Raw genomic sequence first — 70,535 nt, forward strand, 5'->3', positions numbered from 1 at the left:
TCTTCAGCAAGAACTTTTAAAGTTAATGGGCATCGTCTTCGGATATTCAATGAAAATCAAGATATGCTGAATAAGATGATGGATGGGATGAACTTGACTTCTCCCTCATACCTTCCACCTTGAGGAGGTAAGTACACTTCATACTTTTTCTTTGCATTTTATACATATTGAATACATTGAGGACAATGCATGGATAAAGTGTGGGGGTGTGGGGAGATTTTCCCCCTTTTCTGTTTTTGTTTTCTATTTGTTTTGTTTTTCCTTTTCTAATTTTGTTTTCTGTTTGTTTTTATTAAAAAAAAAAGTTTCTGTTTCAATAAAACATATTGACATTGGATTTTTGGATTTGATTTACTAATTGGAACCATCATAATTCTAGGAAAATAAAAGTCATGTGCTATGAATGGATTGTTTCTGTGATTTGCTGATTGAGTTGATTTGAGAGTTTCTGGATTAAATCTTTTGTGAAAGAGTTTTTGACCTTGTGAGTTTTGAGCTTTATTGTAAGGATGAACTACCGTGTGTCATTCCTATTTTTCTTGTGTGATTTGCTCGTGTCTTGTTGGTACTCAAATGTTTAGCTTGATTCTGTTGTTTTGCATCTTAGGTGAACATGCATGATTTGATATGATTGAGGCATTTCTTGTTTTTAGCTACTTGGCCAAATAAGCTAACCATGACATTGATCCATTGGTAGCCCCTTGAGCTTAAACCTCTTTTTCTTGTTTTGAGCATATTGTTAAACCTTAAAAAGAAAAAGACCATGTTTGTCCTTAGGGAGAAAGAAGGAGCTAGTGGATTATGTTGAGATTGGTTGAGGAATAAAGTGTGGGGGTGAGTATTTCCCCCACAAAGTTGTAAAAATGGCAAAAAGGAAAATAATTGTTGATGACAGAGTGTTGTAATGAAAAATGATTGCTGTCTGAAAAAGAGCAACAAAGGATAAAAGAAAAAAAAATTTGTTTTTGAAACTATGCTCCATAACTCTTTCTTCCCTACTATTTCAAAAACACACAAATCCTAAAGTTTTTTTCCTACCTTTGCCTTGGCCTCATTATAACCTGTGGAAAGTCCTCATGATTTTTGAATGCATGTTTTCTGAAAGCTGTGAATATTAGAGTCTTGCTAAGCATTGAGAGTGTTTACTTGCATGGGTATTTTGAGTGAAAACACAAGCCAAAACACTTGAGCGAATCTTGGTGAGAAAATATATATTTAACTTGAGTGTTTCTCTTTCATATTTGATTATCTTGTAAACTCAAAAGATTAACTCATGTGTGAAAAACAGAATTTTGTCCATTTATTTGTGCATGACAACATGATTTCTAAAAGATTGATCTGTTTCCATTGGTATTCATTTCTTTAATCCACTGAAAATATGGAATAAAAGACCTCAGAAAAAAGTTTTGAAATTGTTCAATTTTGCCCAGGAGTGCAAAAGGATAAGTGTGGGTGTGTGATGAGTTCAAATTTTTGCCCTCATTTAATATTTAAATTTGGGGATTTAATTGAATTTTCTGTGCTTAAAGATTGATTTAATTAGGATTTGTGATTATTGGATTTATTGAGTAAGTTTGGTAAAAGTGACATAAAAATTGATTTTAGTTGCATAAAATATTATTGGATATTTTAACGTTTGTTAATGCAGCTGGAATTTATTTTTGGTCGATTAATAATGTGATTTTGAAATATTCAAAGTTACAAAATAAGTCCAAAATCAAGAAATTCTGAAAAAGAATAAATCAGGAGCTAAATGCACCCCCAGTTTTTATTTGCACACTCCTTGCTCAAGTGGACCACAAAAACCTGTTCTGCACCCCTAGTTTTCACTAAGTTGCACCCCTCCTACCACTTAAACTCCACTAAACCAGATCATGCCATGTGGCAATCCCCACCTCTTAAAATTAGCCAACCAGAACAAGCCACGTGTCATAATCCTACCCTCACCAAATTAACCAATCAGATTCTGCCACGTCATCATCTTCATCTCCCAAAACAGAAACCCTAATTTTCCCCAAACCCTAGCCGCCACCATCAACCTCCACGGCAGCCACCGCCGTTTCCGGCCACCACGATTCTGCAGCGACACGCCACCACCATCGCCATCTCCACCGCGCCTACACCTGCATCTCTGCGAGCACACAGCCTTCGCGCCGTCATCTCCGCAGCAGCGCCACCATCATCGCGACGCCACCGCGACTGCAGCAGTGCCGCCACCACGAACCTTGCTCCGCCATCTTCTTCCTCGCGCCACCACGCCGGAAAACGGCAGCAGCCGCCGTCAGCCGCGCAGCCAAGGAAGAGTGTGAGAGAGAAACCCTAGTTCTGGAGAGAGACGCGCCACGTGTCAGTGCTATTGGACAGTCAAACTGGTCAACTGGTCAACTCTGGTCAACTGGTCAAAGTCAGCAGTCAAATTCTGGTCAATTTTGTAAAAATGCTTAAATAAGAGGGGCAGAATTGGAAATTGGACAGAAATTAAGTTGCTAATTAATTAAATAAAAAATAAAAATAAATGATTTTAGCAACTGACAGATAAAGCCCAAAGTCCAGTGGAAGCCTATATAAAGAGACTTAAGGGAGCAGAAACGGGGGAACTGACAATTTACAACTTACAGCTTAGACACTTAGAACTCTCTGGTTTTGGCAAATACCGTCTCCACCACATCTCTCATTCTTTCTTTTATTTTCTTTCTTTCATATCATCATGTATTCCATCAAAGCCATGGAGGGCTAAGCTTTTAAGGGTTGATTCCACTGTAATTTCTTAAATGGATTCTGAGGTTAGATGAATTTATATGTTTTGTTATTTTGATTATTGTTGTGGTTTTTGTTTATCTATGTCCTTTGCTTCTTAATCGAATAGAAAATAATGATTTTAAATCTACATACATGCTAATCATATGAGTTAAAAGGTTTTTAAATTAAATTGAGACTTTACTTTGATTTTGTTTAGAAACTTTCATTTGATTAAATAAGTTTTTGCCAATAATTGAGACTTTAATTTGATTAGAGGTAATTACTTTAACTAAAATTAGTCAAGACTTTACTTTGATTAATTAAGTTTTCTATTTGGTAAAGAAACAAAGGAATAGACATGATTAGGCATAGTAAAATTAATTGAGACTGTACTTTGATTAAATTTACTATGGACAATCTAAACAATTCTCACTTTTAATTGAGACTGTACTTTGATTAAAAGTGAGGATGCCAACAAATGAATTGAGTCTTTACATTGATTTATTTGTAAATCAACAACAATAATTAATTTAACAATAATCTCTAGATAACCAATGAAGAATCTTATTTAGAAAAAGCAGTGGAATTGACCTATTTACTATTACTGTGTTTACAATCTTCCGTGTCATTTTCTTTGCATATCAAAACCCCCCTATTTTTATAGTTGCTAGTTTTAAATTGCATTTTTGAGAATCAGATATTTGAGATCAATTCCGTATTCGTTGTGAGACGACTCAGGGTTATCTTAACCCTAACTATTTTGTTCACTACTAACTGGCAATACTGAAGTTGCTAAAGTAGTGGTAATTTGATCGCCTAACGACAGCGATATCATTGACGTAACAAGGAGCAATGAAGTAACCTTCAAATAAGAGTAAATAAAACGGACCATGCATTTTTGTGTGTAGAAAATGTAGGTTTTTGGAAGGTAATAAATTTGAACTTGATTAGTATTAAAATATAATGGGTAAATTAAGATTGCATTAAATGATATATTAAAATAAAATACATTTTTTTTTGTAAGAATGTGAAGAGTTTTGATATGGATTTATGGTTCTAATTTTATTATACTATACATATATAAAGGTTCAAAGATTTTGGATATGATATTTTATACTTTAGTTTTTTTTATATTATTTGATAATATATGACTTGCAACAAATTGATTAATTTTGGATGGTACCTGCAACAAATTGAGGTTATTAAGTTTATTAAAATTATATATATATATATATATATATATATATATATATATATGTGATCATTTTGATATGCAATAATATTGGATAAACTAAAATATATTGTATTTTGCTAATAGTGCAAGAATTAATTTGAGAAGTCAATATTAACATTATTTTTATATCTCAAACAATGTTTTAAAGGCTCTAGAAGAGTAAAGCTGTCAAAACGGGTCACCCGACCCAACCCGGCTCGGCCCGCGACGGGTTGGCCACTTAGTGGGTCAACCCAACCCGACTCATTTATTAGCGAGCACACAAAATTAGAACCCGACCCGACCCACCACGGGTTGGCGGGTTAAACGGGTTGACTCACTGGCTCACTTAATTTAAAAAAAACACAATTTTTTTTCTTCAATCTCAAAAAAACTTTATTATAATTCGATTAAAATCTAAATAAACTTCAATACAATCCAAATAAAATCCCAAATTATGTTAAACTCCAAATACAAACCAAAATCATAAAAATATAAATTACTGTCTAACATCAAATCATTATTGTCACTTATCAAACTATAGTATTAGAATATTGAATGAATAAATCCACAACATTTTCATCGCTTGAAACATCTTCTTTATCCCCATCTATAATATATATATATATATATATATATATATATATATATATATATATATAATATACATATATAATATATATATATATATATATATATATATTATATACATATATAATATACATATATAATATATATATATATAATATAATATATATATATATATTATATATTATATATATTATATATGTATATTATATATATATATATATATATATATATTAAATATTTAAAATTTATTGGCGGGTTGGTGAGCCAACTCGGCTCATCACGGGTTCAACCCGAATGAGCCCGGGTTCTTAGTGGATTGAGTTCATTTTTAACCCGTATTGAAATTTGTAATTTTTTCAACACAACCCGACCCGAAATCGTGATGAGCCGGGTTGGCTCGCGGGTTATAACCCCTTTTGACCGCTCTACAAAAGAGCCACTACACTCCTAAAAAGAAGTCTAATAGAAACTTATTAAGTTCTAAAGATATTTGTCTAAATAGATATCATATTGAGACAAACAATGAAGGAGATATGAAATATCTTTATATCAATGGACTTGGGTTGAATAAAAAAATTGTGTATTGGAGAAATTATCAATCTTCTCTTATGGCTTGTACTACACATGTTTTAGTACAATTGAAATGCATATCATTGTAAACCAGAAGTTTACGAATCAAAAAGGAATTCCTTATTTGGCAATGATCAATTGGGCCATCCTAGATTTATCATGATGCGAAAAAAATAGTTGAAAACTCTTGTGGACACCCACTTAAGAGTCAAAAATTTCTTCAATCCAATGATTTCTCATGTAATACATGTTTACAAGGAAAGTTGATAATAAGACCATCACCAGAAAACTTTAGAAATGAGTCAATCTCATCTTTTGGAATGAATATAGGGTGATTTGGTGGTCCAATGCACCCATCATGTGGATCATTTAGATATTTTATGGTTTAATTGATGCATCAACTAAATGGTCACATGTTTGTTTATTATCAACTTGCAATCAAGCATTTGCAAAGTATTAGCACAATTAGTTAAGTTAAGAGATCACTTCCCAGATTATCCCTTTTAGAAAATTTGTCTTGATAATGCTGGTGAATTTACCTCTTACGTTTTTCATAAGTATTGTATGTCAATGGAAATTGTTGTTGAACATCCAGTAGAACATATGTTCATGCTCAAAAATGGACTTCTAGAATTATGAATAAAACGTCTAAAGTTGGTTGCAAGACCATTACTTATGAGAGCTATTCTTCCAATGACTACTTGGAGATATGTAATTTTACATGCTATAGGATTGATTCACATCAAGCCAACAAGTTATCATAATTATTCTATTATGCAGTTGGTTTTTGGTCAGTAACCTAATTGTCTCATTTAAGAATTTTTGTATATGATCGAATTTCCCCACCAAAAGGGACTATGATGAGTCTTTAGAGACGATTGAGAATACATGTTGGATATGAGACATATTTACAGTTTGATTTATCAACTGTTATTTTTGATGAATAAGTTTTTTCCAACATTAGGGGGAGAAAGAAAACATTTGGATAAGGATATTGGTTGGAATGAATTATCATTATCTCTCTTGATCCTCATACAAAAGAATGTGAACTCGAAATTCAAATGATAATTCATTCACAAATTAGTCAATCAATTATCAGATGTTTTTAACTGACACAAATAGGGTAATTAAATCACATATACCAACTGCTAAATGCTCCAAATATAATTGATATTTATTCATAACACGATTGAAGCGTGGTAAGCCTATTGGTTCCAAAAATAAAAATCCTCGAATGAAAAAATGAGCTAAAAAGACATGACCTAATCGAGGAAGTGTAAATCACAAAAGATTCATTTGACATAATTAATAATTTGGTTCTAGAAGAACCTTGGTTCCAGAAGAACCACATGTGCATGAAATTGTTGAAAATGATGAGATCTCAATAAATTATGTCATGAATAAGATAATATGGAATCAAAGTCAACGTTGACGATGTTTTAGCATATAATATAACGATGAATGTTATAAGTAACAATGAGGATCAAGATTGTCGACAAATAAATGATTGGCCAAAGGGAAAGATGAAATAGAAGCAAAATTAGATTTGCTTATTAGATAAAAGGTTTTTGGACCTGTAGTCCGCACACCTGAAGGTGTAAAACTCATTGAGTACAAATCGATTTTTACGCAAAACAATACTATAAAGAATGACAATTACATGAAAATCCCTGGAGGATTTATTTTACCCAACAATGCAAATTCTAAAGTGGATTATTCAATAAAATTGAACAAGTCCCTTTTATGGATTAAAGCAATCAAGATGTATAATTTTCCTTGTAAGTACTTGTTAAAAGAAAAGTACTTATCGTTGTATTTATGTAAAAATATCGAAAAATGAATTTGTCATAATTGTTGTTTATGCATATAACATAAACATCGTTGGAACTCCTAATGAGTTCACAAATGCAATTGATTGCTTAAAGAAAGAATTTGAGATAAAAGATTTTGGAAGTACAAAGTTTTGTTTAAGATTACAAATTGAGTATTTAAATACAAGTGTTTTTGTACATCAAGAGGTTTATATAATGAAAGTGCTTAAAAAGTTCTATATGGACAAGTTATACATTTTTACACTTCAATTTTGAGGTTGTTAGATGTTGATAAATGTCCTTTTAGACATAACAATGATGAAGAACTTCTTGGTTAAGAAATACCATATTTTTAATGTTATAAGAGCACTAATGTATTTTGCTTATTATACTCGATTTGATAGAGTATTTGTTATAACAAGTGAAGAAACTGAATTTCATGTGAGAGATTTTATTATTACATTTTTAAATATTTTAATTTACTTTTGACTTTTAAAATTAAGAGATTTTATTTTATCTTATATTATATTATTTTCATTTTTTTTAAATCATTATTTTACTACTATATATATATATATATATATATATATATATATATATATATATATATGTATGTGTATTCTAAGATTATTTGAAACATACAATAATTTGGAAATTCTATTTAGTAACATTTTTTGAATTTTATCAAATTAAATAATGATTTTTTTTTCAAAAAAATATGATTTCTTTTTAATTTAATATTTTTTTCAATTTGATCATTTGTATTTTTTTTATTTTTTAATATTTACAAAAGAAGCTCTTTACTCTCTAGACTTTACAAGAAAAAGCATCCACTAATGTTAGAATGGATGCCCATGAGCAAAGGCGGAACAACGTTAGAACTAAGGGGCCATGGACCCCAATTTTTTTATTTTTTTTTACATTTATATAATTTAATATATGATTTAAAATAAATTTTTTAAAATTTAATATTTTAATAAATATTTACACATTTATATTTATATATTAGAAAAAGTTTTCTTTTTTACATTTATTTTTCAATTTAATCTTTTAAACATTTTTTAAATAAAAATAATTATTTTATTAATATTATTTTTTAAATGGTTATTGTTTTAATTTAATCATTTTTTATTTTTTAAAATTGAATCATTATAAATGAAAATTAATTATACTAAAATTACAAAAATTATTTATATCTAATTTTATAATTATAATAATAATAATAATTGTAATTTTATTATTTTTTATTATCATACAAAAAGTTAATACAATGTTTTGACTAGTTTATATAAAAATTTTAGAATTACTCTTTTGGTTCCTATTTTCGTTCAAAAATATTAAGTTACTCATCTAATTTTTTTTAATCTCAATTTGGTCCGAATTTTAAAAAATTATGTAATTTTGTCCTTTTTCGTTAAAATTATTGAATCAAATCAAGAATTTTTCATCAAAACTGAAATTGTGAATGATTTGCTTTGTGGGTGTAATTGGCATAATCGTAGTATCAATTTTGATGAAAAATTCTTGTTCCGCTTCAAGAAATTTAATGAAAAAGATAAAATTGCATTAATTTTTATAAAATCGAGATCAAATTGAAACTAAAAAACACTAGAGGACTAACATGATATTTTGTGCTTATATAGACCCCCTTGGACTACCACTAAGATCCTAGTCTTTAATTATAATAAAATATATAGGAAAGGAATTGGTCTTATTAAATCATTGCATAATATCCACGATATTGATTATAATTATTAATGAAATATTGTCTGTAATTACTAGAATCATATTTTCTGTCACATAAAGATCAAATATCGTGATCAAATCATAAAATATTATTCATATAATTGATTCTAATTATTACCAGAAATATTTTTGTTCCTGCAGAGAACAAACAAGATAAGTTAGGCATAAGCGTCACCTTACCCATGTAGTCTGCTATCTTCTCAGTTGGCATCTTCCTGGTTGATACATGTCGGCTTGGACCCAGAAGGGGTTACCTGCAAAAGGGACTCCGAAGCTCAAGTAAGTCAAAGAGCTCTCAAAGGGTCAAATCAGTGATTAATGGAGTAATGAATGCGTACCTTTAATTACTGGGGTCCACGTGTATTTATAGAGTATTAATAATGTTTGGTTATGCCATGGGCCAGGCCCTGGCCTGGGCTTTAGTTTGGGCTGTAAGTGGGCCTGGGCCCTAGCCCAGGCCCTTAGGACCTATTGAACACTGGGGGGCTTTAATTTTACTAAGTATATTGGAGTAGTCGGCCTAGGCCGACTACTTTCCTTGGCGGTTTATGTTGGTTATGTGTTGCCTTGTGCAGGTTGTTCCTCTAGACGTTTAGGTTATCGGTTTAGTCTGGTAAGGCTTAGGCCAACTCGGCTTAGGTTGACTACTTGACTGCTTTGGCATATATGTATCATTTTATTCCTTATAGGGTCGAGTTTGGCTAGGTGTGGTACATCAGTCCCCCAGCCTTGGCCGATATGAGTTGTCGGTCAAGGGTGATATGTGTTGGTGTGCTAATGGGATCGGCTGGGTGTGGTACACCAGTCCCCCAGCCTTTAAGTGTGATGAACAGTGTTAAGGCTAAAAGTGATAAAAGGTTGATGGTAGGTGAAGGGGTGTCAGGGGTCAAATCAGGGGGTTTTGGTGTCGTCATTTTTAAGAGTCATGTCTCTTGTAATGATGGTGTCGATTGGTATGAGTTGTTGTTTCAGTGGGAAGGGGTTTTTGCCGTTTGGGATTCTGGCCTATAAATATGGATTTCAAAACAAGCAAGGGTTTACTTGGTTCATTTGTGAGAATTTCGTATTCAGAGATCTTGTGTGCGTTTTCTTGTCCGACTAGTTCCCAATTCCAGCCAACATCTTTCCAGAAACACGAGAAAAGGTATGTCTAGTAGTGATAGCGTGTCGTTGTCTACATCTAGTAGTGAGAGTGTGGAGTCGTGGAGGAGTAGAGGTAGGCAAGTTGATGAAGAGAGTACCAATTCTGGAGGTATGGTAAGTGGGATCCCTATGGAAACGGTGAGGGAGGTCCGAGAAGATCCCCCAAAGGAGTTGGCCGAGAGTAACTAGCCGGCCAAAGGCGGTTATGGGTGAGTGGCTGCCGATGTCCGTAATCAATCATCTTTATTTCGGTGGTCTTGCTTGTTGAACTTTTGGCTGAATTGTACGCCTGTCATCGCAAAGGGTGTAAGCGGGAATATCGTTTCCCTGGAGAGGGTTAGCGCTATTGACCGTGTGTGTCACGGGCAGGAGGGGGCCACGGAGAAGTTCTTCTACATGTACATGTGTCACTTTTCTCAACTACATGTGCGGCTGTCGTTAGATGATTTCACCATGGGTGTGTTTGGCATGGTTTGCACTTTCTGACATAGTCCTGGCAGTCTGCTTCTATAGTCGGCCAGAAGTACCCAGCTCTAAGGACTCTTGTAGCCATGGTATGTGCGTCAGAATGGTAGCCGCAAATGCCTTCGTGTAGCTCTTTAATAATATACTGCGCTTGCTCTGTCGTGACACATTTGAGGAGAGGTTGGTCGTATCCGCGTTTGTAAAGGTCATCACCTATCATGGTATACCTGCGGCCTTAGCCAGCCAAGTTTTTCCGCATCTTGTGGGGGGTTACCGGTTTTTAGGTATTGGATATAGGGGGTGGTCCAGTTATGGCTTTGGGGAGGGGTGGTGCTGTCAGTTAGGGTGTAGGTTAGGTTTTGGCAGGTATTTGTGATGGAGGGTGTAGATAATGTTTGTTGTAGTAGAGATCGGTGGCAGATTTTTAATTTGGTGCTGGCTAATTTGGAGAGGATGTCGGCTCTGATGTTGTCAGTTCTTGGGATATGTTCGATACGGACTCGTTCGAAGGCGGATTGTATGACTGCACGGACTAGGTGGTAATACTGTAGAAGGATGGGGTCTTTAATTTAGAATTCATTGTTTAGGTGCCCTACAATAAGTTTTGAGTCGGTCTTACATGTTAACGTCTTGACACCAACTTTGCGGGCAAGGAAAGGCCAGCGAGGATAACTTCGTATCCAGCCTGGTTGTTTAATGTTTTGAGGGCAAAGTGAAGGGATTTTTTGATGAGGATGTCGTTGGGTCCTTCTAACACGATGCCAGCACCGGCACCTTTTGGATTTGAGGAACCATCTACATGAAGCATCCACTGGTCCTCTGTGGGTGTGTGTTGGAGGTCATTGAGAAAATCTAAGAGACATTGGGCTTTAATGGGACCATGGGGTTTGTAGCGAATATTGAATTCCGACAGCTCGACGGCCCAGGATGCATAGTCGATTTTGATGGTGATGTTGTGGTTTTGGAAGTATGGGCGTAGGCGGCGGGCTTGTGTGGACTAAGGATAGGGCCAACTTCTCCACCATTTGATATTTGGTTTCAGGATCTTGCAGCGTTCTACTAACGAAGTAGACAGGATGCTACGTGCCTTCTATTTCTTGGACGAGCGCGGCGCTGACGGTGTGATCGGTGGTTGTGATGTATACGAGGAGGGGTTGGCGAGTGTCCGGCTTGTGGAGGATAGGTGGTGAGGTTAAGGTTGTTTTCAGTTTTTGGAAGATTTGTTCACAATCGTCAATCCACGTGAACCGGGTGGATTTCTTTAGGAGTTGGACTATGGGTTGGGTTTGTTCGGCCAGTTTGGGTAGGAAGCGGAAAATGGCTGTGAGGCAGCCTATGAGGCGTTGAACCTCTTTGATGGTAGTGGGACTGTGTATCTCGATAATGGCCTTGCATTTTTTGAGATTGGCTTCTATGCCGCGTTGGGTCAACATAAACCCAAGAAATTTACCACGGTCGACGCCGAATACACACTTGTCAGGGTTGAGGCGAAGGTTGTATTGGCGTAGCGCGGAAAAGACTGTCGAGAGGTCCTCGACATGTTGGTGGTGGCTTGGAGACTTGACAACCATGTCGTCAACATATACTTCGACACATTGTCCCATTAGATGACTGAAAACCTTGTCCATTAGTCGTTGGTAGGTTGCTCCAACGTTCTTAAGACCGAAAGGCATAACTCTATAGAAGTAGTTGGCATCGTCCGTGATGAAGGCGGTCTTGTTCATGTCAGATACGGCCATGGGGATTTGGTTGTACCCAGAATATGCATCCAAAAAGCTAAGCACTTTATTCCTCGTCGCGCCGTCAACAAGTCGGTCGATATTGGGTAAGGGGTAGGCATCGGAAGGGCAGGCCTTGTTCAGATCCGTGTGGTCTACACACATCCGCCATTTGCCATTGGCTTTCTTCACCAAGACTACGTTAAAAAGCCAAGTGGTGTACTAAGCTTCTTCTATGAATCCTGCATTCAGTAACTTGTCGGCCTCAACCTTAGCCGCTAGTCGGCGTTCTTCGCCAAGTTTGCGTTTCTTCTTTGTAGATGGATAGTTTGTGGGATGCTATCAGAGGGTCCACCCCAGGTAGGTCAGTGGCTGACCAGGTGAAAAGATCTGTGTTGTTGATGAGGATGGGTGTGATGATGGCACGCTCATCAGAGTTCAAACCCGTGCCTAGGTTGATGGAGTGGTCGTTGGGAAGCTTTAGAGGGGAGGTCTCCTCAACTGGTTTGAGACGAACATCTCAGCCTAATCTGGGGTCTAGATCTTCGCCTAATAGGGCGATGCCGGAGCCAGGAGGTCGCTCAATGTGGTTGGTTTGTTGAATTGGGAGTTATGAGCGTAGGCTGGTCATGTAGCATTCGCGTGCCAGGTGCTGGTCGCAGTGGACGGTGAGGATGTCACCGGAAGGAGAAGGGAACTTCATGGCCAAGTGGGGGGTGGAGACAACAACGCCAAGGGTGTTGAGGAAAAGACGGCCCAGGAGAACATTGTAGGATGTTGGCACGTCGACGATAAGGAAGCGGATTGGAATGGTTTTGGTTTGGGTTCCCTCACGAAACACGGTGTGAAGGTCAATGTAGCTATGGGTGGATACCTGTTTGCCAGAAAAGCCATAGATTGGTTCGTCATAAGGGACCATAGCAGTGTCCGGGAGTTGAAGTTTTTGGTAAGTGGCCCAGTAGAGGATGTCAACAGAGCTGCCCTGGTCGACAAGGACTTTCTTAACGGCGTAGTTTTTGATTTCAAAGGTTGTGAGGGGGTATGTGGGTTGTTGGAAGGTAATGTGGGTTGTAGGGTGGTACATGTGTAGTGTGTAGGGTGGTTGATGAAGGATTGACCCCAACCAAGGATGGAGGCACATGCTTAAGAAGACTAAGCATGTTTAGAAAGGAAGTTCACTAATCCTTCATCCCTTTCATTTGTGTTTGTTATTTTTGATTCCCTAAGTTGACTTAGTTGAATCAACTTTAATTGACTTGTTGACCTTTGACTAGGTTTGACTTGTGGACTATAGTTGACTTGACTTAAGTCAACATGCTAATCTATGTTTATTTGCTTTGTAGGTTAATTAGGAATAAGAAATCAATGCTAGGTGGCGCATGGTGATTGGGGAGCATAAATGATATGGAGGAGAGAGTAAAGCAAAGGCATCAAGCATAAAGAAAAAGGCATAAAGCAAGTGTACCTATGTACCTTTGGTCTCCTTTATTTTTAGCACACTATGGCCACTTTTTGGAGATATATGAGACACATTTTTTGTCTCCTTTTGTGGTAGAACGAAATTAGCCTTGCACACACCATAGTTGGCTCTTTTGTCTCTCATTCTTGTAACCTTATTTGACCTAGTTTCTAGAAGCTAGGGTTAGGTTTTGGTAGAGACATCCTTAGGTATCTTTTATTTGCTTAGAGGCCCCTAAACTCTTCTATATAAGGGGTTCTCCTAGACATGTAAAAGGGTTGAACATTTTGAAGTAAAAACACTCTTATGTCTCAACCATTTGTGAGAGTTTCCTCCCTTGGGAGTGAATACTTTTAAGCCTTATCTTGCATAGCAAGTGGCGGCACACATCCACTCATCTTCAGGGTTGCCATGGCTTCTAGCCTAGCCTTGTAGTGGCGTGCTTCTCACATTTTTACCATTTCTTTCCTTTCCATTTTATGCTTTCTTCTTCCTTTAATTGTTCTTAGTTTTCTATGGTTTATGTGCTTTCCATTTCCTTTTTGTTTTGAATCAATCCATCATCTTCTTCTCTTGAGCTTTGTGAAAGGAACCTTCACATCTAGATAGCTTGTTATCTTAATGTCCAGTGGGGATTTCACTTAGCTTTCTTAATCAACTCACAACATATTCAATAATCTTAAAAAGGAACAAGATAATCCTTCATCAGTGGTGGGTATGTTGTAGGGGATGTGGGTGGTGGGGAGAGTAGCAGCAGGGGTTGGGGCTGTAGTATGCCCTGGTTGAGTGGATGGGAAGTTAGTGGGATGGGTGGAGGGAATGGGTGTTTGTTGGGTGGTGGTGAAGGTGTGAGGGGTGGGGTTGTATTCGCTTTCCTCTTCTATAGGCTGGAAGGCCGGGGACCTTGCAGCCTCAGACGCCTCCTTGGCCTTTCCCTTCAGGGTGGGATCAACTTCGATCTTTCGCCTAAGGTGAGAGTTCTCTTGCCGCAGCGCCTCCATCTCATCAGCGCTACGTTTCTTCAGATCTGCTAGTTCTTGTTGCATCTTCGCTTGGCCGTCCAGGATGGCGGCTAGGTCCGGGGTGATGCCAATAGGTCCTAAGGGACCAGCATCCGCCTGCTTGTTCACTCCAGCTCTACTGCGCGTGGAAACCATCTTCGGAGAAAAATGGGTACTAAAGGTGTTCGTCTCGTGCCCCACGGTGGGCGCCAATTGTTCCTGCAGAGAACAAACAAGATAAGTTAGGCACAAGTGTCACCTTACCCATGTAGTCCGCTATCTCCTCAGTTGGCCTCTTCCCGGTTGATACATGTCGGCTTGGACCCAGAAGGGGTTACCTGCAGAAGGGACTCCGAAGCTCAAGTAAGTCAAAGCTCTCAAAGGGTCAAATAATTGATTAATGGAGTAATGAATGCGTACCTTTAATTATTGGGGTCCACGTGTATTTATAGAGTATTAATCATGTTTGGTTATGCCATGGGCCGGGCCCTGGCTTGGGCTTTAGTTTGGGCTGTAAGTGGCCCAGACCCTTAGGACCTATTGAACACTGGGCTGTAAGAGTATTTTTAATTAAAAAATAAATTTACTTAATTTTTATGTCTTATTATTATATGTAACATTTTTTTAATACATGGTAATATTATTAAAATTACCTTCTGAGTTAAATATTTTGATTTTAGTTCTTTTTATATACCAATTTTTTCAACCCCTATAGTTCTCAATTTGTTGAAGACATAATAACCATATTAAATAACAATAAAGATGAAATGTAAATAAATATTTTTTATAGAGAAAAAAATAGTAAAAGTTATAATCTATTGAGTATCCAATTTAAAATAAAAGATATTTCATATTAAAAAAATTATTGAATTATAAAATTTTGTACTGATTAATTTTTCTCATGGCAAGCGAGTCTTTTTATTAGTGACTTTGTTAGAAAAAAATTTCAAGAAGAGTTATGAGAGAAATTCTCACTTGTAACACTTGTTTGCTTTGACCTAAAACGAAAAGAAATTGAATGGATTTAGATGAATTTATTAACTTTTTTTTTTTGAAAATTTGAAGTATTTAGATGAGTTTAGATTCAAATATTGATAATTCACTCATGTCCATATATTTGTCTCCAATATTATATTTTGGAAGTGGGCAAGAGAAAATCAAGATCACATATGATCGTAGAAATCATCTCAGAATTACAATTGTTATTAAATAATATGAAGGTTAATATGGATATTGGCACATTCTAATCATCTTTGCACTAGGCCTAACCTACTTGGCACAAGCCCATTCAAGTAAAAATTCAAGAATAAAATGAACACTATTGATATAAGCTGAAATGGATTGTAAATTATCAAGTATGATTCAAAATTGCATTATTCAATTTAAAAGAAGGAAATTGTTAGACAACATGTATCATTATCCTAGAAAGAATTATTGAACATAAAAGACAGAAATAACAAACCCGACTATTTTCATTCATTACCCTAATTTACTGTTTAAAGTGATATAAATAAGGATAGGATAACACTACATTTGGGTCCAAAATTATTTATAGTAATTAACGAAACTCTAATAAATATCATAATCTTTCATCCAATGGTCTTTTGTGCCTTGCGTTGATTGCGGTCATATATGTTGAGCCCATAAAGAAGTAATTACTATCAGAAGTAATTACTATCAGGTTTTAACACTAAACAACTATCATGTCATAAACTGAATTTCTTAATTTCTCGCATTTTCTACATTTTTTTTACCAAAATTTAAATTTCATTCTAAATATCAACATTCCAAAATGCAAAATGAAAACTTATGAATTACAAAAAAAAAAAAAACATAGAAAAATACTTGCTGCAAGATATTTCTCCTATTTTGAATTCCATGAGAATTTGACAAGATTTTATTTCATGTCACCTGTCACTAGGGCTGGCCATAATTAATTGAATTGAACTGAACTTTGGATTAACTACAGTAAATTAAACTAAAAGAACTGAACTACACTTAATAAAAACTAAACTAAACTATTTTATAATTCAGTTTAAAAAAACTGAACCCCTAAAAATTAAATTCAGTTAATTGTCTAATAATTGTAACCGTTGTCCACTAATAGAAGCTGCCGAATTCACATTGGTCTACTGTCTTAAGCTATCCACTGCATCGTCGCTGCCCAAACTCACAGAACTGCGCTTTGTTGCATCGATGCCCAAACTCACCGTTTACTGGGTTACAATTGATAAGTTACTCCTATAATCTATTCGCTATCTGGTTTGGTGGTTTATTTTTATATTTGTTTTGAATTAATTGCTTTCTAAAGCATATGCACATTTTAGTGGGGGTACAAAAATATTTTAGTGGACTTTGTCTTCATGAACTCAGTTAACTGCATCAAAATATTATAATTATACAAATATAGCAAAATTTTCAAATTTATAATAATTATCTTAAAAATCAAGTTGAGACCATTAACTTTTTTAGAATATTTTTGAGATTCTCATTCTCAGTTTTCAGATTTTAACATACAAGTGAAAATACATTGAATGCATCAGGAGATTTTGCAAGTTAACTAGTAAAGCATATTTCAAACGTAGTGCAGTTCATACAACTGTTCAATTCATATTATAATGCAGCACAGTTCAATGCAGTGCAGTTCATTTTAGTTTATTAGACAAAAAAACAGTTCAGTTCAGTTTGTCTGAACTATTTTTTAGTTCAGTACAGTTCATGCTAACTATTTTTTTTTAGTTCAGTGCAGCTTTTGGTAGTGCAGTGCAGTTTGGTATATTTGCCCCAGCCCTACCTGTCACAACTTCTTCTGTGTTCTAATATCGATCACAAGATAATCCAATATCTATGTTGAATTAAGAATTTGTTACAAGAATAAAGTATATATGTTGAATTAAGAGTTTGTTACAAAGATTAAAAACATAAACAGACACCAAAGACTCTTTGGTTGATTTAAATTAACCATTTTCTTTTCATGTAAGGATGAGGTTTGTAGAAAAAAAAAAGGATTAAATATGTTTTTGATTCCTTAACTTTCAGTGAAACTTTAAATTAGTCTTTCTTCGAAACTTTGACTCAATTTAGTTCCCATATTTAGAAATGTGTGAATTTAGTCTTTTTAACCAAATTTAATTTTGTTACGTTTATTTGACGTTTCAAATATGATTTAGGATAACATTTGATGTTTACACCGTGTTGACATATTTTCACATCAATGTTAGATGAAAAATGACCAAATCCACATACTTTTAAAAATGTGAGATTAAATTAAACCAAAGTTTCAAAGAGGAATTAAATCTAATTTTCACTAAAAGTTAAAAAATTAAGAGATAAAAACATATTTCACCCTTTCTTAAATTAAATTAGGTCTTCTGGAATACGGTAACAAAAGTGAATACTTAGGGTGCTAGGATATGGTTTGGCGGGTTATAGGGTAGGTCGTAGTTGTTGGAAGGTTACAAAATACCAAATTTCAAACTCGGACAATATCTATTTTAGGATTCTTTAAACGTAGTGAACTATGTAGTATAAATAAATTTTATAAATGTCCTTACACTAATAATGGAATTATATGCTTAAAGAAAACGTAATATCATTACAAATGTTAGAATCTTTCTATATGTAACTCCTTGTGTACATAAAAAACACAAACAGAAAAAATATTTACTCAAGCCTCAATGAAAAACGATCAACCATAGAAAAATTTCAATCCGAAATCTGTTAGAGCGAAAAAAAGTCACATATCCGTAAATTCAGAACAAATAAAATAAAGTGTATATCATGCTATGTTGGCAAGTTAATTAATTCAATGCTAATTGTTGAAATATGTAGTTCTTTAGTTAAATGCAAGCTAATTAATTCAATTAAAAATAATTTAAATATTTCATAAGCATAATAATTCTAAAATTATTACAAATAATAATTCAATTAAAAAATAGTTGGTAACTATGATTTAAACATTATAACAAATTCAATAATTGTCATTATGTAATAATATATAACTATTTCATAAGCATGATAATTAAAAAAAACTATTCATATTTTAGATTATTCTGAATAATTTATTATGTCAAAATTTAAAATAACAACTACTAATTTATTCATGTGAATCAATACTACTTTATAGAAGGAAACAATATTAATACTCCATCACTCAAAGACTTTTTACCTGTGCATATCATGCACGTAAAATTATTTTAAATCCTTTTCATCTAAGTTTGTAAATTATTTTTTAATTAACAAGTCCAACTTTTTATTAGTGGACTTGATAACACAGGTTCAAATATCTAACAATTTTTTTGTCTTGCTTGTATCGATCTACATGTATATGGGTTTTGATCACTTTTTTAGTAGAAATGGTGAAAAAGTGATGCTTGAGAGATATGATTGGAAGTGAAAGTTATCTTAACAAGAAGAATGTTTTCGTTGGGCTTAATTGATAGTCACACTCAGTTGTTTATGAATCACGGCTTTTATCTCTTATTGTTTAGAGGTGTTAATTTGGTAATGACCCATGGACCAGTTCTAATCCACATTTAAATAAGTCTCTTTTTAGGAACTTCCAAATGAGGACTGAAAAAAAATCTCAACCTCCAAAATCCACCATCAAGCGGGTTAGGGCTAGGATTAAGGTGAGTATAATTCCATCGAAATAAACATTCATAAAAATGAGTTGTCTCTAATTGAGGATCTAGATAGGTTGGTCAAGGTCAAAGATTGATATGAGTCGACAACTTTTGTGGACTTTTAGATCTTGTGGACTTTTTCAGTAGGTGTTTTTGTTTTGGGTTGTTTTTTGTTTCAATCCACATAGAACATAATCAAATCCTATATAATAGGCCAAATTGACACCTCTACTCTTATCCTATACTTATCATTATTTTGTCCAATTATATTTTCACTAAGTTTATTGGAGTTGTCGGCCTGGGCTTTAATCTTATCGGGTCTGCTAGAGTAGCCGGCCTGGACCGACTACTTATCTGAGGTTACATGAAGTATAGGTTATTCTTCTAGAGATATAGGTTAAAACCGGTACAAGTTAGGCTGACTCGGCCAAGACTGAATACTTGACTGCCTTGATATATACATTGTTTATTTATTTGGTCAAGTTTGGTTAGATGCGGTACAATATTGATTAAATTTATATTACCTCGTTGTCGACGTCGACTAGTTAATTCATGTAAAAACAATGGATGTGAGACTTTTCACTATTATATAAACTATGATACCATGCAAGATTTCATCTTAAAGAAAATGTGTGTTTGTAAAGATGATCGATAAATATATATATATAATAAGTTATACTCTTAGACTTAATATGATGACATGAGACTTCTTTAACATTTGTCTCTGGCCTTTGTATAACTTTTATAGAAATCTTCTTAATTAACTTTATAAATAACCAAAGTACACACATGAACTTTAACTTTTTCCATATAAACTCCATTCATTTTAACTATTTTATTTTGTTATAAATATTTATATTGAAATTTATTGAATCAATACCAAAATACTTTTTAAATATATATTTATCATGTAAATATTCTTCCATAAATTATTTTTAAAATTGAAATAAAATAATATTAAAATGTTGCATTTTAATTTATCATGAAGTGAAGTAAAAATAGATTACAAACATATTTATAATTTTTTTCAAAAACTTATACTAACACAGACATCTTCTTAATAACAAAAAAATATTGTTTATAAAAAATTTGAAAACACTTTCTATGTAAATTTTTTTAGAATTTTAAAATTTTCTCATCGTAAATTATTACCAAGGTTATTTATAATTATTATTAAATTTTTATAATTAGTTCTGTTATTGAAATAAAATAAGATTAAAGTCTTATACCGTAGTTTATGGTGGATGAATTGAATATAATTTAGAAACATATTTATAATTTATTTTAAATATTTATACTAATACAAATTTGTACTAAAATATTATATGTATTATATTTAATTTTCATATTAATTTTATGATAATTGTTTTTTCAAATTTGAAGTAAATATGAAGTAATTTTACTCGAATCCTTGTTAAACCAATCAAAAAATTATTAAGAAAACTTAGCCTCCGCAAGAGTTTGTTTGTATCTTTTTATTTTATTTTAGTAAATATATATTATATTGAAAGAGATTTAGATGTTGAGGAAAAAAATACTAAATATTTTTAAGTTTATGATTAAGATTTGAATAAAATTAAGGTGAAAAATGATTTATAAATTAGAACTTAACATGTATGTAAAATATTTTTGCCGATAAAGAAAAAGAGTAGATTTTATAAAAATAGAAAAGATAGGGTATGTGCAAAAATATAAAATATGTGTATATTTAGATTTGCATAATTAGTTTATCGACAAACTTGTTTAAGAGATATTGTTAAAATGTCTAATTAATATATTGATATACTCATCTAATGTATATTGTTAAACTTGTCTAATTATTATGTTGACAGATTTATTTAATATGTATCATAAGACTTGTCTAATTAGATAATGAATAGAGTAGTCTAATGTATATTAATAGACTCATCTAATATATGTGAACAAACTTGTTTAATGTATATTGTTGCACTTATCTAACTAAATAATAAATAAAATAATTATATATATATATATAAATAAATTTGTCTAATATATAATTACATTCATTTAATTAATGTATAGACAAATAATGAATCATTCAACAAGTTTCTCCTTAACATTTACGTTAATCAAGACTAAATTTTTGTTATGAAGAGTTGGGATAGAGACAACAATAGTAAATTGGTTCTTTCATAGTGATCCCATGATCCCAGCTGAGGTCATTGGTTGAGAGAAACGACAAAAGAAAAGGGTTTTGAATGAAAATAATATTCATTGAAAACCTAAACCTGTTGCGTCATTCTTCATAAATATGATTCCAACTAAATCTTTTCAAGGTAGCCTCTTTCATGTTTTTCGCTGAGTTCAAAGTATTTTTATTCAAAAAATTTGTGTTTTCTATTTTTTATTGTTTGCCTTTTTATTGTATTTGATTGCTTCTTGAATGAGCATCTATATTTAGGGAATGGAGTCTGAATTGTTGGCAGTGAGAACTCCAACAACCAAAAGTTTGATTTGCAAATTTGGCAACACTATCTTCTTTCAAAGGAGTTTGTGATACATAGTGACCATGAGTCACTCAAATTTTTGAAAAGCCAAGACAAGTTAAACAAGAGACATGCTAGGTGGGTAGAGTTCTTAGAGCAACTCCTATATGTGATCAAACATAAGCAAGGAAAGGCTAATATTGTGGCGGATGCGCTTTCAAGAAGGCATTCCCTCCTTTCCATTCTTGAAACTAAATTTCTTAGTTTTGATCATATTAAGGAGTTGTATCCAAAGAATGTTGATTTCTCCCCATTCTTAGTGAATGCCACCAAGGGACTTACAAAGACTTTTACCTTCTCAATCAATATCTTTTCAAGGGTAAAAGACTTTGCATTCCCCAAATGAATTTTTACTTGTTTTTTCAAAAAGGAATCGAAGAATTTTATTGTTCCTATATAATTTATATGTATGGGAATATGAATCTATATTTCTTTTTCTATGTAACAAATCCTCTCAGCTACAGTTAAAACATTTTCGCGATTTTTTAGCGAATTTTTTTTCTATGAAAAAAGAAAACATCTTGTAGAAGTATCTACTAAGAATTGTTCATATACTTTCTTCTTCTTTAAGGATATTTTCATCCATTATGTTAGATATCAAGGAAAATCAATTCTGGTTTTAAAGAATACTCCTTTTTTGATTAATAAATGGAAATACTATTTTATATATTTATGGCAATGTCATTTTGATATTTGGGCTGGACTAGAAACGATCTATATAAACGAATTATCTTAGTATTCATTTCACTTTTTAGGCTATTTTTTAAGTATTCCACTAAATCTTTTAGTAGTACGAAGTCAAATGTTACAAAATTCATTTCTTATGAGGGAGGTTTGATGAGGCATTTTGGGCCAAACAAGACTTTGGAAGTCTTGAAAGAGCATTTCTATTGGCCTCACATGAGAAGGCATGTAGATAAGCATTGCAAGAGTTGCATAGCATGCATGAAAGCCAAGTCTAGAGTCCAACCCCATGGTCTTTATACCCCCTTGCCCATCCCTTCCAAGTCTTGGGTTGGCATTTCTATGGATTTTGTCTTAGGCCTCCCAAGGACAAAAAAAGGTAAGGATTCCATTTTTGTGGTTGTGGATAGATTCTCTAAGATGGCCCATTTTATTCCTTGCCATAAGATTGATGATGCAACTTATATTGCAAATCTTTTCTTCAAGGAAGTTGTGAGACTACATGGTCTGCCTAAGTCCATTGTGAGTGATAGGGACTCCAAGTTCCTAAGTCATTTTTGGAGGACTTTGTGGGGGAAACTTGGCACCAAGCTTCTTTTCTCCACCACTTTCCACCCCCAAAGTGATGGCCAAACCAAGGTGGTTAATAGAACCCTAGGGCAAATGTTGAGGTGTATGATAGTGCAAAATATTAGAGAGTGGGAGGAACTTCTTCCCCACATAGAGTTTGCCTATAATAGGGTTGTGCATTCCACTACTTCTCATTCCCCTTTTGAGGTTATGTATGGGTTCAATCCCCTAACCCCTTTAGACCTCCTTCCCCTACCCACTCATGAGGCATGGACTTGCCAAGATGGTGAGACCAAAGCCAAGTACATCCAAGATTTGCATTTGCAAGTCAAAGAAACCATTGAGAGGAGAGTTAGGAAACAACAAGAGGATGGTAATAAGGGAAGAAAGGAAGTCATCTTCCAAGAGGGAGATTGGGTATGGCTTCACTTGAGAAAGGAGAGATTCCCTACTCAAAGGAAGTCTAAACTTCTCCCTAGAAGGGATGACCCCTTTCAAGTCATTAGGAGGATTAACAACAATGCTTATGAGTTAGACTTACCCTAAGCTACAACATAAGTAACTTATTCAATGTTTGTGACCTTTCTCCTTTTGATGTAGGGTTTAAAAATTCGTGGTCGAATTCTCTCTAAGAAGGGGAGGATGATGAAGGCGTAACCAACCATGCCACCTCCTTAGAAGCTCCCTCAAGAAGGATCACTAGAAGCATATCTAGAGGGGAGTCTTCTATTCCATCACCTTTATCTTTGTTTTGCATTACTTTAGTTTGAATTCCCTAAGTTGGTTTTAGTTGACTTATTTTGGTTAACTTGTTAACTTTGACCCAAAGTTGACCTTTGACCAAGATTAGCTTAACTTAAACTGACATACTAATCTTTGTTTGTCTTGTTCTGTAGGTAATTAAGAGAAAGTAGAGCATGCTAGGTGGCACATGATGATTGGAGCATATGGATGATATGGAAGAGAGAGGAAAGCAAAAAGCATAAAGTAAAAGCAAAAGTAGACATGTACCTTGTCTCCTTTTGCCTTTTTGGTTTATTCCTTAGAAGGCTACTTGGTCTCCTTCCTCTTTTGGCCTAGAATCCTCATGGGAATACATCCACCAACCACATGCTCTCCTTTTGGCCGAGAGTTGCTATGGCTTAGGATATTAGGGTTTGCTTGTTAATCCTTTTCATGTTTATGTATTTGCTAAAGGACCCCTATGAACTTCTATTTAAAGGGGGCTCCTTGTCTTGTAAAAGGGTTGATCATTTGAAGTTATAAACCTTATGTTTCAACCACAATTTTTTTCGTGAGCTCTCCTTCCATGAAGTGAACTCACCTTTGTCTTATCTTGCTTGCAAGTGGAGACACCATCACTCATCTCTAGGGTTTGGTTGGCTAAGATCCCCCCTTATGAGTGGCGTGCTTCATCTATTGCCATCTTCTATGCTTTCCATTTTATTTGTTTCTTCTTTCATTTTGCTCTTTAAGTGTTGTTAAATCTGTGTGTGTTTTAAGCTTGAATCCAACTCTCTTCTTCCTTTCATGAGCTTGAGAAATGAACCTTCACATCTAGATAACTTGCTATCTTAATGTTGATGAAGGATTATCTTGTTCCTTTTTATGATTATTGAATATGGTGTGAGTTGATTAAGAAAGCTAAGTGAAATCCCTACTAGACATTAAGATAGCAAGCTATCTAGATGTGAAGGTTCCTTTCATAAAGCTCAATAGAAGAAGATGATGGATTGATTCAAAAAAAAAAAAAAGGAAATGGAAAGCACATAAACCATAGAAAACCAAGAACAATTAAAGGAAGAAGAAAACATAAAATGGAAAGGAAAGAAATGGTAAAAATGTGAGAAGCATGCCACTACAAGGCTAGGCTAGAAGCTGTAAGACCCGGGAAAATTAAATAGTTATTTAATTAATTATTTAATTAGGACGGGTAATGGGAATATTCAAAGTAATAAATGTGGAGAACTATGACATGGAAAAGTACTAGCTCAAGTGGTTGAGAGTACTTTAGTGTGTGTGAGGACTTGGGTTCGAGTCCTATGTGTGCCACTTGGGTGTTATTTAAATTATGCATTTTTTTGTGTGTATATATTGAATGCGTATGGATGATGATAAATCCTTAAAATTGTGGGAGTCATCAAGAAACATGTGTTGGTTGAGTGGTTTGGCCTTGGTTTGGTGTATGCATGAGTGTGGGTTCAAACCTTGTTGAGAACTAAATAGTTTTCTTTTTGCTAAATTTCCTTTGAGCATGAATATGAAAGGATTGGAAAACCTAGTAGATACTAGAGAGGTAATGTGGGGGGAAGCTGAAAATTTATGGGTGATAGCCATTGAATGGCCTTAACCATATTTCTTTTAATAAATTTCGTTTTAGTAAAATAGAGAATAATTGGGGTACATTAAGAGTGAGAGAGAAGAGAGAAGGAGAGGAGAAAATCAGTCTGTGAGAGGTGCAAATAGCTCTGAGAGTGAGAAAGAACGATTCTGGTGCGTGAAGGAGGGCCGCGAGAGAAGAATCAGAGTGGTTCTTTTAGCAAAGGGAAAAGGTGTGCAAGGAGAGTGGGAATCTCAATTTGGAGCGCGAATTCCAGGTTAGGGGAGTTGTTTTCTTGCCTTTTTGATATTAATTGAATAACTGCGCGATGCCTTGACTCATAGCATGATCACTGCGTCATTTCTGCACTGTTGTATTGAGGTTTCTGGATTTTTCCAGAAACCGCCTGGCGGTTCATTCCCTCCGCCAGGCGGCACATCAGGTTTGCTGTGTTGTTCTTGTTTTGGTATGATCCGCCTAGCGGCTATGAATTTCTGCTAGGCGACGCGACACTGTTCGCGTTCTATTTTCGTGATTTTGTGAATGTATGTATGAGAACCATTATGGATTCTGAAATTGATTTGTATAACTTTTATTGGAGAACTTGTGGGTCTGAAATTGATTGAAATCGTTATATCTCAGAGAATGTAAGTGACGGGAATGAGTACTAGAAAGAGGGTGGACGCTGTAGCAGGTATGAATAAGCCTGGTTTGTGCAGGTACTGATGCTCCGCCTGGCGGCAAGCAAAACGCCGCCAGGCGATAGCGTGGTCAGGGGCAGTGCTGCGAGCTTTTTTTGGAAATAGAAACTGAGGGAGGATTTGGAGTGTGTGAGGTTTACGATAATTCGAAAAGGGACGAAGTACTATGATGATCAACTGTGAGGAGAGTAGTTTATGATGTTGGATGGGTTATCAAAGGTAGAAAGGGAGAAGGGAAAATTGTAGTAAGAGATCCTGTAGGGAAAGCATAGTATTTGTTTACGTGTGACTGGATAGGTACCGGATATGACTTACTGATATTAGGTAATAATTGAGGATATATGCACTATGGGATGAAAATTAGTCATGTTGTAAATTGTTTGGGATTAATGTTATAGGTACTGGAGGAAATATGGATGGATATGATTATGCATGAGAAAGTATGGGGGAAGTACTCTAAGAGTAATGGCAGCAGAGTTTTGGTTATGACAGTGTAGGATGCTTGATAGCGTGAGTGAAGATATTGAACTGTTGACTGTGTTCGTAGATATGAATGAAGTTGTTTAAGAGGTTAATGCTCCGGTATTGTGAAGACTTGAATCGATGGTTTGGACAGGGTACGGTTGGGTGCTAGATACTTGTGATAGTGGTAGACTAACCATAAAGAGTATTCTATAGAGGGGTCTTTATTTGGGTACTTGGAATCGAGTCACGTAGTAAATTAGATTGATTGAGACTTTAAAAACCAGAGGGGTTCTGCTACTGATACGGCGCCTGGCGGCACGGGTAGGTGCGTCAGGCGGTGAGACTAGCGTCAGGGGTCTCTGTATTGTTGGGCGCCTGGCGGCACGGTGTGCTCCGCCAGGCGGTAACGAGAAAACAGTGGGTCTGGGGAGGCGCTGGCGCTTGGCGGTGAGTGAATACCGCCAAGCGGTCTGGAGCATTTTCGCCTGGCGACGTGTGGGCCGAGCCAGGCGGAGACGCTGTTGTTCTTTGCTTCCTGGTGTGTTGTTTGACTGACAATGATGCTTGCTTGGATCGGGAGATGCTGTGCCATGAGCGGGTAGGTTCATGGATGGTGTGACATGTGATGATATGAGCGGGGAGGTTCATATCAAGTTACTCTCACGTGGGGATACGAGCGGGGAGGTTCGTATGTTCCGTGCTCACGTTGAGAGATGCCACGTGCGGGGAGGTACGGGGGCTGGTGGATCACATGTGTTGGACTACGGGCGGGTAGGTCCGTAGAGCAGGACTACGAGCGGGGAGGTTCGTAGAGGCAGGACCACGAGCAGGCAGGTTCGTGTGAGCATCAGATTCCCGAGTCCAAGGCTAACCAATTGTATGAATTGAAGACTGTTAAGTCTTGGGGTTAGGGTCTTGGCCAAGATTTATAGATAATGATTAAGATGGGCAAATGATCTATCTTGTGTTTACATTCTTGTTATTTTATTTTCTCAGCTCACCCTTTTTGTTTGTGTGTGGCGATGATCGTGTAATTCGTTACACGGGAGCAGATGTTGATACAGGTGGTGCTGAGGATGCTCAGATGGCGGAGTGAGGGCTAGCATGGGAGTAGTGCTAGGGTTTTGATAAATTGTAATTTATATTTTAAATGCAAATTTTGGGAACTTGTAACCTTTTATGAATTTATTTATGAGTTTTGGCGCGCTATCTTAATAAATTGAAATTTTTCCCGCGTTGGGATTTTTATCGAGATGGCTATTAAAGTACTTATTTATTTTAATATTTATTTTTAAGTAATAATCCCTAGGGATGTTACATTTGGTATCAGAGCAAACGGTTTGATGCTTTTGGGGCAAACTGGGAGTGAGCTGACGTTTGTGTGTGAAATTGACTGATGTGTGTTAGTTGCTAGAATTAATAGAGCATGATTTAATCTTTAGCTGTTTGATTTTAACAGCTGAAATATGTGGCGTGCACAGGCAATGGCAAACAGGAGGCGTAGAAACACTGCCGGAGCTGATGAGATTGCTAACGCAATCCACAGGATGGTGGATGCTATGCAGCCCGTGGCAGCGCCCCCGCGGGCTATGATTCCACCTGTCAGACCAGTGACCATGGAGGACTTCATGCGTCACAAACCGGCTAAATTCACTGGGAAAGCCACCCCGGATGAGGCGGATGCGTGGCTCTGAGAGTGCGAGAAGATATTCAGGGTGATAGAGTGCATAGAGGCGCAGAAGCTAAATTTTGCCACCTTCCTATTAGTAACTGAAGCTGAGTATTGGTGGATGAGTATGCAGCAACAGATGATAAATAGAGCTGAAGATGTGACTTGGGCCAACTTCAGGACGAGGTTCCTGGAGAAATATTTTCCTGACAGCGCTAAACATGAGCGCGAGGCAGAGTTTCTCACCCTGCAGCAGGGAAACTTGTCTGTGCAGGACTACGTGGAGAGATTTGAGTATCTCTCGAGATTCTACTCCCAAACAGTGACGGAGGAGTGGCGCTGTAGAAAGTTTGAGGGCGGCCTCAAGCATGAACTGAGGCGTTTCATCGTGCCACTGAGGGTGCGAGAGTTTCCTATCTTGGTGGAGCAAGCCAAGAGTGTGGAGCAGTTGGAGAAGGGACCCAGCCTTGTTAACCGTACCCAGAGGAACAGTGCTGAAGGCAGAGTCCAGAAGAAGCCCTACAGTAGACCAGCCGCATCTTCATGGAAACCGAGGTGCTATAACTGCGGGGGTGAACATCTGCAGCGAAATTGTACTAGACCCACCCGCAGCGGAGGCAATGGCATAGGCACTCGTAAGTGTTATGCCTGTGATCAGCCAGGACATTTTGCCGATAGATGTCCTAATAGGAAGACTGCACCAGCATCACGACCTCAGCCATCTTCTTCCGACAGGCCGAGAGCCGCAGGCCGGGTTTTTGCCATGACTAGCACAGAGGCCACCCGGTCAGGTAATCTGATTCTGGACCAGTGTTTACTTTATGGTAACAGTGTGTTAGTGTTGTTTGATTCAGGAGCTTCGCACTCCTTCATATCCCATGATTGTGTGAAGAAATTGGGGTTGTCCACTCGTGACCTTGGATGCGAGTTGATAGTCTCGACACCCGCATCTGGACAGGTTTCAACAAACGTAGCCTGTGTTGGATGCTTGATGGAGGTGGAGGGCAGACGCTTCAAGGTGAATCTAGTTTGTTTGCCCTTGGAGGGATTGGAGGTCATACTGGGAATGGACTGGCTGTCTATCAACCATGTGGTGCTTGATTGTGGACGGCACATAATTGTGTTCCCAGAAACAGAAGGGATAGAGTTGGTAACGTCTGGAGAGGCAGTGAAAGAGATGAAGAGAGGGTCGACGTGTTTTGTGATAGTGGCCCAAGAAAAGAAAATGAGTACAGAAGAGCAGATCAGTAAGATACCGGTGGTGGACGAATATGCCGATGTATTTCCAGACGAGATACCCGAGTTACCACCCAGCCGGGATATAGATTTCTCAATTGATCTAATCCCTGGAACGGGCCCAGTGTCGGCAGCGCCTTATAGAATGGCACCGGCTGAATTAGCAGAGTTGAAGAATCAGATAAAAGACCTGCTAGAGAAGAAATTCATCCGACCCAGCGCTTCACCGTGGGGAGCCCCGGTGTTATTAGTGAAGAAGAAAGACGGTAGTTCTCGACTGTGCGTCGATTATCGTCAGTTGAACAAGTTGACGATAAAGAACAAGTACCCACTGCCTAGAATCGATGACTTACTTGATCAGCTTAGAGGGGCAGGAGTATTCTCCAAGATTGATTTGAGGTCTGGCTATCATCAGATCTTAGTCAAACCGGATGATGTCCAGAAGACAGCCTTTAGATCGAGATATGGACATTACGAATATGTCGTGATGCCCTTTGGAGTGACAAACGCCCTAGCTGTCTTCATGGATTATATGAACCGCATCTTCAGACCATATCTGGACAAATTTGTGGTGGTATTTATAGATGATATTCTCATCTACTCTCAGACTAGGGAGGAGCATGCAGGCCATCTGAGAATCGTGCTGGAAGTATTAAGAGAACACCAACTGTACGGTAAACTATCAAAATGTGAATTTTGGTTGGACGAAGTGCAGTTTCTGGGGCATGTGATTTCCTCACGTGGTATATCAGTGGACCCGAGTAAGATTGAGACAGTGTTGAAATGGGAGAGACCGCAGATTGTAACAGAGGTCAGAAGCTTCTTGGGGTTGGCTGGGTACTACAGGAGGTTCGTGGAAGGGTTTTCTAAAATGGTGAGTCCATTAACTCAACTCACTAGGAAGGATCAACCCTTCTCATGGACTGATAAATGTGAGGAATGCTTCGAAGAGATGAAAAGGAGATTGACTACCGCTCCGATTTTGATTATTCCAGATACCAGCAAGATGTTTGAGGTATACTGCGATGCATCCTACCAGGGTCTGGGTTGTGTACTAATGCAGGAGAAGAGGCCGGTAGCTTATGCCTCTAGGCAGTTGAAGGTGCACGAGAAAAACTACCCTACCCACGATCTGGAGTTGGCTGCTGTAGTGTTCGCTCTTAAAACATGGAGACACTATTTGTATGGCTCCTAATTTCAGGTATTTAGTGATCATAAAAGCCTGAAATATCTGTTTGATCAAAAGGAGCTAAATATGAGACAGCGGCGTTGGATGGAATATCTCAAGGATTACGATTTCGAGTTGCTTTTACCACCCTGGTAAAGCTAATGTGGTTGCGGATGCCTTGAGTCGGAAACGGATGCACATTTCAGCTATGATGGTGAAAGAGCTGGAGCTAATCGAGAAGCTCAGGGATATGAATCTGGGTATGCAACTGAGTGATGATTGCATCAAATGTGGGGTGCTTACATTGACTAGTGATGTATTGGGAGTTATCCGAGACCAACAGAAGGATGATGCTGAGTTACAACAATTTGCGAGTTGGATAGGGACTGAGAAGGGGAAAGACTACCGGATTGGGACAGATGGTATCCTGAGGTTCAGAGATCGAGTCTGTGTGCCTGGAGATTGGAGGTTGAGGAAACAAATTCTAGAGGAGGGCCATAAAAGCCGTCTTAGCATACATCCAGGTATGACTAAGATGTATCACGACTTGAAACAGTCCTTCTGGTGGAACGTGATGAAGACTGACATTGCAGACTTTGTGGCATCGTGCTTGGTATGTCAGAAGGCCAAGATTGAACATCAGCGACCAGGGGATACACTTGAGTCGTTGGACATTCCTCAGTGGAAATGGGACAGTGTTGCCATGGACTTCGTCACTCACTTGCCGAAGTTTGTGAAGGGGCACGACTCAATCTGGGTAATAGTGGACAGGTTGACAAAGTGTGCTCACTTCCTTGCTATCAATCAGAAGTGGTCAATGGACAGATTGGCTGAGTTATACGTAAGGGAAGTGGTCCGGTTGCACGGTGTGCCGGCCAGTATAGTGTCAGATAGAGATCCGAGATTCACCTCTCGTTTTTGGCAGTCATTACAGGCCGCGTTGGGGACTCAGTTGAGGATGAGTTCTGCATATCATCCTCAGACTGATGGGCAGTCGGAGCGTACCATTCAGTCCTTGGAGGATCTGTTGAGGGCTTGCGTATTAGATCATATGGGTAGTTGGAGTGAGATGCTTCCCTTAGTGGAGTTCACATACAACAATAGTTATCACACCAACATCGGTATGGCTCCATATGAGGCGTTGTATGGGCGGCGGTGTAGGACGCCACTGTGTTGGAACCAGGATGGAGAATCATTGGTGTTGGGTCCCGAGTTTTTACAGCAAACCTTTGAGAAGGTTAGGGCAATCCAGGAGAGAATGAGGGCTACACAGAGCAGACAAAAGTCCTATGCAGACAAGAGGAGACGACCTCTAGAGTTCGAGGCTGGGAATCATGTATTCCTCAGGGTAACGCCGACAGTTGGTATTGGGAGGGCCATCAAATCGCGGAAGTTAACCCCGAGGTTTGTTGGGCCTTATCAGATTCTGAGGAGAATTGGAGTTGCAGCTTATGAGATCGCCCTACCACCACACCTGACGAATCTGCATAATGTGTTCCACGTATCTCAGTTGAGGAAATATGTTGCAGACCCGTCGCACGTACTGGAGTCAGACGATTTTCAGATTCGGGAGGATTTGACGGTAAACACTGGGCCAGTACGAATTCTAGATTCACAGGTGAAACAGCTAAGGGGGAAGGAAATTAAGACTGTGAAGGTGCTGTGGGATGAGACTACCCAGGAGATGACCTGGGAGATGGAGGATCGCATGAAGCAATCCTACCCGCATCTATTTCCTGGTAAGTCTTATTTTCGAGGACGAAAATCTTAAAAGGTGGGTGTAATGTAAGACCCGGGAAAATTAAATAGTTATTTAATTAATTATTTAATTAGGACGGGTAATGGGAATATTCAAAGTAATAAATGTGGAGAACTATGACATGGAAAAGTACTAGCTCAAGTGGTTGAGAGTACTTTAGTGTGTGTGAGGACTTGGGTTCGAGTCCTATGTGTGCCACTTGGGTGTTATTTAAATTATGCATTTTTTTGTGTGTATATATTGAATGCGTATGGATGATGATAAATCCTTAAAATTGTGGGAGTCATCAAGAAACATGTGTTGGTTGAGTGGTTTGGCCTTGGTTTGGTGTATGCATGAGTGTGGGTTCAAACCTTGTTGAGAACTAAGTGGGGGGAAGCTGAAAATTTATGGGTGATAGCCATTGAATGGCCTTAACCATATTTCTTTTAATAAATTTCGTTTTAGTAAAATAGAGAATAATTGGGGTACATTAAGAGTGAGAGAGAAGAGAGAAGGAGAGGAGAAAATCAGTCTGTGAGAGGTGCAAATAGCTCTGAGAGTGAGAAAGAACGATTATGGTGCGTGAAGGAGGGCCGTGAGAGAAGAATCAGAGTGGTTCTTTTAGCAAAGGGAAAAGGTGTGCAAGGAGAGTGGGAATCTCAATTTGGAGCGCGAATTCCAGGTTAGGGGAGTTGTTTTCTTGCCTTTTTGATTGTAATTGAATAACTACGCGATGCCTTGACTCATAGCATGATCACTGCGTCATTTCTGCACTGTTGTATTGAGGTTTCTGGATTTTTCCAGAAACCGCCTGGCGGTTCATTCCCTACCGCCAGGCGGCACATCAGGTTTGCTGTGTTGTTCTTGTTTTGGTATGATCCGCCTGGCGGCTATGAATTTCTGCCAGGCGACACGACACTGTTCGCGTTCTATTTTCGTGATTTTGTGAATGTATGTATGAGAACCATTATGGATTCTGAAATTGATTTGTATAACTTTTATTGGAGAACTTGTGGGTCTGAAATTGATTGAAATCGTTATATCTCAGAGAATGTAAGTGACGGGAATGAGTACTAGAAAGAGGGTGGACGCTGTAGCAGGTATGAATAAGCCTGGTTTGTGCAGGTACTGATGCTCCGCCTGGCGGCAAGCAAAACGCCGCCAGGCGATAGCGTGGTCAGGGGCAGTGCTGCGAGCTTTTTTTGGAAATAGAAACTGAGGGAGGATTTGGAGTGTGTGAGGTTTACGATAATTCGAAAAGGGACGAAGTACTATGATGATCAACTGTGAGGAGAGTAGTTTATGATGTTGGATGGGTTATCAAAGGTAGAAAGGGAGAAGGGAAAATTGTAGTAAGAGATCCTGTAGGGAAAGCATAGTATTTGTTTACGTGTGACTGGATAGGTACCGGATATGACTTACTGATATTAGGTAATAATTGAGGATATATGCACTATGGGATGAAAATTAGTCATGTTGTAAATTGTTTGGGATTAATGTTATAGGTACTGGAGGAAATATGGATGGATATGATTATGCATGAGAAAGTATGGGGGAAGTACTCTAAGAGTAATGGCAGCAGAGTTTTGGTTATGACAGTGTAGGATGCTTGATAGCGTGAGTGAAGATATTGAACTGTTGACTGTGTTCGTAGATATGAATGAAGTTGTTTAAGAGGTTAATGCTCCGGTATTGTGAAGACTTGAATCGATGGTTTGGACAGGGTACGGTTGGGTGCTAGATACTTGTGATAGTGGTAGACTAACCATAAAGAGTATTCTATAGAGGGGTCTTTATTTGGGTACTTGGAATCGAGTCACGTAGTAAATTAGATTGATTGAGACTTTAAAAACCAGAGGGGTTCTGCTACTGAGCTCTCCTTCCATGAAGTGAACTCACCTTTGTCTTATCTTGCTTGCAAGTGGCGACACCATCACTCATCTCTAGGGTTTGGTTGGCTAAGATCCCCCCTTATGAGTGGCGTGCTTCATCTATTGCCATCTTCTATGCTTTCCATTTTATTTGTTTCTTCTTTCATTTTGCTCTTTAAGTGTTGTTAAATCTGTGTGTGTTTTAAGCTTGAATCCAAATCTCTTCTTCCTTTCATGAGCTTGAGAAATGAACCTTCACATCTAGTTAACTTGCTATCTTAATGTTGATGAAGGATTATCTTGTTCCTTTTTATGATTATTGAATATGGTGTGAGTTGATTAAGAAAGCTAAGTGAAATCCCTACTAGACATTAAGATAGCAAGCTATCTAGATGTGAAGGTTCCTTTCATAAAGCTCAATAGAAGAAGATGATGGATTGATTCAAAACAAAAAGGAAAATGGAAAGCACATAAACCATAGAAAATCAAGAACAATTAAAGGAAGAAGAAAACATAAAATGGAAAGGAAAGAAATGGTAAAAATGTGAGAAGCACACCACTACAAGGCTAGGCTAGAAGCCACTTGCTATGCAAGATAAGGCTTAAAAGTATTCACTCCCAAGGGAGGAAACTCTCACAAATGGTTGAGACACAAGAGTGTTTTTACTTCAAAATGTTCAACCCTTTTACATGTCTAGGAGCACCCCTTATATAGAAGAGTTTAGGGGCCTCTAAGTAAATAAAAGATACCTAAGGATGTCTCTACAAAAACCTAACCCTAGCTTCTAGAAACTAGGTCAAATAAGGTTACAAAAAATGAGAGACAAAAGAGCTAACTATGGTGTGTGCAAGGCTAATTTCGTTCTAGCACAAAAGGAGACAAAAAATGTGTCTTATATGTCTCCAAAAAGTGCCATAGTGTGCTAAAAACAAAAGAGACCAAAGGTACATAGGTACACTTGCTTTATGCCTTTTTCTTTATGCTTTATGCCCTTGCTTTACTCTCTCCTCCACATCATTTATGCTCCCCAATCACCATGCGCCACCTAGAATTGATTTCTTACTCCTAATTAACCTACAAAGCAAATAAACATAGATTAGCATGTTGACTTAAGTCAAGTCAACTATAGTCAACAAGTCAAACCTAGTCAAAGGTCAACAAGTCAACTAAAGTTGATTCAACTAAGTCAACTTAGAGAATCAAAAATAACAAACACAAATGAAAGGGATGAAGGATTAGTGAACTTCCTTTCTAAATATGCTTAGTCTTCTTAAGCATGTGCCTTCATCCTTGGTTGGGGTCAATCCTTCATCAAATGTCCAGTGAGAATTTTCAAAAAGCTTTCTTAAACAACTTCATCATATTCATAACTCTAAAAGAAAACAAGATAATCCTTCATCAGCAAGCCCAATACTCTTTGAATATGTTTCGTTAGATCTTGCCTTGTTTTTGCTTGAGTTAGAGTAGGTTCCTAACATATCATTATATTATATTTTTTTGCCTGTGTACTTGTCGTCCATGATTGTGTCTGGTTAGTTATGCATATCTCTTCTTTAATTGATGGTGACAAATAATTGACTGGTTTTGCCACTATATAGGCAACATTGGGTATATGTGTTATAGTTAGCGGATCGATACTTTGTCATCTGCGAGGCATATATTTAACCATCTTGTTTTTTAGCGCCTATCATTTGTTATGTTACTATGTACCTGACTATACTATTTACGGTCCTTTGAGTTAGTGGCCTGTCCGACCTCTGTGGTACATGTACTATTTTCATATTTTCACATGATACCTATTTGATATACTATATGATAATAAACATTTTTTTTCAACTATTCCATTATCCAAAAGGTGTATGCATATCTCTCAATCATATCAACAAAATACAAAATTTACTTATTCTTTTAGAAGTTAGATCTCGAAAGGATAATAAAGATAAAGTTGTGAGGATAATAAAAAAAAGTGATATGACGACCAATTAAGAGGAGGAATTAAGAACAATTAGTATCTATAAAGAGGAACAAACATTAAGAGATGAACAACGAAATAAAAGGTGCAAGAAATACACCATATAGTGCATCAAAACACAATGAATAAACGTTTTCACTTCATGATGAATAAAACAAAAAAAATTATCTCTTATTGAAATAATTAGGGTTGTCATAGTAGATACAAAAAAAGGTTAAAAAAACTATTATAGGTTGAGAAAGTTTTTTTAACAAAATTTTGACAAACTTTTTTATTTAGATAAAAAAAAAATTATTTTATTACTTTATTTTAATTAAAAAATAAAAATTTAATGTACTTTAATTTTATTTTTAGAAATTTTGTTAAGTTTATTAAAAAATTTTGTCAAAACATAATTTTTCAAAATAAAAATAAAAATAGAGAATCAAATTAGTTGAAAAAAAATAACCCTATATACGCAAGTGAATCTTAATGGTGGAATCCATGAACGACAAATGATAACGGCGGAAGAAAGTGGTTTCCCCAAGCGCTGCAACGTGAGAGAGCCTCCTCTGCTTCAATGCGCAGAGCTGGTGCTACCCTACCTTAACCCTTCAGAACTTGCTAACATCTCTCTCATATGCAAACCTCTTCTCAAACTCTCTCGCTCCATCACCTTCCGCCGCGCCTCCGACGCATCCAGAACCTTCGAGACCTTTCCGATTCCGTTCCTCAACACGGTCGATTCCCACCCATACGCGTACTTCCTGTATACGCGCTCCCTCGTCCTCTCCTCTCCACTCCCCCTCCTGCGCCAGCCCTGGGGCTCTTCGGCAGTTTCCCCCTTCGCGCAGTGTCGCCTTCTTCGTGCCGATTCAGTGGGCTTCGTCGATGGCACGGGCCGGGCCGTGTCGGGCTGCGATTGCGAGGCGTGTGATGGCGGTGAGTGTCCTTGTGCTGGCCTGGATGGGCTGGACGACGTTGGCAGAGAGTGCGGGCCCGGGTGCCGGTGTGGGCCTGAGTGCGGGAAGCGGTTGACACGGAATGGGGTTGCGGTGAGGGTGAAGATTGTGAGGCATAGGAGGAAAGGGTGGGGGTTGCATGCGGATCAGTTAATCGCGAAAGGCGAGTTTGTGTTTGAGTATGCAGGTGATTTATTCATCTAATCTAATATACGATGATATCTCCCTTAATAATTTCTTTTAGTACACATTTTTTTTAGACAATTTTAATTATGCTGTTAATATGATAAAGTTGTGGTATCTGATTTTTATCGTGATAACTATTGATTTGTTAAATTAACAAAATTGTGGAACACAGATTTTTCGTGGCAACTATTGTTTTGACTACTTAACTCAATTGTGGTCACGCAGGCCACCCCAGCTCTGGTGTTTCCAGTAATGATGATAATATTAACAATGATAGAGTTAACTTGTAGGACTCTACCAAGGTTTTAAATTGCAGTTGCTATCATGGTTTCATTGTGATCCTTGACATTTGGGGCAAGTGCGACTCGAGCCAATGCAGCTACAGTTGTGATTGCATAGCCCAAAAAACCATGCTGTTGTTGAAATCATGGTGGTAGACTGTTTTGTAAAAGCTTTAACAAATCTAACATGAAGTCTATTATGTGATTTTAATTTAGATCTTCAATTAAAATTAGAGTTTTCTTATGCTTAGTACTGAAGACGGTTAAGAGTATCAACTTAAGTTTTCTCCGAATTTGATTTTTATTACAATATAAAAAGACAGTTGAGGGTTTCAACTTACGTCTTCTCAGAATTTGAGTGGGACTTTTCTTTACTGAAAATTAATAACGTAACTCGTGAAGAAAGTTTTTATTGTCATTTGTGCAATTTTAATTTCAGTTCAGGTAAATGTTAGTTATTGTGATTTTAAGGATATTCTTCTTATTTATGTTATGTGTATATGAGGGTGGTTGTGTTTGAATTTTGTTGATTAGGTAGATCTTCTCATTAATTTATGGAATTAGGTTGGACCTTTAGGTTATCAACTATTTGTGGGAGTAGTTGTTTGCTTTTATTATGTTTGATTAGTATATGAAAAGAGGGGAAAAAGTAAGGTGAATATAATTTTTTCCTTTTGGTTTTCATAGTCATTTTGTTTAGGTGCTTTCACACATGTATTGAGTTTACTTATGTGTATATGATTATTTATTAACATGTGGTAGACCAGGAGGTTTAATGATAATATGGTATCAGAAAAAAATGATTATATATTGTTCAAAAAATGAGTCTCCAGGCATTAGGAAGGGAAGAAAATGACGTTTTATTTTAGTAATTTGTTAATTGATATGAATTGCATCATAGCTCAAATGGAGAAGGACTAATGCATTACTTTGCGGCATTTTTTTTTAAGTTATTAGTTTGTTTAAATAATAGCCCAATTGACTAACCAAATTATGTTTTGGTTTAATCAATGAATGGACTCTAGTTTAGTTTTATTTCAAGTTGTAATAATGGTCTAATTGACAACTTAGTCATCAGCCTTTGAGAGACCAAGAGGATGCATAGCTAAATGGTTTTTGGTGACTTTTGGGTTGCTACAATTTCAGTTACAATCAACCATTAAATGGTGAGATCATTAATAGCTTAAGCGAAATGTAATTGTAATTTATGGGTCTTTTGTAATTAAGTTGTGAACTCCATTTGCACAAGGGTTGACTTAGGATCTTTAGGGTTAGAACCTTGTAGGAAACTTGAAAAATTAGTGAAAAGGTAAACACAAAAGTGGCTGAACCTTATAGGAAACTTGAAAAATTAGTGAAAAGGTAAACATTGTTAGAAGTGGGCTTTAAGCCTAACTCAACCCCACAAAACCGGCTTGTAAGGTGAGGTTTGCACCTCACTTATATACTATGAACTGACCTTATCTCTAGTCGATGTGGGACTTCCAACACACCCCCTCACGCCTGAGATATATTCATCTCGTGCGTGGGACAATAAATTAGTGGGTGGTCCGTTAGCGGCCCGATATCGGGTGGAACAGAATGTTCAAGAAAGTTTGCTAGGATAGGCTCTAACTTGACTCTGATACCATGTTAGAAGTGGGCTTTAAGCCTAACTCAACCCCACAAAACCGGCTTGTAAGGTGAGGTTTGCACCTCACTTATATACTATGAACTGACATTATCTCTAGTCGATGTGGGATTTCCAACAAACATGAAAGTTGCTGAAATTTCAGTTTGGATAGTAATTTAGAATCGTAGATATCTTGTGGTATAAAACTCCAATTGAGGTGATTCCAAAACAACGTGAAATTTCACTTCTGAACTTTAGTTTAGGCCTAAGAATCACTAATTTTGGATGAGTAGAATGAGAGTTATGACCACGAGATAAATCAGGGCAGAATTGAGTTTTCTTTCTAAAAATTGGGTGAAAGAATAAGAGGTGAATATGAAAGGTGGAAGGAAGAAATCACTCTTTCCAATGGAGACAACACTCAAAGGATGGAAAAGTCCTTTGATATAGCCCAGGTTCTTGAATCACTCAAGAACTTAGGAGAATCACTCTCACTAAGATAGAAGAGAAGAACTCTAGTATTTTTGAATAAACTCAACTTGTCTTCATGGATAAAATGGTTCCGCTTATATAGAAGCTTTAACCATTGAAATTATAAAAGACCCATAAATTGCAATTATATCTCATTTAAGCTATTAATGATCCCACTACTTAGTGACTGATTGTAACTGAAATTGCAGTAACCCAAAAGTCACCAAAAAACATTCAGCTGTGCATTCTTTTGGTCTTCCAAAGGCTGATGACTAAGTTGCCAATTGGGTCATTATTACAACTTGAAATAAAATTAAACTAGAGCTCATTATTTGATTAAACCAAAACATAATTTAGTCAGCCAATTTTACAAAGAATTGGGCTATTATTTAAACAAACTAATAACTTAAAAAAAAAACTGCCGCAAAGTGGTGCATTAGTCCGTCTCCATTTGGACAATGATGCGATTCATATCAAGAACTAAGAGGTTACTATGTAGATGTGAAATTTGTCAACGCTTTTTTCTTTTTTATGTTTTAACTTTTTAGTTCATTAATTGTTTGTTTTAGAAGTATAAAAATAGTGGCTAGGAGCTTGGTATCCTGTATGCAATATCTTGGTTGCACTCTTTTGAGTGGAGTGGAGAAAATAGGTGCTTGGAGAGGGTTGATTATCATTGCATAAGGGAAAAGGTACAGTTTGGAGACATCACTCCTAGATTGTCAATTCTAGTGTTGGTTAACATATTTACCAAGTCTCTAAGAAGACCAAAGATGAATCAAATGTGTACCAAGCTGAACACATGACTTATATCATATGCTCTAGTTTGAGGGTGCATGTTAAAATTATGGAGAGAAGCTGCAAATCTTTTATAATAAGAAAATACTAGATTATATATGTATATTATTAGGAACATTTTTATTTATTTTTGTATCATTTTTATTTTTATTATAAGGGGATATAAAATCTTTATTTATATATTGATTCCTTTTCTCCATACAGGGTACTTATGCTATATCAAAAATAGTTTGAGATCAATGTTTGTCTATTTCCTGTAGTTTAACAAATGACACGAGTGTTCTTAGCATTAACTGAGCTATATACTATTTGTAATTATTACTGATGGACTATGCGTCATGGTTGAGGTGCGGCCTTGATTGAATATTTCCATATATGGAATCTATATCTTTAATGTATTGAAGATTTGAAGAGGTTTTGCTCTAGTAGATGAAACGAATATGGGTATTTGCATGTGGTAACTTAGGAGTCTACCTTGTAGTTGGGATAGGCCTTTTAAGACATTTCATCGAAGGACCAAATAGTATGACGCCTAATATCTGTTAGTGGAGAGCGGAGTGCTGTCTGGTTCTGTTATATTTCATGTCAGATTTTGGAAATAGGAATTTGAGTCAAGGGAACTTTTCTCTGGCTTGGGGGCCTGCTCTCATTCCATTACCCATTCTTCTTTCTCTATTATTTTTCTTGTTTTCCCGCAGCAGCTCTGGTACAGATTGTATCAGTAACCCATATAGACGGCGAAATGAAAATGTTGAGTAGAATGTTTGAAATCCATAGATGAGCTGATAGAATAGTGGAGTTTATTTCTGATAGAGCGGTATGTTGGGAGAGGCAGGTGATTTGCGATCTAATCAATTATTATTTGGAGAGTAGTAATAATTTGCAAATTTACTGGATACTCAATAATTCGACTAAAAAAAGGAACTGAATGGCACTTTTTTTCGATGAGATATTCACGAATGGTATGTTTGTGGCATTGTATGTTAAAGAATTATACGAAGATTGGTAGAAACTATTTTCTACTGTTTCAAAGTCATCATCGCTGATACTTTCTTGACTCTTTATGCATGGCTGTTTTTAATCCCCTCATTCCTGTGTAAACTTAAAAGGTGAACTCTTGACAACGAAGGAAGCCCAGAGGAGACATCAATACTACGATGAACTGGCTTCGCAGGGTCATTCCTCTTCAGCTCTTTTGGTTGTAAGGGAACATCTTCCTTCTGGAAAGGCATGTCTGAGATTAAATATCGATGCGACAAGATTAGGAAACATTGCACGATTTGTAAATCATTCATGTGATGCTGGTAACTTAAGCACAAAGCTAGTTAGAAGTTCAGGAGCTTTGTTCCCCCGTCTATGCTTCTTTGCTTCAAAAGATATCCTAGTAGATGACGAGCTTACTTTTAGCTATGGAGAAATCAGGAAAAGGTCAAAGGGGTTGCCATGCTTTTGCAATAGCCCTTCTTGCGTTGGAACACTGCCCTCTGAAGACACTTAAGATTTAGATACTTGTTATTTAAGGAGGTGACCTATGTTAAATGTCAAAGGAATTTTGATTTTTGGAAAGGCTAGTTTTTATGATTTATTCAATAGGTCGTACCAGGCATTGCAAAATACTTGTCACAGGTCGGTTAGGAAACCACCAATATCTTTATACTCTATAGTTTAGTAGATATTAAATATGTATTATAATTTAGCTGTATAATTCTTTTTATTGAATTTTCTACAGTATGTCTATAATATATTATTAGTATATATTGAAACTTACGCACCTTTTTCAAAACTTAAAGAATGTCTTTCAATAAGGTGAAGTTCAATCAAAAAACTTTTGACTGAGATCCATAGTATTATATATTATATAAGAATAATATCTTATTTATGTGAACTATTTGATATTTAAAGTATATTAATTAAAAGAAACTGTTTTGCTTAATGTTTTAATTTTTTTTAGCTTTGAAGAGAAGATGATTCTATTTCTGGAGTTGAAAAAATTTACTCGCCACTTGGTTTTCTTTAAATTAGCTTTTGTTTAGTGGTAATAGTTTGATGGATGAGGGCACTTCGAATTTTTCTTCCAATACATGGTTTGAGTTTTTGTCCATTTACAACCCAACTGCGATTAGTCGCAAAATATTTTATCTCTATAGCACTATAATCTTCTACTTGAACGATTTCAAACTGCACACTCCATTTTAGCTTTGTTGAGAATAATTTTAACTGAGAATTGAATAACAGCTTCCTCTTAGCTGCTGATTTCGTGTAGTCTTAATTGCTAAAAGAGTGAGAGACCAGTAAGTATTTTGAGATTTGCTGTGTAGTCTAGAAAGCATCGTATAGTTTGATAGACCAATGCTTTCTTGAGAGGGAAACAATTTTCTTTATTTTCGTATCATATATTTCACTTTGTCCATATAACGTTACCCATATAACGTCTGTCCAGAAAAAGTCTCACGTTAAAAATGACCGGTGGCATTTTTGTAAATTATTTGACTTTTTTAACATCTGCCCATTCCAACACAGACGTAATTTAACGTCTGACCTACAGTACCCCGATGTTATGTAAAAATTAACGTCTGAGCTCTCTGCCCCCGACTTAATTTAACGTCTGACCCACTCTACCCCAACTTAATTTAACGTCTGACCCCCTCTGCACCGACGTAAAGTAATGTCTGACCACGCAGCTCCGCCGTCAATTTTTGGGTTTTCTCTACGCGAAACGCATAAACCCTAATTGTTCCGTCGACAACCACCATTCCGAGCTCCTCCAGGTAATTTTTGAACGTTTTTCACCACCAAATTTGTTGGGATTTGATTATGGATTGATTTTAGGCGTTTTGAATCGAATATTTTTCGTTTTCATCCTCATTTGCAGTGTTTCGCGATCCTTCCCGTCGGTGACCATTATTCTGACCTCCTCTAGGTGAGTTTCGAACATTTTTCACCACCAAACTAGTTGGTATTTGATTGTGGATTGATTTTAGGCGTTTTCAACCGAATATTATGCGTTTTCATCCTCATTTGCATCGTTTTGATATTATTTTGCTTGTTATCTCTTTTTCATTGTATGTATGTAATTGCTTGTATTTTTTTATTTGCAATTATAATTTTTATCTTAGACTATTTTTTTTTTTAGTTTTTTTGGCCTATTTCTTTTTTTAATTGAATTTTTATAATAATATTTGTAAAATTACAAAATAAAATTATAGTTATTATTATTTGTAAAATTGGACTAATTGTATTTGATTTTTTAATATTATTGTTGCATTAATTTTTATTTTATGTATGTAGATTTATTATAGATTCATTGTGGACCAAGGTCGATCTGCCGTATATGGATTCATTGAACCTCAAACCATTCAATCTTCGGGAAACTCACATGACCACATCAAACTTTATTTGCAAACATTGATGGTTGAGTCAAATAGAGAGATCTACTTTGCGCCATACATTGATGCGTATGTTTTTTTTCTAGTAATATTTTATGAAGTATTATTAATTATTTCTGCTAAGTACTTGTGATTGACGGTATGTATCATTGGCAACTATGTGTCATCATTCCAAGACAATGCACGGTTGTATGGTTTTGTTTATGCCATAGGAAGATTCCATCTGCTTTGAAAAACATGTTACAAGAGTAAGTATTAATTTTTTTCAATCCTATGTATCTACTTAGTTATAAAAACTAACATATGTTTTATGTTTCCAAAATTTCATTAGAATTGTGAGTAAGCCTAGAGGCCAACAACTTAAAGTATTATATTCAAAGGTTAAAACTCATTTAGTTTAAAGTTATTAATTTTTGTATGTCAACTTATGACTTTGATATGTGTTTATTTTATTTGTAATGTTTAGTGTAACAAGCAAGAAGATTAATGAGAATTGTGTATATTAGTTTAGAATATATGTTGAAACTTAAGTGTTATTAGATATAACTGTAACTCCATAATTGTGCTGAAATTATTATGAAACTGTTTTGGGAATTTGTTGATTTTCAGGTGTGGGAATGTTGTAAAAACAACCAAATTAAAAAAAAAAACAGAGCAGATTGACGTCTGGTGGTGCTCTGACAGACGTTATTTAACGTCTGAGCTTACTGTGGCCTACGTTATTTAACATCTGTAAGAGCCCAACAGAAGTCAAATTGCTCTGTTTGTTGGTTCCATTTAGCGCGAAAATTGACGTCTGCTGCTTTTGGCCCCGACGTTGGATAACGTTGGATCCCTATTGCCCCGACGTTAAGTGACGTCTGTTTTATTTTTCGACGTTATTTTAACGTCACCCAATACGACGTTGGTGTTTGGACAAACGTCAAAGGTCGAAAATATCAAACGTTAAAAGACTTTTTTGTGTTAGTGTGACAAGGGGTGACCTATTTTGTGGTGTGACATAATTCAGAACCTTGTGAGGAATGGCACGAAAATCTTCTTCCTTCTCTTACCAAGAACAACTTATACAGCATAGTCATTGTCATCATACATGAGTTTAAATTTGTGTCCCTAGATAATTCTGTATACATAATTATTGAATGGATGAGTAAAAATTGGCTACCCTTTATCCACAACATTGACAATTTTCTTTGAATATCTATCCTTGAAAAAATTTATAATATTTTGGTGGTAAATTTAAAATATTTTTTCCTAGTGACCAGTGTTATCGAATTTTTTGGTCATGACGGCATCATGACCTAAATTTATAACGGTTTTCTAACCCACCACCACAACAAGGCGGTGACGAATTAGGTTTTTTGTGGTGGTCCATGGAATCGCTTTTGACATGGCAGCTTACGGTGGCTGAACAGTCATGTCGAAAAAAAAAACTAGAAAAAGAACTTAAAAAAAGAGAAGAGAAGGAATGGGCGATGGAGGCTCGGAGAAAAAAGAGCAGCAAATGGAAGAGACATAGCAGCGGCGTGAGAGAAAGAAGAGATCACCAACAACAAAACCCTATTTGCATCCTTAGTTTTATGAGTGTTTAAAAAATAAAGTAAAACATTAGGCTAGGTCCACTAAAAAATTTATGTAATCTAACCTAATGCACAAAACTCATTTTACCTAATGCGATAAAATTTCATTTAACCTAAAACAATCTCTCCTATGACCTTTGTCTTTGCCCACCAACAACCACCACTACTATTATTGACTACCATTTGCCACAACTCACCACTGACATTGACCTCTAATTCTTTTTTGGCACTTTTCTTTTGTTATTTTGTGCACTTTTTCTTTCTTTTTTAACTCTTTTTCTATCAACACATTTTAGCACAAAAACAGAATCACTACTACATAATACTTCATGGTATGAACTTGCAATGAAAACAAGAAGCAAGTAGTAGAATGAAAACTTAAATCAATCAAAATGTAGATTAAGAACTTGAAATAAAACACAATGGAAACCTAACTTTAAGGACTTGTTACAGATTAATTAAAAAGTATGAACTAAAATGAAGAAAATTAAAAACACAAAAATTGTCAAATAAAATTGGTGATTAAAAATTAAGCAAGCACAAAGGTTATCTAGATGTGAAAGTGCCTTTTCAAGGCTTCAAGAGAGAAGAGATGTTCAATTAGGAGCAAAATTTAAATCAACATAAGCATCATATTATGCGCAAATGAAAAAAAATAAGAAAAAAAAAAGTTGAAATGACTAGACAAGGAATTCAAGACATGTCATGACTAAACATGACTAGTAGACAAAACATATGGATAATATATTTAAAAAAAGGCTCAAATTAAACACAATTCAATAGAACAAAAACAACAATATACTCAATGAAATGTAAAAATCTCACAAATATAACAAAATAGAACTCCTAAAGCATACATGGATGGTTTAAGATGAAATGAATGAATTGAACCAAAAGAAAAAGACAAGAAAACATAAAACCAATCGGTAAAACTCCAAGATAAGCAAGGAACAAGGGGTAAACAACTCGAAATTAAAGAAGAAAAGATGATGAATTTATGTTGAAACGTGATCAACTAAGGCTCATGATATCACATGATGAGTCCATCTTCACGCATGAAACCGAGGGTATGAATGGAGGAGAATCCATGGAAGCTTGGATGCACAGAAGCAAGGTAGAAATGAGAAGAAGTGGTTTGGCAATGGTGTATGAAAGGTGCTCTCAAGTGAAGTTAGGCCAACACTTAAGGAAGAAGGCTAGATGAAGCCACTAAGGGGAGCTCCAACCTAAGTTGATTAACAAAAGGAGAAAGATATGAAGTCATCTCAACGGAGTTTCTCTATTATATTCGTGGATGAGTTTACAAGACCTAGAGCTCTCTATTTATAGGAGAAAAGGAGAGCTAGGCTGTCAAGAAAAAATGAGGGAAAAATGGTTTAAATGTTGTAGTTGGAGCAAAAAAGATTACATGCGCAAGGTGTGACTTGCCACCTAAGCAAGTCACACGCACCATGCTTGTATGCACTAATGGAGAAACTTGTCTACCAAGCTTGGCGCAAATTAGGGTTAAAACCCTAGATGTTATGTGCACACTCCAAGGCCTATTTAGGAAGCCCAACTCTTCTTGGTCCAAAATACTTCTAAGGCCCACAAATGCTCCAAGGCCCAATATATGGTCCAAAGAAAATCCTATACTACTAGGCCTAGAATACAAAGCCCAAGATTAAAATCCTAGTCTAATATTTACAATTATAGAGTCCTAGTCTTCTTGTATCCTCCTTAGCCTAGATGAACTTTAACTTGGGCTAGACATGTTCAAAGGAGGCTTAGTCTTCTTGTATCCTCCTAACCTAGCTTTGGTGGTTAGTCCCTTGGCTAGAGGTATCTCATCATATGATATAATAGAGAATGTCCTGAATGGATTGTGCACACTATATGATCGCTAGACCAAACACCCCAATTATAAGGGTGAATTAGAGATGACAAATAAACTCATCTCCGTGGGTATTGCCCGAATTCGTCCTCGTTTTGACGGGGAATCCCCGCATTGACTAGGTATGGATATGGGTAATCCCCAACTTTTTCAATTGGGTATGAGGATGGGTATGAGGATGTACACATCCCCGCTATAATACCCGTCCCCGCCATATCTCTGTCCCCATTTAAATTATTAAAATATTCACAATTAATTAAGTAAACATATATATATATATATATATATATATATATATATATATATATATACTTTCTATTTTTTATTTCTTCTAATTATTTGGTTTGCCATGAAACTCATTCGCATCTCCAATATATTTTTCATCTTAACATAACTTTTATGTAATTATGTTAAAATAATGTATGTTAATTAAAAAAATTTTATGCCTCACATTTGAATATTTCTATTATTTTTTAATATTTTTATTTATTATATATTTTCCTTTCACATGAAAATGTTTATACTCTTAATTTAAGGTAATATAAAAAAAATTCTTTACTAATTATTATTATTAATTTTTGTTTAATTTGAAGAAATCTTTTGTTTCGTTAAAATAATTTTTGTTATTTTTCAACCATTGAGTATATGTGTTGATATTTGAAAAGTTTTCTTAGATCTCTAAGGTATTTTTCATCTTATCATACCCTTAATTATACATTTGATTTTCTTTGTGCGGTTTCTTTCAATAGTCTCTGAAATTATTTTTAAGACACACATTTGTTAATTTTTTAATATTTTTATTTATTGTTTATTTTCATCATGTAGAATAATATTTCGATATATTATATCTAATTATTTTTTTATTTTCTAACTCATTATTAATCATACTGTAATTTTTTCACTTTAATTGTATAAATAACTTTTATTTACTACAATATAAAAATTTAATGTAATTGCTATGAATATTTTTTTGTCACTATCCAACATATATTGGAGTCCAAAAGATACAAAATTTATGTCAAAATTTTATTATTATGTTTATTAGTTCTTCTTTGTGTCATTTTGATCAAGTGATGTATTATAACTTTTATTAGTGTATAAAAAAAGATTCATTAGAATTAAAAAAATTGAAGTAAACAAACATTTAAAATATATTTTAATTTGAATATTTGTTTTCCTTTTATATTTTTTTAAATATTTTTTAATTTTATCAACTAAGTTTCATTAATGTTTGTAGTTTGCAAATTTAATAAATGTTTTGGTTCTCATGAAATTTTATTTGGTATTCTAATCTAAAATGTAAACAATTATAATTTGTTTCAAAGTATTTGATATGGAAGAAACAATCATCCTCCTAATATTGAATATTTGATAATATTATGTTTTCTTTACCCTAATTTTTTTCTTTTATAAAAATTTATATTGAAGTAGTTAGAACATGGGTACGAGATTATACCCGTTACCCGGTGGGGATGGGGATGTGACAAAAGTTTGATACTCGTTAGGTTTGGGTATGGGAATGGGGATGAATTTTTTTTGCGGGGATGGGTATGAGATAACAAAACCCATCCCCGCCCCGCCCCGCCCTGTTGTCATCCCTAGGGTGAATAGTCTAAGTGAAGCATCATCAAACATCACTTTACCTTTGTGAAGAAGAGGGATTGGAATTCAGGCTCCAAGCCAAATTGTTCATAAGAGTTGACTCTTTGGGAGACTTAGAGGGATTCTTAGCATGTTTTTCTTTATCTTTGCAATTCCATGAAGAACTATATTAGTCATTGTTTGAGTAACTCTTCCTTGCCCCTTCATTTCTTTTGAGTTGAGATTCAATTTTGATGGCAAAGTGTAAAACATCTTCAATTGAAGAATACTTATACGATTCTACTAAGTCTTGAATGTTTCTCCTAAGCCCACTCACAAACCTAACTACCTTGGCCTTATTAGTTTCATCACTAAGTTTGACTTTAACCAAGAAAGGCTCCATGAGTAATCATTCACACACATATAACCTTGTTTAAGCCTTTGAAACCTAAAAAGGTGGCTCATTCCAATAGTAGGAAGGAACAAAAGTAACGCACATCAAATGTGTAATGTCCTTTCAAGAAGAAGCGGCTGGCCTTTGGTACACTAGTGCAAAATTGCATTTTTACCTCGCCTTATAGGCCTCGGTTGGCAAGGAACCGAAGCATATAATGGCACGGTGGCATTTTTGCAATTCCAGGCAACTTTTATGCCTCGGTTCAAGAAAAACCCGAAGCCAAAAGGGGTTATAGGCTTCGGTTCAAAAAAAACCGGTGCCAAAAGGTGCTTATATGCTTCAGTCAAACAGACCCAAAGCCAAAAACGTGGCTAGAAATTTTAAAAATGCCACTAGTCATTACGTCTTTGGCCTTGGGTGGCACTGAACCGGGGCCAAATAGGGCTATATGCCTCGGTTATTAATTGAACCGAGGCCATATAGTTTAATTAGGGCACAAAAACGTGAACCCCTCTACTTCTTCCTCGCGCGCCGCTGCATCCTCTCCTGCTTCAGCAAAACCCAGTCCAACACATGCTTCAGCTTCTTCCCCTTCTCATCAATCACCCTCCTCCACATCTTCACCGTCCCATCCGCGGACCCCGTCAACATGCACCCTCCGAACATCGCCACCACCGCGTTCACTGCATCGTCGTGCACGTTGATCGACTCCAAGCACTTGAAATCTGCCACGCGCCACACCTTCACCGTCTTGTGCCATGACCCGGAGTACAACAACCCTTCCTTCTTATCCAGGCTGAGAGTCGAAACGGCGTCAAAATGCTTCACCTTCACCGTGTTCTGGTTTCGGCGAACCTCCAGATCGTTGCCGCTGAGATGAAGAAATCGTTCTCGCCGTTCGTCGCAGTGGATGCGCTGGTTCAGGCGAGTTGCAAGCATGGTGGCTGCGCGAATCTATGGTGGCCGGAGAGTTTGGTCTGCGTTCAGGTTGCTTTGTGATGGTGGCGGCTTGCTCGAGCATGGTGCTGTTGCTTCCATGAGTGGTGCGCGAGGAAGCAGGTTACAGAGGAGTGTGCTGTGCTGCAAAAAATTTAATTAAAATTTTTTTTTACCATATGGCTTCAGTTCTCGTGGACCTGAGGCAGAAAAAGAACCCTACGGCTCTGGGTAACAACCAAGGCCAAAAAGGGGTACCTTTTGGCCTCACCCCAATATGCCTCGGTTCCAGACTCGAGGTAAAATGAGGAAAATAACCGGGGCAAAAAGCCCTTACTGTACTAGTAGTAATTGTCCATACAAAATTTATGCCACCATGTCATGGCATATCCCTAAAATTCTATTACAATGGCATCTACTTGCTTTTGATTTCCTAGTGAGTATACACTTAGAAGTTGATCCACATTGGCCTCCCACTCTAGGTACACATCCAGATCATTATCTCCATATAGAACTTGGGGATCTTCAGGTTAGGTGGTGGTTTCCTTTTTGGAGTAATGCACCTATCTCTCTTCCTTCCATAGAATCTCCTTTCTTCTTCTTGGGAGCTATATGGTGAATGACTTTTCCTCCTTTCTCTCTTGGCTTTCTTTAACTCAAGCCTTTGAATAGTTTCCCTCAAATGCCTCTCATTCTCCTTTCTAGATATTTCCATTTATTTGAGTAGCTCCACTAGAGATGATTCATTGTTAAGTTGGGTCATAATACACTCTCCATCTTTGGGTGTTGAAGTGTTTGATGAACTTGCCATTTTAGCCTATAAAACACGTAAAACCGACACCAAAAATACACAAAAGTTATCGCTTAGAGAAAAATAGAAGAAAGTAATAACCTCTCCAAGTGTTTGACTAGCCCACTCAAGGAAAACAAAGAAGGAAAACTTGCAACAACAAAACTTAAAGCCTAAGCATGAGAAACACAAAAGCAAGAAATTGCACACTAAAGAAAAGATGTTGTAGACAACTTTTATGAAGACTAAAAGAAGAAAATCTAGAAAGAAGACACAAAGGAAAACACTTAAACATATAAATAATAATGTAGCTAAACTACACATGTCAAGAAGAGAAGATTAAGAACCTAGAATGATGGAACTAATTTTGTCATACTTATCAACACACTTAGATGATCTAATTCTAGATGCAACATGTAACTTTTTGCACAATTTTTCTTTTTTTTTTAAACAACTTAGAAGCTCTTGGCCAAACCAAATTCCTGCAGCATATAATCTTCAAAATGATTCTAGAATCAGGAAGAACATAAGTGTTCATATGTTAAGCTATTAAACATATAAAAGATATATTACAGTTAAGATTTATTTAAAAATTTTAGTTCAAAACAAATACCTGAAATTATCAAAAACAGATTTTTATCTTAGAAACAGCTAAAATCAGAAAAATAAAATCTTCCATTGATTTGTTTGTATCCTTTACTCTTTGCTTTTTATATCCATATAAATGATAAATGATTAGACAGTTATACAAAACCAGCTGATTGATTCTCCACCAACGGTTACAAATTAAAAAAAGAAAAAAAGCGCCAAAAGCAGCATGTACATGTAAAATGAAGGGTCATGCATAAAGGTCATGCATAAAGTTGAAGTGCGATAACAATAAAGTCAGTCAAAGTTTACGTTACAGTACTCTCGTCCAACCCCATCTTCGTAAAATCTACCCTCAAAATTACAAAAATCTAACCACAGAATTACAAGAAACATGATTAATTTAATTAATCTTTTGAAAGAATGTTATTAATATACTACAATCGATCTCATTACTAATGCTTGTTAAGACTTTATTCTAAATATTTATAAAATTTAATAACCTTAGACAAAGTTAATATTTTATAGAAATTACAATGCTTTATACTAAAACCCACATGGAGTAATTAAAAATTTGTTTACCCTTTATACAAACTTATAATGATCAAATTTTTAAAAGTAAGAAAATATTTTTTTCTATAATTTGTACAACAATGATTTTTAATTTATGACTAGTTTTAACCTATGAATTTTTTTCTATTTTTAACTTTTTTTATCCATGAATTACCATATGCTCAAAGTGTATGCAATTACAAAAAAAGTGTTGTTTCAACAACACTCACATGACATGTTAAACTATCATGGTGAGGAATAAAGGGACATATACCTTCTCTGCAGAGAATCTTCTCTTTATCTTTTCTTTGTGAAGAGATACGACTTCACTTTATGACCATAAAACAAAAGAGAAGAAAAATGGAAGAAAATTCTGTACACTCGTTGATTAATAATGAACTGCTGGTTTGTGAAGTGATGCAGAGTGTGAGTTTTGGCATTTCCATTTTTCTTTCACAACCCGTGTCCCCTGTTTGTCTTGGTGTGTGCAGAGAAACGGTGACACCTGGAAAAATGGTTTCTGTGTGAACTGCAAGTTTTGGAAATTTGTAATAGATGAGTTTCTGAATATATGGCAGAATTTTTTTATTTTTTTCTATTCAATTGGGTCGATTGTGCAAGTTATTAAGGTAATTAAAACTATTGATTTCTGTCTTCGTTCTATTTTTGTCCCTGTATGTTTGTTTGATTTGCTTGTTCTTCAGATTTTGAATTTGGCTGAAAAAAAAAAATGAGATGTGATGAAATATTTTTCAGATTTTATCAACGGGTTCTTAGTTGGTTATGGAGGACTCAATGAAAACTTTTGGAAGAAGCTTATGAAAATGTGTGAAAGTGCAATAATCAGATTTGCTTGATTTGGATTAAAATAGAAGCAGCGTATGTGATAGCTATTGTATTCTTAACACTGCTACCCTCATTACTCTCGTTCATTTGTTTATTTACTTTGTTGGGGGTAAACTTTTTTTTTTTAATGTTGAGTTATATCATGGCTTGAACAACCTTGCAGAAATTTTGCAGTGAATTCACTCAAATCATTTCGTTCATTCGCAAAAAGATTGTAATATACCATTTATTTTTTCAGTTCAACATATTGTTGCCACTTTCTTATTCTTGCCTTCCTGGAATTGCACAGAATCTGCCTGTGGATATGTAAAGGAGAACCAAGCTTCAGTTCTGAAAAGAGTGTGATCTAGAGCACATTAGAGAGTATAACAAAATCTCCTCTGCCTGTAATGGGAAATAGGGTTCATCTTTCGGTGCTTCTGGTTTTGGTAACAGTTTTAGTTTCAATCTTTCACTCGGAGCAACTATCCTCTCACTCTCAGACCCTGCTAAGAATTCAACGGCTATTGAACTTTCCAGCTGTTTTAAGCAGCTGGAACAACAACACAGACTTTTGCAGCACAGATTCAACATCTTCTCTCACTGTTGTATGCTATGATGGTACCATAACCCAGCTGCACATTGTTGGTGAATCAAGAGCTCCACTTCTCGCTAAAAATTTCTCAATAAATTCCTTTTTCACAACACTGGTTAGGCTTCCCAATCTGAAAGTCCTCACTTTGGTTTCTCTTGGCATATGGGGTCCATTGCCTGGTAAGATTGCTCATTTGTCATCACTGGAAATTTTCAATGCTAGTTCAAATTTCCTATATGGTTCCATCCCTCCAGAGTTCTCATTACTGTCACATCTCCAAACACTCATTCTAGATCACAACATGTTTTCTGGCCATCTTCCTGAATGGTTTGATTCCTTTCCAGCTTTAACTGTGTTAAGTTTGAAACACAACTTGTTCAATGGTTCACTTCCGGATTCTCTGAGTAGCTTGGAGAATATGAGAATTCTTTCACTTTCTCATAACCACTTTTATGGACCAGTGCCTGATTTGCACCGTTTGACGAATCTCCAAGTGCTGGAATTGGATGATAATGGTTTTGGACCCCGGTTTCCCCAGCTTGGTGACAAACTTGTTACTCTAGTACTAAGAAACAACAAGTTCAGGTCTAGCATCCCTGATGAAATGAGCTCATGCTATCAACTTGAGAGACTTGACATTTCAGCAAACACATTTGTTGGACCATTCCAACTAGCACTAATGTCACTCCCTTCTATTACTTACCTCAACATTTCCGGGAACAAATTAACAGGAATGCTTTTGGAGAATCTGTCTTGCAATCCTGGACTTCAAGCAGTGGATTTGTCCTCAAATCTTTTGACTGGGATCTTACCAAAATGTTTAATCTCAAATGCCAATGATAGGACTGTCTTGTATGCCAGAAATTGTCTAGAGGAGACAAATCAAAATCAGCATGCACTACCCTTTTGCCACACTGAAGCCATAGCTGTGGGAGTAGTACCCGAGGGAAAGAAGCACAAACGAGTATCTAAGGCAGTTCTTTCCCTTGGGATAGTATGTGGAACTTTTGGAGGAGTAGCAATTATTGCACTGCTTTTTTTTATTATCAGAAGAGAAAATGTCAAAAGAAAAACCAAGAATCCTCCTCCAACAAAATTAATATCAGAGAATGCAGCTTCAGGATATACCTCTAAGTTACTCTCTGATGCAAGTAACTACCTCACTCTGAATTGCATACATTTGTATGTGTTTGCACACAGGCACATTCCTTATACAATATTTGCATTTTTCAACTTGCATAGTATCTTGAGAACTTTGACATAGTATCTAGCCTATATATATATATATATATATATATATATATATATATATATATATATATATATATATAGCCTACTACCATGGGGAATAGGAATTTGTGTAGACAAAGTGCTGAAGTTATATTATCACCATAAAAAGTAAAAATACTCTATATTTGTAAATGCTTAAAACTTTGTTATTGGAAGCAAATTGGGTGATTCAGTTTAGACTTTAGATGCTTGAGTTTTATTCAATTCTTGCCTCAATGAAAATATAAACTATTGCATCTTTTTTTTGTCCTTGTGTGGCATCCTTGAGCCTTTGATATTCAAAAAATCAGAATCCACCAGTAACAAATATTAGAAGATTAGGATGACAAGAATTTAGAACAGAGATGCAGTCATTAATGGAATATAGCAGAAAATGAAACTCTAGTTATGAATAGAAAAGAAAATTACATGCACTAGAACTTCAAAAAAAAATGTTTAGTTCCATCATACAGAAGAATTAAATTTGATTCATGAATTCCTTTCTATCCTTACATATAAAAGATAGATGACAACTATTTACATTTCCTATACTAAAGGGTATATATCTCAAACAATGAAATTCGGAACAGTGGATCTGCCTCCTTATCGAGCTTTCTCACTTGATGAGATTGTAGCAGCTACAAACAACTTTGACTCGGCTTGTTTTATGGGTGAAGGTTCTCAGGGAAAGGTACGTCCCATGCTTTAAATATAATGTCTATGTTTATTATAGAAAACTATTCTTTTAAGCCATAAGATTTAGGAAATATGCTCTCGCATTGCTCTCTGGTTTTTCATGAATTAAGATGGAAAAAAGGTTTCTTTCTTCAGTCTATCAATTATAGGATAAGCACTTAGTTTAAAATTTAACATGGGTAGTTAAGCTTATGATAAGGACTAATGGACCGGTATAAGTTCTCTCTTGCTCTTCATAAGCCTATTGGATTAAGCGTTACGAAGCTCTTTTTAGATAAGCACTTCAGTAACCTATTTACCCTAGTCTGCCTTAAATGTAGAGCCAGTTGAAAAGGTTCAGTCAGGGGAGGGTGTTATGTCATATTAAAGAATGAATCTGTTTGATAGCTTAAAAGTTATGAAACACTAGTGTCTTGACAAATATACTGCGGCTAATACATGTTCATGTCATAACATGCCCATCAGCTTGCATGACACGAGGAAAGTAATTTGATTTATGTTTCATCATAATTTTTTTTTTTCTTATGTGCTTCAGATGCACAGAGGTCAACTAAAGGATGGCTTACTTGTTGCCATTAGAAGTGTAAAAGTCACCAAAAGCTTCAGCACTCAAGATTTTGTGCATTACATAGAGCAGATATTCAAATACAGGCATCGTCATTTAGTCAGTGTTCTTGGACACTGCATTGAATGTTATTTGGATGATTCAAGTGTCAGTAGCATATTTATTGTGTTTGAGTATATTCCTAATGGCACACTCAAGAGCTGGATTTCAGGTGATTCATTAAAACTTGTTTCTCGGATAGTGTAAAACTGGTATTGTTCCAACAAGAAATAGAATGGATATGGAAGTTTCTCTTGATGAAATTCTGTTAGTAAAATATCTGTATATGACTTTCATGATGTTCTAAATTTAACATGTTTTTTCTTGTTAAACCATTTATTTCAGTCACAATGGAAGATTGATACAATAATGGCATTTCTCACAACCACCTCTTTAACATGTTATGTGGCAGATAGGCATTACAAAAAATCCCTGACGTGGACGCAACGCATAGAAGCTGCTATTGGAGTAGCAAAAGGCATCCAATATTTGCATACAGGAATTGTACCTAGTGTATACTCAAATAATCTCAAAATCTCAGATGTTTTACTTGACCAAAATTTTGTTGCAAAAATCAAAATTTATGACCCGCCTTTGTTATCTCTTATGAGGAAGGTATGGATTATTTGTGTTCTTTTCTGTTAGAAGTACTACGTCCACTAGAGATAAGATCAATTCACAATATATAAGTGGGTAGAAACCTCACTTTACAAGCTGATTTTATAAAGTTTAATTAAGTTTAAAATCCACTTCTTTAACATTTTTTTAGGAAAAAGAAATCATGTTCTACCATTATGTTTGGTCCTTTATTTGCTTGATAAAATTGATTTCAGTTAATCAACCTTTATTATTCTTTCAGGTTGGGCAAGGTAATCCTTCTAGAGAATTAAAAAGTCCTAGCACTAACAAAAAGTGAGTAGGGAAATTTAACTTGGTTTTGAGCTACATGTACTCAGCTTCTGTTAATGGAAAAGAGGATTCATCTTGCTTTATTTTTCTACGTGCATGAAAAAAGTCGTGTTGTGATACTGATGCGAACATAATTATGAAAGACATTGATTTAAAACATGTTGTTGCAGTGTAAAACAGGTAGACGAGTCTGATGTATATGACTTTGGAGTAATCCTGCTGGAACTCATTCTAGGAAGGACAATAAAGTCAAGGAATGTGGACACTTTAAAGGATCTGGTAATGAAGGAGATTTTGGTTTATTCAACATTTTCCAGTTTTATTTTCTCTTTAATCATTCAAAATTAGAGAACTTTGGTATGATCCAGCAAACATCCTTATAAGTGTTGGAATTTTTTTACTGGAATAAACTGGAGAGATCGACTATCTTTAAGGTCGGAATTGTCCATATAAGAGACTTGAAAACACATCCAACATAAAACCTCAAGACTTTATGTAAAACCCACCCTTTCCACATGATCTCACAGATATTAATCAAATGTAAAAAAAGGAAAAAAATCACTGTAAAGCAGGGAGGAAAATTTAAGATATAAATTAGTTATGAACAGAAAAGGGGTTTTCTGGAATAAGCAGAGTCCAGACTTACAATCTCATGCCCGGAGGGTATCAAACTAAATGATTAAATTGTAAGATTACATCAGGTTTCATTAACAATATCAATTTAATATTTCTAAACAAGCCTACTTGTGCTTCCCATTAATATGAATTTATCGTATTCGAATACATTTGATAACTAAGATATTAATTAAATATAGAAGAAAATGTTCACTCACAAGAATCAGGACTTTGGATATATAAATTAACTATGGATGAATAAGGATTTTAGAATAATTAGACATCTAACTTGACTTCACATGTTCATAGGGTATCAAGGTAAACTATTACTTTGCAAGATAATAATAGTTTAACTTAAGTGCACCTTTACTTCGGATAGTGTAATTCTGCCATTTTGATCCTTGAAGTTTTAATTGTGCAACTTGAGTCCTTCAAAATAGTGAATTTGGTCTCTGAAAGTTTTTTAATTATACTTTTAATATAGACTTAATAGCATTTTTGGTCCTCTATATACAGCAATGATTTAATGTTTTCCTTTTCATTATTTTTTACTCAACGTGGTCCTTATATTTTTGAAAAAGACTATATTTTTGAAAAAGATTCAATGTGATTTCTTGGTTAGATCAACCTTGAAGTCTTTCCTCTAATTTTGTCTTTGGGATTGAACAAGGAACGTGCAAAAAAGTGGATGATTGTATTAGTATATGTCAATTCATTATTTCTAAACAACCCAACATGAATTTAACAAAAGAAATCACATTGAGTCTTTTTAAAAGGTATAGAACATTGACACAAAATAAATAAAGGGAAAGCATTGGATCATTGCTACAAATATAAGAACAAAAAATGCTATTCAGCCTTAACATATTATGCTAAATTGACAACTTTACTTTACACCTTGTTAATATGACTTAATTTAATATTGCTCTTTCTCAATACCTAAAGTACAAAACATGAAGGGTTAAAAGCACAATTAAGCTAAGTACTTTTCATTACTTTGCACTTTTATGATTTCGTTTCCACTTTGGACCATGTGATAGTTGCAAGCAAGCATAACAGCTGATGGTGAAGCTAGGAGGAGCATTATAGATCCAGAAGTTCGCAAGGTGTGCTTAGATCAATCGTTGAAGACAGTGATGGAAATTTGTGTGAGGTGCCTAGTCAAAGAACCAGCAGAGAGACCCTCTATTGAGGATGTTTTGTGGAATCTGCAGTTTGCAACTCAAGTCCAAGATGCATGGGTAGGAGACTCGCAAAGTAGTAGTGATGGCTCACCCATCTCACCTCTAGCATCTATACGAATGACCTTCCATTAGTGTCAATACAAAGGTTTTCACTTTTTTGGTTTTGATGTGTGCCTCAAAGGTTCATGTTTAGTTATTTGCACAGGGTGAGTTTGCAGTTTACAGCATCAAAATAGTGTAAGTTCTTGTTGTAACATTTTTTCCCTAAAATATCTGAGCTTCTAAAGAAAAAAAAAAAACTATTTGTAGTGACTTGTTGCTTAAATCGTGTTAACTAAAGGAAATGAAATTATGTACTTGATCTTTTATCAGAAGAAAACAAAAGCAAAAAAGAAGAAAAATTTAAAATAAATTACCAACATCATTCTTAAACTATTATCTTCTGTCCTAAATAATTCCAAATATAGAAAAAAACTATATAGTTTATTTCTTTAATACTAGAAATAATGCTAGATGCCAAATATTAAAGTACCCTTCAAATTGATTCTTAAATTATATTATATATCAATTTAGGGACTAAAAGTAATAGATATTTAATATTGAGAGATTACTTATATAATTTTTTTATTGTAAATTCGAGAGGGAAGTAATACTTGATAGTGGAAATGGATGGTATATTAAAAGTAAGATCAACAACAATATTGAAACGATTGTGTCATGATTCATAACCGTCTTAAGGGTACATATTGTTAGCAACAAGACAATAAAAAAAAAATAAAGGAGAGACAAATAGACGACATAAAAATTTAACGAGGTGTATGGCTACATCTATGATTATACTAGGAAGTATTTTATTTTTGTGTGTATATCAAGTTTTACATACGGTTGCTTATATAGAAAAATAGAGATTCACATCTCACAATACTAAGTGACGTGGGACTAAATCAAGCTCCATAATACTCTCAATTCTCTCACGTGGAGTTTGATTTACATTACCACTTAGTGTAGTGCTTTCATCATCAATTTTCTTGATATAAAGCCTCAACTTAGTTGTTGTGACAATCTTGGTTAACATATTAGTTGGATTCTTTGCACTTGGAATCTTTAACAAAAACAAGTTTCCATGATTTCTCAGGTTTCTGATAAAATGAACACTTCAATTCAATTTGCTTGCATCTAGATTGAAGAATTGGATTTTTAGCAAGACATATAACACTTTGGCTATCACTGAACAACAAAGATTCATCTTGTTCTCTTTCTAATTTTTTTAAAAGGTTCTTCAACCATGTGATCTCCTTTGTTGCTTCTGAGATAACTACATACTCAACTTCAGTAGTTGAAAGGGAAACTCTTCCTTGAAGTTTAGACTTCCAACTGATAGTTGTACCACCCAATGTAAAAATGACACTTGTTATGCTCTTTCTACCATTCAGATCACCTCCCAAGTCTACATTAGAAAACCCTTGTAAAGTGAGATTACTTCTTTTAAAAGACAAATGCATCTTTGAAGTACCCTTCAAATATTTCAATATCCATTTCACACCTTCCGAATGCTCCTTTTCGGGATCTGATAGAAACCTACTCATAACTCCCACTACATGTGATATGTAAGGTCTGGTGCAAACCATAGCATACATCAAGCTCCCTACTATAGATGCATATGACACTTTAGACATGTTACTTTCTTCTTCATTTGTTTGAGAAGTTTTGTTTTTTTGAAAACTTTAAGTGAGTTCTAAAAAGTGTATTCCTAGTTTTAGCATTTCCAACATTAAATCTACTAAGCATTTTTTCTATACATATTTCCTAGGATAAGTTCAGAATACCTTCAGATCTATTCTTGGAGATTCTCATACTAAGAATTTGTTTGGCTGGACTAAGATCCTTCATTTCAGAATTTTTTGACAATTGTTTCTTCAACCTATCAATTTCTGCCATATTAACTCCAATAATCAACATGCTGTCAACATATAAGGCAAACATGATATAAATATCAACATATATCTTCACATAAATCCTGAGTTTCTCGTAAACTTATTAAACTTCTTGTACCATTGTCTTGATGCTTGTTTCAATCCATACAAACTTTTATGAAGCTTGCATACAAGATTCTTTTTGTCTTGTACTTCAAAACTTTTTGGTTGTGTCATAAAGATTTCCTCCTCAAGATTCCCATGTAAGAATGCAATTTTGGCATCTAACTGCTCTAAATGAAGATTTTCTATAGCTACTATACTCAACATAACTTTGATGGTAGTCATCTTGACAACATGAGAGAAAATTTCTATGAAGTCAAATCCTTGTTTATGTTGGAATCCTTTTACTACGAGTCTAGCCTTATATCTTTTGTCGCCATCTGGTTCTTCTTTTAACCTACAGACCCACATGTTTTGTAAAACCTTATTTCCTTGTGGTAGCTTTGTTAAAGACCATGCTTTATTCTTCTGAAGAGACTTTATCCCATCTTCCATTGCTAGCTCCCACTTAATAGATTCATCTCTCTACATAGCCTCAATAAAATGCTATGGCTCACCGACATCTATCAACAACAAGTAATGTAATGAAGGAGAATACCTTTGTGGTGCTATAATTGTTCTACTAGATCTTCTAATCAAGATTTGACGAGTTGCTGACTCTACTATTTGTTCAGGTTTTGACTCACGCTCTGGCACAAACTCTATTTCTATATTTTGTCTTCTATTGACTACATCACTTTTTGAAATTTCTTGTAATGATACTTGCTCTGGCTGTTTATTTTCATTTACAGATTCTGCAGTCCTGTCCTTATAGAACATGTTTTCATTAAAAGTAACATTTCTACTTTCTAATAATTTTCTTGTTTTGGTATCTCGAAACCTGTAGTCATACATATCAGATCCATAGCCAATGAAATAACATCGCTTTACCTTAGGATCCAATTTATCTCTACTATTAGAGTCTAATAAAATATATGAAGCACAACAAAAAACTTTTAGATGTGCAAGATTTACCTCATTTCTAGACCATACTTCTTTAGGTAACTAATAGTCTAAAGGAACTGATGGTCCTCTATTTGTGAGATAGGCTGCTATGCTTATTGTGTCTGCCCAAAATACCTTGGATAGTCCTGACTGGATTATCATAAATCTTGCTCTCTCATTTAAGGTATGGTCATTCTTTCTGCCACATCGTTTTGTTCTGGTGTTCCTAGAACTGTCTTGATCATTCTGATCTCATTCTCTGAACAAAACTCCTTGAATTGACTACTGTCATATTCTTCTCCATTATCAGACTTCAAACATTTAACCTTTAAACCTGTTTGAGTCTCAATCTCTTTTTTCCACCATTTGAACGCAAAAAACATGAGATTTTCTTTTAAGCAAATAAACTAATACCTTTTCTAGTAGAGTCATCAATGAAGTTAAATAATACTATGAATCTCCAAGGGAATTCACTAGAGTTGGCCCCGAAACATCTGTACGTAATAGTTGTAGTCTTTCAACTTTAGACGTCTTACTTGTTTTGGAGAAGCTAACCTTTTTCTGTTTTCTAAAGATATAATGTTTGCAAGGTCCAAGGTCAACATGCTTCAAGTTAGGTATTTTACCTTTAGAAATCACGAGCTTTACTCCTTTCTCACTCTCATATGCCTAAACCTATGATGCCACAAAGAGGAATTATTGCCAACTTCTACAACTGATATCATATCATCATCTACAATCATGTAAGGAGATCTTTGCTTCTTTTCACGAGCATAAACAAAATTACCTTTCATTACCTTCTAATGTCCATCTCCAAAAGTGGTTTAATGCCTCTCATCATCCAACTACCCTATAGATATTAAGTTTCTCTTTAAGGCAGGAATATGTCTAACATTATTCAAAGTCCACACGCTTCCATTACAAGTTTTGATATTAATATCACCTCTTCCTATAATATCAAGATATTTTCCATCTACAAGGTAGACCTTCCCAAACTTTCCTGAAACATAGTTAGATAATAGTTCTAAGGAAGGTATAGTATAAAAATGACACACTTTCGAGTCCATAATGCATGAGTCAATAGAATTATCTAAAGTACATAATAGTACATCTTCAATTTCATTAGTTGTTGCATTTGCTGATTGATCACCATCTTGCTTCTTTTTCTTGTTGTGCTTTCTTGGAGCCCTGCATTGATTTGTAAAGTGACCCTTTTTCTGACAATTCCAACAAGTGATATCATTCTGGACTTTTGTTTGTGATCTCCCTTTAGACATTTGATGAGATACCTTTAGTCAAGGGACCTACAACAAGAGCAGTGGCTAGGTGGATACAAGAAGAATGAGCCACATCTAAGCATGCAAGGCCTAAGATGAACTTCACATGGACCAAGAAAGATGTGAAGACCTAGGCTAAGACTCTTTGCTTGTAAATACTAGATTAGGATTTATTTTAGGGCTTTGTATTTTGGACCAAGTAATGCTTTCACCTCATCATTAAAATTAATGCTTTCACCTCATCATTAAATGTTACCTGCACTAATGTTAATTGCACAATAATTGTATTAATTTCACTAATATGATTAGTAACCGAGTTACCTTAACCAATTTTTAGGTTGAGTAGCTTGCAAATCAAATATATTTTTTTCAATTGCAGATGGCTTCTTATACATATTTGACAATGCTTTCATCAAATCTATGATTTTTTTTCTCATTCATGATGTTGAATACAACATTCTTTGCTAATGTCAGCAGATCACATCGAGTGTATACCGATCTAAAACAATTCCCATTCTGACTATTCCATGTCATTTGGCTTCTACCTATTAAAGGTAGATACAACTTCTTTTGATATGGGTAGTCTTCTATCTACATCTTCCAAAATCCAAAGTCAATGCCATTGAACTTCTCAATCCTTACTTTCCCTTCTTCCAATGCCATTGTTCTTGCTGCTTTCGAACAAAGCTCCCACTAATTCTCTAGACTGAGATTCCCAAGAAAATAAAGGCCAAATCTTTTCTGATGTGGAAGAGCAAACAAAGCTGCAACCATAAAGCATACTAAGAAATTGGCTCTTGATACCAATTGTTAAGAACAAGACAATAAAGAAAAGAATAAAGGAGAGAAAAATAAACGACATAAGAATTTAACATGGTTCAATGTACAATGTGTATGCCTACATCCACGACTACACTAGGAAGTATTTTATTTTTGTGTGTATATCAAGCTTTACACAGGGTTGCTTATATAGAAAAATAGAGAACCACATCTCATAATACCAAGGATGTGAGACTAAATCAAGCTCCATAATACTAACATATATGATTGGCACAAACAAGAATTGACCTATCCAAATTACTATGCAACTAAATCTTTGTCAGCTTTAATACATATAATTTTAATTTGGATTCACACACTGACATTCATATATTTATCATGTTTTTAAGAATTATTGTATATTTTTCAATATACATATATTATATGTCGTATCTATTATTTTAAAAATAAATGAAACGACGTATCCGATATGTGTTGTTACTAATACACGTATCATATTCGTGCATCGTAGCATAAGACACAATATATCTAACATTGTCTACAATGACGAATCTATGTTGATTTATAAGAGGGCCTTGACCCCCTTTTTTTTTTCACGTTGCTCATTAATATATAATAACATATTTTTATTTTTTTAAATATAATATATATATATATATATATATATATAAAATATTTTTATTGTTTTAATATACATTGCTCATTAATATATAATAATATACTTTTATTGTTTTAATATATATAATCCTTAATATATAATAATATATTTTTATTGTTTTAATATACATTGCTCATTAATATATAAGAATATACTTTTATTCTTTTAAAATATGAGTATTAAAAAAAAATTTAAATAAAACTCAAATAACTATTAAATTTGAAAACACCAACACATATAAAAGTATTTATTATGAATTTTTTACTTACTTGCTTACTTGGTATTATTTAACAATTTTGTTACTAAGTTACCAATATCATATTTAAGAGAAAATCATTTTAAAATATTAATTATTTTATTATTGATGCTCACACTAGTGCAGATTTGACATTTTACATCGCTTTATAGGCCTCAGTTATAGTGGAACCGAAGCCTATAAGGAGACGGTGGCTCTGTTAATGTATGATAAAAGGTGAAAAACGAAATATGGAGAAGGAGAAGATTAGAGTGGGTATGTTGATGGTGGCAAAATTTGTTGTTGTGTGTATTCTGGAGTACAAGCACATGTAAATGGAGGTTCCGCATTCCCCAGATAACATAAAGAGGAATGCAAAAGGGGAATTTTGGGTGGCACTTAACAGTGTGAGGGGAAGATCAATGGTTTGGAAAAGGGAACAAAAGTTCAAACGACAGATCCGTGGACGACAGATCTTGTTAAATTTTTTTGACCATATGGCCTCGGGTTGATTAGAGCCAAGGCAGAAAGGGGGTGTTTTATGCTTCGGTTAACACCCGGGACCAAAAACTACCCCTTTTTGCCTCAATTATTGATGAAGGATTATCTTGTTTCCTTTTAGAGTTATGAATATGGTGAAGTTATTTAAGAAAGCTTTTCGAAAATTCCCACTGGACATTAAGATAGCAAGCTATCTAGATGTGAAGGTTCATTTCTCAAGCTCATGAAAGGAAGAAGAGAGTTGGATTCAAGCTTAAACTCACACAACATTAACAACACTTAAAGAACCAAAATGAAAGAAGAAACATTAAAAATGGAAAGCATAGAAGATGAAGCATGGAAGAAGCACGCCACTCATAGGGGGGGATCTAAGCCAACCAAGCCCTAGAGATGAGTGATGGTGCCGCCACTTGCAAGCAAGATAAGGCAAAGGTGAGTTCACTTCTAGGAAGGAGAGCTCACGAAAATTTAAAGGTTGAAACACAATAGTTTAGAAACAAAATGATCAACCCTTTTACAAGACAAGGAGCACCCTTTAAATAGGAGTTCATAGGGGTCCTTTAGCAAATACAAAAACATGAAAAAGGATTAACTAGCAAACCCTAAACCTAATGTGAGAGTGAGTCTTGGCCAAGTGAAGGAAGATGATTGGTGGAGGCATTCCCATGAGGATTCTAGGCCAAAAGAGGAAGGAGACCAAGTGACCTTCTAAGGCATAAACCATAAAGGCAAAAGGAGACAAGGTACATGTCTACTTTTGCTTTTGCTTTATGCTTTTTGCTTTCCTCTCTCTTCCACTTCATCCAAGTGCTCCAATCACCAAGTGCCACCTAGCCATGCTCTACTTTCTCTTAATTACCTACAAAACAAGACAAACAAGGATTAGCATGTTGGTTTAAGTTAATCTAATCTTGGTCAAAGGTCAACTTTGGATCAAAGTCAACAAGTCAACCAAAATAAATCAACTAGAAACCAACTTAGGGAATTCAAACTAAAGTAATGCAAAACAAAGATAAAGGTGATGGAATAGAAGACTCCCCTCTAGACATGCTTCTAGTGATCCTTCTTGATGGAGCTTCTAAGGAGGTGGTCATGCCTTCATCATCCTCCCCTTCTTGGAGAGAATTCGACCACGAATTCTTAAACCCTACATCAAAAGGAGAAAGGTCACAAACATTAAATGAGTTACTTATGTTGTAGCTTGGGGGTAAGTCTAACTCATAAGCATTGTTGTTAATTCTCCTAATGACTTGAAAGGGGCCATCCCCTCTAGGGAGGAGCTTAGACTTCCTTTGAGTAGGGAATCTCTCCTTTCTCAAGTGAAGCCAAACCCAATCTCCCTCTTGGAAGATGACTTCCTTTCTTCCCTTATTACCATCCTCTTGTTGTTTCTTAACTCTCCTCTCAATGGTTTCCTTAACTTGTGAATGCAAGTCTTGGATGTACTTGGCTTTGGTCTCACCATCTTGGCAAGTCCATGCCTCATGAGTGGGTAGGGGAAGGAGGTCTAAGGGAGTTAGGGGATTGAACCCATACACAACCTCAAAAGGGGAATGAGAAGTAGTGGAATGCACAACCCTATTGTAGGCAAACTCTATGTGGGGAAGAAGTTCCTCCCACTCTCTAATATTTTGCACTATCATACATCTTAGCATTTGCCCTAGGGTTCTATTAACCACCTCGGTTTGGCCATCACTTTGGGGATGACAAGTGGTGGAGAAAAGAAGCTTGGTGCCAAGTTTACCCCACAAGGTTCTCCAAAAATGGCTTAGGAACTTGGAGTCCCTATCACTTACAATGGACCTAGGTAGGCCATGTAGTCTTACCACTTCCTTGAAGAAAAGATTTGCAATATAAGTTGCATCATCAATCTTATGGCAAGGAATGAAATGGGCCATCTTAGAGAACCTATCCACCACTACAAAAATGGAATCCCTACCTTTTTTGGTCCTTGGGAGACCTAAGACAAAATCCATAGAAATGTCAACCCAAGGCTTGGAAGGGATAGGCAAGGGGGTGTAAAGACCATGGGGTTGGACTCTAGACTTGGCTTTCATGCATGCTATGCAACCTTTGCAATGCCTATCTACATGCTTCCTCATGTGAGGCCAATAGAAGTGTTCTTTCAAGACTTCCAAAGTCTTGTTTGGCCCAAAATGCCCCATTAATCCTCCCTCATGTGCCTCTCTAATGAGTGAGGCTCTTAAGGAACCTTGGGGAATGCAAAGTCTCTTACCTTTGAAAAGATATTGATTGAGAAGGTAAAAGTCTTTGTAAGCCCCTTGGTGGCACTCACTAAGAATGGGGGAGAAATCAACATCCTTTGGATACAATTCCTTAATATGATCAAAACTAAGAAATTTAGTTTCAAGAATGGAAAGGAGGGAATGCCTTCTTGAAAGTGCATCCGCCACAATGTTAGCCTTTCCTTGCTTATGTTTGATCACATATGGGAATTGTTCTAAGAACTCTACCCACCTAGCATGTCTCTTGTTTAACTTGCCTTGGCTTTTCAAAAATTTGAGTGACTCATGGTCACTATGTATCACAAACTCCTTTGAAAGAAGATAGTGTTGCCAAGTTTGCAAAGTTCTCACAAGAGCATAAAGCTCTTTGTCATAGGTGGAGTAGTTGATGTGACTCCCCTTGAGTTTCTCACTAAAATAAGCTATGGGGTGCCCTTCTTGGAGAAGCACGGCCCCAATGCCTATATTGGATGCATCACACTCAATTTCAAAAGTTTTGGAGAAGTTAGGGAGGGCTAAGAGTGGTGCATTGATCAATTTTTGTTTTAAAGTTTCAAAAGCCTTTTCTTGATCTTTGCCCCACTTATAGGTCACACCTTTCTTGACCAATTCATTGAGAGGGGCAGCTATGGTGCTAAAGTTTGGCACAAACCTCCTATAGAAACTAGCTAACCCATGGAAAGACCTAAGCTCACTTACATTCTTTGGGGGAGGCCAATCCTTGATTGCCATCACTTTTTCTTGGTCCACATGGACCCCATGTTGATTTATTTTGAAACCTAGGAAGATCACATGATCCATCCCAAACACACATTTCTCCATGTTAGCATACAAGGATGCCTTCCTTAAGGTTTCTAACACACTCCTTAAATGATGCAAGTGGTCATCTTGAGACATACTATAAATGAGAATGTCATCAAAGTATACCACAACAAACTTCCCTAAGAACTCTCTAAGAACATGGTGCATGAGTCTCATGAATGTACTAGGTGCATTGGTCAAGCCAAAAGGCATGACTAACCACTCATATAATCCAAACTTAGTCTTGAAAGAGGTTTTCCATTCATCACCTTCTTTGATTCTAATTTGATTGTACCCACTTTTCAAGTCTATTTTGGAAAATATGGTTGCACCATGTAACTCATCAATCAAATCATCTAACCTAGGAATGGGATGCCTATACTTGATGGTTATGTTGTTGATAGCCCTACAATCTATGCACATTCTCCATGTTCCATCCTTTTTGGGGACTAGGATCACGGGCATTGCACAAGGACTCATGCTATGTTGCACCCACCCCTTTTCTAACAACTCATTCACTTGTTTTTGAATTTCTTTAGCCTCCTCGGGACTAGTCCTATAGGCTGGCCTATTAGGCAAAGATGAGCCTTGTATGAAATCAATTTGGTGTTCTATACCTCTTAGGGGTGGGAGACCCTTTGGAGGTTCTTGAAAAACATCTTTGAACTCATCTAAGACTAATGACAAGTCTAAGGGACATCTAGAGTGAGGGTTTTGGAAGGAGGGGGAAGATTCACTAGGATAAGCTAGGAAGATGGGTTTTTGGGCAAGCATTACCTTCTTCACCCCCTTGAGAGTGATCATGCTCTTCTTGGACTCATGCCCTTGCGCCTTCTTTTGCGCCTTCTCTTCTTTTCTTTTCTTAATCATTTGCAATTGGTCCTCATTGACTTCTCTTGGTGAAAGAGGTAGTAATGTGATCTTTTTGCCTTGGAAGCTAAAGGTAAATTTGTTAGCATGGCCATCATGAAAAACTTTTCTATCAAATTGCCATGGCCTTCCTAATAAAATGTGAGTTGCTTCCATGGGCACTAAGTCACATAATACCTCATCCTTGTAGTTTCCAATGGAGAAGTTAATAAGGACTTGTTTGTCCACTTTAATTTCACCTTCCTCACTAAGCCAAGAAAGCTTATAGGGTTTGGCATGAGGGATGGTTTTCAAGCCAAGCTTGTCCACAACCCTTGTGCTAGCCACATTAACACAACTTCCACTATCAATTATGAGGGAGCAAGTTTTGTTGTTGATTTGGCACCTTGAGTGAAAAATATTTTCTCTTTGGTTTTCAAATTCTTTAGGCACTTGGCCTAGCATGCGCCTAACCACCAACAAACCTCCTTCATTAGGTTTGATTTCATCCTCACTTGAAGATTGGGAAGAAGTGTGGGAGGAAGAACTTTTAGGGGAGGGGGGAGAAGAATGTTCACTTTCAACCTCTCCTTTAGGGTTCAAGATCATGTTCCTTTTTGTTGGGCAATTTGAAGCAATGTGACCATAGCCCAAACACTTAAAACATTTGATGGAACTAGTTCTTGAACTTTGAGAAGAGTTTGCATTTTCATGGGAGGTTCTAGACGAATTGGTCCTAGGTGGGTGGTCTTTGGAAGGAGGTTTCTCATCCTTTCTTTCTTTTCCTTTCCAAGTTCTAGAGTAGTATTCATTGTATGAAGTATTCCTCTTGGCCTCTTGTTTCTTTTTCAATTGACTTTCAACTTTTAAGGCCAAGTGTAAAATTTTGTCAAGAGTGGAATACTCATACAACTCAACTACATCTTGAACTTCTCTTCTAAGACCACTCACAAATCTAGCTACCTTTTCTTCTTCACTTTCAAATTGGAGTCCTACTTTGAGAAGCATTGACTCCATCATTTTAAAATATTCATTCACACACATAGACCCTTGTTGAAGCCTTTGGAGCTTCAAAAGAGTCTCCCTCCTATAGTAGGAAGGAACAAATCTAGCGCGCATCAAAGTTTTAATGTCCATCCAAGAGGCCGCGGGTGGCTCTTGGTTAATATTGTCCATACACAATTGATGCCACCATGTCATGGCATAATCTTCAAATTCTAAAACTACTAAATCTACTTGTTCTTGATTACTAACTAAATGAATATTGAAGATTTGGTCCACTTTTTGCTCCCACTCTATGTAGAGGTTTGGATCATTCTCCCCCTTGAACTTTGGAATCTTGATTGGTGGAGGTTGTCTTTGTGGGAGTTGATTGCGCCTTCCACCACCATCATAGCCGTGTCTTCTTCTTCTTCCACCATGGCTAGAGTCCTCGGAAGAGGACCTCCTCCTTCTCCTCTCATCTTCCCTAAGTTCAAGTCTTTGGATGTGCTCTTGTAGGAAGATCTCACTTTGCCTCCTATCCGCCCTCAATTGGTCAAAAGTTTCTCTCCTACTCACTTCCATCTCACGTAAG

The 70,535-nt window shown here is 35.9% G+C and overlaps 2 protein-coding genes across 5 annotated transcripts; both read left to right on the forward strand.

Annotated features, from left to right (window-relative positions):
• Nucleotides 1-36,185: 36,185 nt before the first annotated feature.
• SDG20 (SET domain protein 20) lies at nucleotides 36,186-42,015 on the forward strand. The gene is made up of 2 exons (XM_028069092.2): nucleotides 36,186-37,114; nucleotides 41,385-42,015. The coding sequence occupies exons 1-2, from the start codon at nucleotides 36,481-36,483 to the stop codon at nucleotides 41,771-41,773; spliced, it is 1,023 nt and encodes a 340-aa protein (XP_027924893.1). The 5' UTR covers nucleotides 36,186-36,480; the 3' UTR covers nucleotides 41,774-42,015.
• Nucleotides 42,016-52,198: 10,183 nt separating this feature from the next.
• Nucleotides 52,199-58,964, forward strand: LOC114180290 (putative inactive leucine-rich repeat receptor-like protein kinase At3g03770). 4 transcript variants are annotated; one of them, XM_028066580.2, is made up of 8 exons: nucleotides 52,199-52,381; nucleotides 53,091-54,526; nucleotides 55,202-55,335; nucleotides 55,876-56,116; nucleotides 56,357-56,559; nucleotides 56,804-56,856; nucleotides 57,024-57,132; nucleotides 58,509-58,964. In XM_028066580.2, the coding sequence occupies exons 2-8, from the start codon at nucleotides 53,191-53,193 to the stop codon at nucleotides 58,782-58,784; spliced, it is 2,352 nt and encodes a 783-aa protein (XP_027922381.2). In that variant the 5' UTR covers nucleotides 52,199-52,381; nucleotides 53,091-53,190; the 3' UTR covers nucleotides 58,785-58,964. The 4 variants fall into 4 exon arrangements, with proteins under 4 accessions (XP_027922381.2, XP_085528926.1, XP_027922379.2 ...); XM_085672800.1 differs by having other exon boundaries at nucleotides 52,262-52,584; nucleotides 55,235-55,335; XM_028066578.2 differs by having other exon boundaries at nucleotides 52,265-52,584.
• Nucleotides 58,965-70,535: the final 11,571 nt, after the last annotated feature.

Source organism: Vigna unguiculata, chromosome 4 (genome assembly GCF_037176805.1).
Source record: "Vigna unguiculata cultivar grain cowpea cultivar isolate G323 ecotype 2 chromosome 4, ASM3717680v1, whole genome shotgun sequence".
In the NCBI taxonomy this organism is placed as follows: domain Eukaryota; kingdom Viridiplantae; phylum Streptophyta; class Magnoliopsida; order Fabales; family Fabaceae; genus Vigna; species Vigna unguiculata.

What these genes read in the sequence shown, in the direction of transcription:
- SDG20 (XM_028069092.2), top strand. Translation starts at nt 36,481, where the DNA reads ATGATAACGGCGGAAGAAAGTGGTTTCCCCAAGCGCTGCAACGTGAGA. An exon ending in GTTTGTGTTTGAGTATGCAG is followed by an intron (nt 37,115 to 41,384) that starts GTGATTTATTCA and finishes TAAACTTAAAAG; the next exon opens with GTGAACTCTTGACAACGAAG.
- LOC114180290 (XM_028066580.2), top strand. Translation starts at nt 53,191, where the DNA reads ATGGGAAATAGGGTTCATCTTTCGGTGCTTCTGGTTTTGGTAACAGTT. An exon ending in ACTCAAGAGCTGGATTTCAG is followed by an intron (nt 56,117 to 56,356) that starts GTGATTCATTAA and finishes GTTATGTGGCAG; the next exon opens with ATAGGCATTACAAAAAATCC. An exon ending in AGTCCTAGCACTAACAAAAA is followed by an intron (nt 56,857 to 57,023) that starts GTGAGTAGGGAA and finishes ATGTTGTTGCAG; the next exon opens with TGTAAAACAGGTAGACGAGT.